Source organism: Melozone crissalis, unplaced genomic scaffold, assembly GCF_028551555.1.
Source record: "Melozone crissalis strain CALT ecotype California unplaced genomic scaffold, PUWL_Pcris_2 ptg000042l_1, whole genome shotgun sequence".
NCBI lineage: Eukaryota > Metazoa > Chordata > Aves > Passeriformes > Passerellidae > Melozone > Melozone crissalis.
Genome location: NW_026535820.1, coordinates 32,338,376 through 32,410,464, shown reverse-complemented (window position 1 = coordinate 32,410,464; position 72,089 = coordinate 32,338,376). Strand labels below are relative to the sequence as shown.

General features: G+C 39.9%; 1 protein-coding gene across 2 annotated transcripts; it reads right to left on the bottom strand.

The window, feature by feature from the left end:
* Positions 1-22,706: 22,706 nt before the first annotated feature.
* On the bottom strand, positions 22,707-59,720 carry ELP2 (elongator acetyltransferase complex subunit 2). 2 transcript variants are annotated; one of them, XM_054284674.1, is made up of 22 exons: positions 59,589-59,720; positions 59,403-59,481; positions 57,600-57,685; positions 55,720-55,870; positions 54,441-54,518; positions 50,419-50,483; positions 44,380-44,446; positions 43,398-43,532; positions 42,414-42,509; positions 40,821-40,931; positions 38,727-38,848; positions 38,102-38,251; positions 35,212-35,400; positions 33,085-33,151; positions 31,425-31,520; positions 31,247-31,304; positions 27,555-27,627; positions 26,967-27,153; positions 25,266-25,387; positions 24,627-24,769; positions 23,979-24,092; positions 22,707-23,006 (listed from the first exon to the last, which is right to left on the bottom strand). In XM_054284674.1, the coding sequence occupies exons 1-22, from the start codon at positions 59,718-59,720 to the stop codon at positions 22,850-22,852; spliced, it is 2,478 nt and encodes an 825-aa protein (XP_054140649.1). In that variant the 3' UTR covers positions 22,707-22,849. The 2 variants fall into 2 exon arrangements, with proteins under 2 accessions (XP_054140649.1, XP_054140648.1); XM_054284673.1 differs by having other exon boundaries at positions 38,727-38,858; positions 40,831-40,931.
* Between the last annotated feature and the right edge of the window lie 12,369 nt (positions 59,721-72,089).

Here is a 72,089-nt window from a genome sequence, read left to right as displayed (position 1 = left end):
ATGTCAGAAACTGGAGAAAACAACACACCTGCAGACATGCATGGGCATGTAGAGTGCTGTGTAATCACTGGCAAACACGAGTGAGACTGGCCAGTGAGCAGGGTGAGAGTTCTGGCAGCCAGGTCTTGCAGCAGCCAGAAGGGCTGTCCAGATGGGCTGCACAGTGGAGAGGCCAGGAGGTCTCAGGAACCCAAAACCAGCTCTTGGAGAGATTGTGGCAAATGAAGGTCAGCTCAGACACCTTTCTTGCTGTGTGCCAAAGGCACTGGAGAGCAGAGCATCCCAGGACAATTTGCTGGGTAGTCTGTGGGTTTAAGGCCAGGGGCTGGAGAGATCCCTAGTGTGCCTCTGTGTGTCTGAGCACCAGCACTGGAGAGTCACAGATGCCATCTGATCCAAACCTCGGGGTGATCTTGGCTTGTCTTGTGATAATGTGTACAAGCATTTGCTTCTTTACACACTTTGCCAGCAGTGGGAATTTTTGTCTTGATGCATTACCCAGGATGTTTAGCCAGACAAACCAGACCTCATCTCTGCCAGGCCTGGAGTTAGTGCCATCCTGTTGTTCCCTTCTGTGCTTATGTCATGGCAAAGTCCTTCCATGGCCTTAAAAGTGCTTGAGACAGGGAACTGTGCTCTCTAAGTCCTTTCAATTCCCTGTGTGCCTGCAGGACACACCTGCCCAGCCTGGCTGCTGGGCACATGGGGCTGCAAAAGCAGTCTCACCTCCATCTGGCTACCAGATTTGGCAGCTCCTGACAATTTCTTCCTGAGGTGGCAGCTGAAGGGTGCAAACAGCCTCCCACATCCTTTCCTCAAGGAAAGGTTAACAGGACATCTTGCTACGAACTCAAGGTCAGACAGCAGCTGTCCTCTGACACTGACACTTATCTGTGCTGGTGGAATCAGTGATATTTATGTCTCTTGCTATTATTTGAAGCCTGTTGTTCACCTGCAACACTAACCTCAGCTGCAGTTCCAAAAAGGCGTGGCTTAAGGAATGAGTTTGGAGCTCTTTGTCCTCAACCGCTGAGCTGCTGCCACATGAAGAAATTGAATCATTTCTGTTCTTCTGCCCATTTACCTCTTCTGTCCCACTAGCCAGCTTCAAGCTTGATATGTTGCCCTTTCAGTGCAGAAGCTTTCTGGCAAATCACTGCAATGAGCCCAAGAAATGGCTGTAAGTCCCTGAGAACAGCATGCCCCAGGAGTCCCTCACCTCTTTGCTGCCTCTGCCTGCACCCTGGTGGCTGCAGAGCAGACCTCTGTTCATGTGTGAGGCAATCCCTGTCTAGTTCCTAACATCAGGGAAATTTGGAGAGACAGCCGTAAGCAGAAGAAACTCGCCTCAGGACCAGAGATCTGCTGATTCCATGATGACTATGGTTAGGTGTGCCCAAAGAATTTTAACCCTGCCCTTCCTCAAAGCTCAAGCCCTTTCCAGCCTCAACACCAGATACAAGGAATTTCTCTAGTGCGTGTGGATTACCCAGCAAACAAACACAACCAAAAATGCAAGACTGACAATCTATTCCTTGTCTGGCCCAATTTTCATTTATTTTAAAGGAGGAAAAATGAATAGGGGCGTTTTTGTTATTTTTTAAATAAAATCTGTTATGATGTCTGAGTAATTACCAGAGGTATGTTACAAGGACCATAAATCTGACCTCACAGTTCTCATCACCTTCTGTTATCTAGTTGCAATTCTCAGGGGGAAGAGGAGGGGGTAGTACTTTATCACTAAGGGAATAAAAAAATTGGAGCTATTCTGTTTCAATATACCAATTTGCTACAAAATGTTGATATTCTTGGACAGCAGATGCTTAGAGTCTTGCCAAATAGGAGAAGAAAATCAAGATAGCTTTTTTTGTTGTTATTACAAAGAGGACTGTATATTTATAGGTCTATAACATATCTTCACCTCTTTAACAGTCTGTCAGGCAGCTGGAAGTTTTCTAAATTACACGAAAATACCAGTTTTAGGTTCTGTCACTACAGAAACTTAGAGCAGCCAAATCCAGAGAACAGAGCAGAAGTCTACACCAAACGGATAAGCCAGATGGGAGGGCTCTACATGATGGCAGACTTCACAAAACAGTCTGACTGCTCAGAGAAAGCTGAATGAATTACTGAAAGTTTTTCCTTAGACATGCATTCATGTTTGATGTGGAATATGTGAGCCCAGATGTTTTCTCGTGTTGTATTTTAACAGAACTCTGGCCACGAGGGAGAAAGCAGTAGCTGGTGAAGGGTGCAATGGCTCCAGCTGCTTTGATGAGGAGGAGAAACAGCCAGTGAAACTAATCAAGGAGAAAGAGCAAGTGGGAAAGGGACTTAGAGATAAATTAGTGTCTTGTACCCATTGTGTTCCAAAACACTTTCCCCCCAGCCTGACCCACCATCAAATGAAGAAGTGTTAGCTAGCAGGAGATGCTCGGGTGATGTCTGTACAGCCAACACTTCCTTCCCATAATTACCGTGCTGATAGAGCTCCATGCACAAGCCTGCTTTAGCAGCAGTGGAGATCCTCAGAGCAAGGGGCAGCTTTAGAGAATAGGTACCCTGGCCTTACAGCTATTAATTTATTTGATTGTGTCTCCACTGTTATTTCACTGCTGACTGTAAAGCAGGTTGCTTGAGCCTTCAGAGATGTAGCTTTGTGGAGGGAGCAGGCTAACTTTTGCAATATCACAGGGGTTGTTATAATTGTGGTGCTTTTCATACCTGAGGTAATAAGTAGACTATTCCCCTGAAGACAGAATTCGCAACAAGGACAGAGCACACACCTGGAGCAAGTTAATTACTCAGTACAGGACAAAAACTAATAGCTGTGAAAAAAGCAGCTGGGGGGCTGACCAAAATGTATTTAAGGGACTTCACTTTTAAAAACCACTTGGCCTTCAAAGTAGTCTGTAATCAGATATGCAAAACAGAGCTAAAAAAAAAAAAAATCACAGAGTTTCTGAAATCTTAAGGCAGGAGGTCTTCCTCTCAAGAAAGGGAGGATGTGCTGTCTCTAGACAGATTTCTAATTTAGGAAAATAAGTTCTCTCTATACAAAGATGTTGGCAGGCCTACTTAGCTCTTATCAACTTTGTTTAGGCTTCCTAGCAAGTCACCACATGATGTCTTTAACTACAGAGTTAAAGAAAGCTTCCAGCTAAATGGCTTGCTGGCAAAGATGTCTACTTTTAAACTACACCTATACCTATAAAGTAAGTATTCAAAAACTCATTCAAACTTCTGGGCTCAGAGGTAAAATATCTAAGAAGAAAACAACTACATGTATCCTAATGTCAACCATTATCAACCATTCATGAACTCTGTAAGTCTCACCCACCAGCCACTCCACTCTTTACTCAGGAGATTTTGCACCAAAACCTTCAGGTGCACAGGTACAGTTCCTGGAGGATGAGCACAAAAGCAATTTCTGAGGTCAAGGTCTCTTCTCTTGAAAATACCATGTGTCTCAGCTTTCTTCACCTGAGCTGCAAGATGTCAGCTTTAACGCTTCAGGCAATTGTAGCTGTCATCAAATAACTCAAGAGAAAGTTGGCCTTTAAGCTATTTGAGCACTTTAACCATTTTCTGAGGTATTCAATTTGTAATAACAGGAAGCGAACTCAAGATCAATACGTAGAATAGAACATGGTTTAATCATAATTTTACTGACAGGCTCATTCACACAAGAAAAACAAGTGCATTTGGAGAAACAAGGTAAGCAATGACTTTTAGAAAGACTAAAGCTCTTCTATTGGGTCCTTATTAGCAGAAATAGGACTGGTCCTATTCCAAGAGGTTCTTAAGAAAATCTTACACTTAGAAATTTGGAAGTTAAAATGTATTTTCTGGGGGCTGAAGAAGGCTGTCTGCAAGAAGTGGCATTATATAATGCCACTTGAGTTTTAAGCCATCAGAAAGATAGCTAGGTTTGCTCACCCTAGACTGCAAAGAAGATACTTTCAATATATAAATGGCATTTTCCCTATTTCAGTTCATGCCCATTGCCTCTCATCCTACAGTATCCTACCTCCAGAGGTCACATCTAGCCAAGGCCCCTGCTGTGCCAAGGGTATTTGTTTGAGTCACTGCAAGGGTCTATGTTCACTTGTGACACCTGTCCATTGTCCCCAGGCAGCCTCTCTTGGCTGCCTCCATCAGTGCCTCTCCTTTCACACCCTGCATTTTCACCTCTTCTAATCAGAAAGAAAAAAGCCACTACAGAGCTGCCTCCCCACATCTGTTTTCCTTTCCCTGGTCTCCTTCCCTGTCCTGTTGCCTGGATTATTCCCATTCAGTGCTTCTTTCCTCCCACACCCATCACTTGCACCTCTGCAGCATCTCTTCTCCTTTACCAGCTGCACTCTCACACCTGCCCCACAGTCTCTTACAAACTGTTCAAGGCAACCAGAGGTGGAGGCAATCATGGCAACCTCACTCTCAGGAAACCCAGGTCCTCACAAGTCTTCAAGAAATGCAAGAGGATTGTACCAAGCAGTCCAGCCTAACCCACCACTCTGATACATGTATGAGATAGGATCAGGCACTAAATCACACCAATATTTCTGTTTCTCATTTTTACTCCCTGTCACTTATTATCTTACTTTTATATTTCCTATTAGGTTTCCCAGCACAAGTGTCAAATTTAGCAGCCTACATTTTCTTCTGTCTCCACTGGAAACCTTCCTAAAAACTGGCGTTGTGGTTTTAACAACTTTATAACATCAAACTGGTTTTAGACAAGAGTTTGCAAGGCTACTGTAAGGCTCTTGCATCCTTACATTCCCCTTTGGAAGACTTGGGTGAATGTCTCCCAGTCTTGGTGATATGGTAATATTAATTTTGTCTATTTCTTCCATAATCTTTTCTGCAGTCACTTAGGACTGGGAAATTCAATGTGTGACTTCTTTATGATGTGCTAACCAGAGATAAGAACTGCAGTCAGGATCCTTTCCCCTGAAACATCCACCCTTTTTTGAGATGGTGGGAAAGGAGTGCAAACACTTTGCTCTCTCACACACCCACTCCCTGCCTACTGAAAATGTATTTTTTAATGCCCACACTCAGAAGAAGTGGGAGTGCTGCAATTTTAGTATACTCATTTGGCTGAGAATTTATACAACCTGCTTGCTTTCTGCTTCCCCACCCCAAAGGCTCAGAGAGCCAAGCAAGATGCTTTCAGCTGCTCCAGGCAGATGCCTCCAGTGGCCAACGCATGCAGGCATCCCTCCTGCATTCCCCTGGCACTGCAGAGCCTGGACCAGCCCTGAGGTGGGTTGCTGGTACAGTGCAGCCAAGTCCTCTTGTACCAACGAGTAAACCTCAGCTGTTACATAAAACACACGGATTCTCTCTCCTGGGCTGGGGAGGTTTTTGTGTAGCTCCAATCCCTGCCCTGGAGGACGGCACAGATGAGATGTAAATCCATTCCTGTTCCAGCACAGAAGAGGTGGATCCTGCCAGCTCCCTGTTTCCCAGGCCCAGCTCTCACATACATTTGCACACTGGCACTCGGGCTGGGCGGGGGCGGGTGTCTGCCTCCCGCTCGTCGCTGCCGTTCACATCTCTCTCCTTCCTCACAGGGCTCTTACACATCTGAAAAGACCCAACTCCACTCCACTGGCTTTGACAGGAGAAAAAGCCTCCCTTTCTAAGCCTCATCTTATAGGAATGTCCATGCAGATTTTTAAAACATATATATAATGTTTATAATATACTACAGTATAATCCCACTGTCTTTTATTCAGGAGGACTGATGTGGGTTTCCATTGTTTCATTATGCAAAAAAAAAAAAAAAAAAAAGATAATAAAATATTCTGCCAACCACACTGGCTGTGAAAATTAAATGTTACAAGTGACCCAAATAAAATTTAACCACTATGTTTCTCATTCTCTCCCAGTGAAGCCATCACCAGCTCTGAACCCTGACTACAAATCATGGAAGGAAAATTTCCCATGTACTTCAGTTCTTTCTATAATTTAAAAAAAAAAACCAAAGCAATTAATTTGATGTAGAGTGATTCAGATATAGGATTCTAATCTGTCTTTCTATAATCTTTGAGCAAAATGCTTGTTACTGCCTAAATGGTCATAGGTTTGCCACCTGGATGATAATCCTGATGCAATTTCACACTGATTACCAAGGACTTTTAATGTGGCACAGCACATCAGAGAAGCCTCATAGGAGATCCTGTAGCTGTCTGGGTGATCTGTAAAACCATCTTACTTCCTTATTTCTTCATTTTTCTAAAATTGTTATATGTAACACAGCAAAACAGAATAAAGAAGTAAGTATATTTAAAACTGTTTTAAGCAGTGTAAGCAGAAAGGTAGTGAAGGTGGTGATGAGACCTGAGAGGAACCTGCTGATGGATTTTGTTGTCAGAGAGCAAGACAATTTCATTGCCAGGAAGCACTTAGGAGGAGAGGGGAATTGCTAACAGCAGACAGCTCCACATGGCATCCACACTACTTCTTAACTGCGTGCTTGGGCAGCAGTACAGGCAGTGGAGCACAGAGACATTACCTAAGAGCAGCTGATGGTTAAACATCCACAAAAACCATGAGAGACCACTCTCAGGTAAAGGATTTAAATTACATAGAACAGAATTTCATCAGAAATCCCTTACTTTGAAAAGTAAGGGCTGTGGTTACTGTTCCTTGACCTGATTCCTCAACACACTGCTTCTGCTATTGACAGGGAGCTTGTGCTTGGCTTTGTGCCAGCCTGCTGTGGTCAGATTTGGTTGCAAACCCTCACTTTGAGCTGATTCCTGTCAGCTCTGAGCCCACCACAAGTGGAGAGTTCAAGAGAAGATCACAGCCAGTTCCCCACCAGGCATTAACCTCTGCCTCTCCCAGACCTTCCTCTCTCTTGTCCGCAGCTGTCCCAGCAAAAGGCAGAGTTTCTTTTGCTTTCCTCATCCTTCCCTCCCAGGCTGGGATCCAGGACAGTTTCTCCTCCCTCTAAACACAAGGGAAGAAGCAAAGAAGATCTCTCCTGAGCACCCTGGAAATGCAGCTGATAATTTCACCCGGCATGCACAGGACTTCAGCTGCACATCTAACGTTATCTACCGGGACTTAAAAGTGCACACCCAATGGGTCTCTTAAAGTCAAATAAATATAAGTACTTGTTCCATCATTCAAATGGAAACAATTTTACACATTCCCAGAAATTATCAGCTGTTCCATAACCTCAATATTTAGTTCCTTTCCTCAACTAGTTAACAGTGTTTCCAGAAATGCTCATTCCTAGAATCATGAAATTATTAGCTTGGAAACAACCTCTGGGATCACTGAGTCCAACCATTAACCCAGCACTGCCAATTCCATCACTTAACCATGTCCCTAAGTGCTACATTCACATGCCTTTTAAATACCTCCAGAGAAGGTGACTCCACCACTTCCCCAGCAGCCTGTGCCAATGCCTGACAATCACTTCAGTGAAGAAATTCCTACTAATATGCACTCTAAACTTCCTCTGGTGCTATTTACATTCGTCCTGTTGCATTTTACTTGGGAGAAGAGACTGACACCCACCTTGCTTCATCCCCCATCTCCTGGTTTTGAAGGGCAGCTAGAACACACAGCAGCAGCAGTCAGGGTGCATCAATGTTCAAGCCAAAAATAGGATAATCTCCTAGCAGGAAATTTTATATGTCACTTAATTTTGAAGTTATATTGATTCTTTTTTAAACAGATTGGGCCATTGTTTGCATAGAAGACATTTTAGAAAAGTATACTGTATTGTATTTATTTTGAAATAATTTTGATTTTATTTGCCAATGTGTGCCATACAAATTTCTGTTCTCTTTGCTGTATGTCCTTCTATGTTAGGAACTCCCTAACAACTATCCTAATTCCAGAAAAAATAAGATAACAATACCAAGACGTATTCTTTTTGTCCACTCTTGCCATGCTCAAAATCACTGAGTCGTCCTAATGCATTGCCGCAATTTTTTTTCAAAATCCCATTTTGAAGGTTGCATTGGATTTCTTAGATGCACAAGTGACTTTCCAGCCAATGCCTGGGCACAGAAAACCATTCAGCAAGAACACCCTACTCATCCTGTACTCCTAATGAACACACAGATTTTACCTGCCCTCTGGAAGCTTTACCCTGTGGATAAACAAAATTTCTCCTCTTTCAAAGCCTGCTGCAGCCCCAAGAGCCTCCTCAGAAAAGCAACAGCTCCACAGCCACCCTACAGCCACATAATTCCAACTCTGTGCAGAAATGCAGGATAATTAGAGCTGGATTTCCACAGCAGGTGCACAGGGCACTCAATCCCCAGACTTTGCCATCTCCTGGGGAGCAGAGAGAAAGAGAGGGAAGAGATAGAGGGGACCTGTGGGGACAGTTCTGGGAAAATCTGAGCCCAGGGAACACATTTCAGCTGCACATCAGGTTTTGCTGCTTCTGCATCTGCTCTCTTTCCTGTGTGGTCTGGCTTCCCCCAGAGCCAGGAATCCTCAGAGCTGTGCCTGGCTGCAGCTCTCCGAGGCAGGAGTGCAGGCAGACACTGCTGGCTCCATGTCCCCAGCCACAGCCCCTTGATGTGTGTCCTGCACCACAGCCTGGTCCTGCTCCTGTACTGCATTTACACATCTGCCATGCTCCTGGTGCCACTCATCCGTCAGGCACACACACCTGGCCCTTTCCAGAGTCACTCACACGTCCAGGATCCTTGTCAGCACATTATGGTGGGCGTGCTGCTGCCAGCCTGGGCCAGGTGCCTTTGCTCTCATACATTTGTTGCTATCAGTGTTGTTCTCCCCACAGCAGAAATCTGATATTATCCCCTGTAGTTTTAGAATCAGTTTATGTTGTCATTATATTATAAGGTTTCTGTATTGCTAGAGTTTCATACCTTGATGTTTCTTGTAGGCAGCTCCTCTAGGCACTGACTCTTGTCCTCATAGCAACCAACTGACTCCACTTCCCACCAATGCACTCTTTTATAACACTCTTCTTATTGGCTACAGGTGTGGCCTGTTAACATCAGGCCTGCTCCTAATTTGTAGTAATTAACACAGCTGCAACTCTTTAGGGGATAAGATTACAGTCTATACCACCTGCATTTACCTATACTGTATCCCCCTACAAGTTTAGACCTTAGTTATTAATGAAACCAAGCCAGGCTTGAAAATACACTTTTTCACATGTCTGGGAATTGAATGGAGAGTAGCTGCTTCACCAGCAAGAAAGCTGTTCTACTCTTTCAGCAGTCTTAGCCTAACTACTAAAGTCTCGTTTGTAATTTAATTATTGTTACTTAGTTTGTTCCTCCTTAGTTTGACACCTCTACAGGTCAGAGGTGTCCTTTGTGAATACAATCCAGCCTGTTTGGGAGACAAGCAGTAAGGAAAAGTCATAATTTTTCAGTAAAGCATCTTGTAATCATTTAGAAAATAAATTTTAAAAGTGTTTTCAGATGGTCCTTTTAGCAAAGCAGAAATCTGACAGAGGAGCAGGGAAATTGTCTGAGAGAAACTGTGGAACAGGAGTTTAGTGGCATGCCAAAAATTTCTGATGGAAAAAAAGACAAAGCAAAGTTGTGATCAGTATTCAGTTCAGCTTACTGAAGGTCTGCATGTGTTACCCTCTGCATGTCCTTCCCTCTTTAATTATCTTGCCAGCTTCAGTGGCTCTCAATCTCAGGGTCACCAAAGCTACTTGCTGGTAACCTGATTGCCAGCAACAGCAAAAGACTCAGAATTGCCTGTTTTGATTATTGTTTAATTTTCATTCAATTCACAGTCAGTCCATGGTGAAAAGGGCTTCTTAATGTCTTTCTCATGATCTGGAAACTCTCCCCAGTGAGTGAAAATAGCTGCCCCTCGGAAGGGAGTGCAAGTCCAGAGCTACTGGTCACTCAAGGACATCCAAATGCCAGCAGTAGCTATTTCCTCCTAAAAGAGTTTGTCCCAGATGTTCACTTATTCCCCCATCTCTATCACCCTTAGGTGATACTTCAGCTTCTACTGGTGAAGTCGACTGAAAAATACTTGCTGTGCAAAGATCAAAGTAAAGCAACAATTAAAACTGGGTGAGGGCGTTGCTGAAGTTTAAAGGAGAAATGCTGGAAGACATTCACAGAGAGAAATGTGGAGAAGATGGGCATGTCATTTTGCAGCACCCGAGCTCTTTCTGATGTGTGATTTCACACGGCCTTAACTGGCAGAAAATTTTCAGAAGACTACTTCAAAACAAAAATTCAGAAATGCTCTGAACTTCTTTAGGCACAGCTCAATCAGGCTTGAGTTGGGGGATGAGAAGGGGAAAATTAAAAAATATAATGGAACACAGGCCAATACCCCTCACTTTGCTCTCTAGCTTTTCAGTGCCCACCTGTGACATAAGAGTAACTCCAAGACTGCTGCTATTGCAAGCAGCCAGTTTTCCCTGGGCCCTCTAGATCTGGGTGAGACAACAGCAAGGAAGCTGCAGGAGCCTGTGAAGAAAACATCACTAACACAGAATTGGCAGCTCAGTGCAAGAGGCAGAGCTGTCAGGGATTTAATTTGACTTCCTCACACAGGTGCTTCTTCGCTGCAGCCACCACCAAGGTCCCTGGAAGAAGGACTGTAAGGGAGGAGGGCATGTGAAAAAAGGTTTTGATAGCTGGCCAGTACCTAATACTCCTCTTGAAATATTCAGGGAAAGAAAATGGTGTATTCCTTCAAGTGCCTCTTCTCTTTCGATTCTTGAAACTCAGTCTCAGGGGTTTTCCTGTGTGAGAAGCCCTAGCTAACTAGGAATAGCTTCAGGATGTTCAAGGTCTCATCTTTGTGACATCAGCACATTGATAGTTCCAAGGTGCTAGGGAGAATGAGGTGGTGGTATTACTGTGTAGAAACAGTAATGATCTCATTCACAAGAACTGGGGAGGGCCAGAGATGTGCCATTTCAAGAAAAACTGTAATATCAACAAATATCTGTAACACAACTCCGAAGAGTCTCTCAGAGTAGTTTTTAAATAATTGAAGAGGGAGTTTAGGTGCTGCTGAATGATGATGCTCTGGACTTTCAGGCCAAGTTTTCTGAAGTTTACTATAGACTCCAAACAGGGAATGCATTCTAGCTTGAAAGCAGATCTGAGTGAGCATCCAGCTGCCCTGGGATCAGAGTTTGTTAATATTTTAATGTTTCTAACATGACGCAGAGTGCATGAGAAGTATAAGCCTTGGGGACCATCCCGCTTAATTTATGTAGTGAGTCACTACCAAAAAGCAAGGCTGTAGCTCTGCCTTCCTGATGGCACATTAAATTCTGGCTACTCTCAATAGCCCAATACAGAGGATTAAAACAACCTCTTCTTCCCCTTCTACATTTTTAACAAAGACAATAGAAAATTAAACTGGTTCAGGACAATAATAGGCAATCAGGAGAAGATGTTGGAGCTGACTGTCATTAGCTATACCGCTTTTCAGTCTAGTACAGAGATAAATCAGATCAGCATTTGGCAAACAAAACAGTCATGCTGGTGCTGGAATAATTGCATGCATTGTCAGAAATGCAAGTAAAGGCCTTCAAATGTTCTGCCTACTTAACATCAACTCTGCTTTATTTAAAATAGTCATCTACAGAGCGAACATTGTTTAGGGAAAAGCAGCACAGTGAGCCACAAATGGGTAACAATAATCACAAAAAGCTGTGCAGAACATGTGTGATGGGCCCCACCATGGGACATGCAGTAGCAGGCTGGCTGCCCAACTGCAGGACACACAGTGGGGTCAGGGAGAGGACAGACCTCTCAGGGCTCTTCTTTGCCCTAACAATCCCAGGCAAAGCACTGGTTCTCCAATTTCATGGGCAGAGGGCTTAGGACAAGAATCTCCCTAGAGAGAGGGTGATGTAGCACAGCTCTTTTCTCTGAGAAGAAAAAGATTTGCCAGCCGTAGTCTGCAAGCATTAGCTCTGTGGTGAGCAGACTGAAATAGAGTCCCCGTCTCCAGATGGCTTTGGATGCTGAAAACCACTGTGCCACCAACAATGGTTTTGGCTCTCCTGCTGTCCCTGTTGCCTCCTGTAATTCTGTTTGCTCAGAGCAGGATGCCAAGATGAAACCCAGGACAAGTCATTTGTGGCCACATTAACAGTAAGGCTGTTGGTGAGAAGGGCTGTCTGTACCTGTGCTCCTGACAACAAACTTCCTGCAAGTCACACATGTCCTGGGAGGAGTGCCCCACCCAAGGGAGTCCATATGGACCACAGGACATTAAAACTCCTCCTGCTTTCTCCCTCCCAGCACACAATACTTGGCATTAAGGGAATATCATCTCAGCAGTGGGCATTTGACCCCAGTTCCAGTTTCTGGCCTCCCAAACCAATGAGTTATCTTGTCCTGCCACAGCTGCTGGCCTGCAGTGCAAGTGCTGAGTTTCCATGGCTAGGGTGTGAGCTTGCAATTTTTTAAAGTGAGTTGAATGCAAGCAAAGGCTGTGAGTTTGGCTTGCTCACCAATCCCTGAACCATCTCAATTTTACAGCTTCTGCTGGCAAGATTTATACTGAATTCAGCTATTTTGGGTGATCTTTAATCCTCAAAGGAAAAAAGGGAAAGCAGGTTGATGTTCTCCTCTGATAAAGCAACAGACCTCAATATATCAGGCAGCCTTTTTACCTGACAAAGAAGGAAAAACTCTGCAGTTCTGTGTATTCCTGTGAGTGGTTTTTAGCTCGTATGGAAGGCTGTATACACCGATACAAGGTTTTATTCTAGTTTGAAAAGACTGAAGAATCTGATTGTTTTGCTACAGCTTTGTTCATCCCATCACAACATGATTCCCCAGAAGATTTCACTAGGGATGATGCACTAGGAATGATGTTATGTTTGTGTCCTGAAAAGTGGCGCATCTCAGAGACGCTGCAACATGTCACTGGCAGGGTGTTTGTAAAAGGCTCCACAGCAGCCAGACAGCCAAGGGCTTTAGGAGGCAGAATGACACTGTGGGGCAGCAACTCCTGTGGCAACCTGGAGAGAGAGCACTGTTTCCTGAAGCTGTTAAAGATGCACCAATCGCTGATCTGGGACTGCAGTGGATCTCCCAAAATAGCCTGGTATTGACTATCCTACTGGAAAAGGGAATAGCTCAGCCAAAAGCCTGCAAGCATCTGGCACCAACATGCCTCCACATGTCGTGAATGCCTGCTAGCAAAGCTTCATATGGCCATTATCCTATGAAAGGTTCATTTGCATATCTGTGCCACTTGGGAAGTGAATATTGTTTATATCAGCCAAGAGCTGATGACAAAAAAGGGAACGTCTGCCTGGGACATGGTGTGCTTTCAGAAACCAAAGTGCGTTGGTCTGCCAGCACATTGCCACGAGACATGGCAAACAGCTCCATGATTGGAACATGGGAATGGCACCACAGCCAAAGCCATAACTGGCCAGTGTCAGACATCAACACAACATTGTACATGCCTCAAACAGGGTCTCCACCTGGCAGCAGCACAAGGTGGGAAGATGTCTGGAAGAAAAAGACCGCAAAGAACAGCCCCAAGCTGCTGCAGCCCAGCTGTAGGAAAACTGGGCTTGTCACCACTGCCAGCTGGGGAGATGGTGCAGAATATGAATCTCAGATCTAAAAGCACATTGACCTCTACACTGACCTCAGAGCCTACTGCACCTGTCAAGAGCTACTCCTATCACAAGGTAAACTACGTCCTGGTGACTCAGAGAGCACATATGGCACCTTTAAAAGGAAGCAGAGATACGACAGCTTCTTCAAAAGCATATGTTCACCTTTCTCCCATGCCTACGCAGAAGTACAAGGTGCAGAACATGTTCCACGCACACATCCTCGTCACAGCCACAGCAGAACACAGTCTGCTCCCAGGAGGGGCAGGGGGGTTGCAAACATTGAGCCCCTAGGCAAATCTCAAAACCCTGCAGTGTCTTCATCTGTTGTGCCCATGCTGAAGCTGTGCTCAGGCTGAAACCAACTATTTCTGCTTGCTTTGGGCTGGCTCTTCGGCTGGGCTCCCACCCTCAATCAAACAGCTGCTGGGGAAAAAGGGGATAAGGGACAATTCTGGGCAACATTTTTCTAACATTTCCTCTTAGAGGCATATCAAACACAAACTTTCATTTGCTTTCTCAAGACATAGAGAGAATAGCAGGTACTACTTTTTTCACACAACTTCTCTTATTGGTTAAGAGACCACATTTTGCTGTCTTACAGATGACCAGTCAACCCCACTATCACTGTAACAGAAGACTCTGAGACCAACAGCACAACCTTGCAAGCCCTTCTTTGCTTTTGGAGAACCTCTTTTAGCCACATTATAGTGAGTGAACTGTGGAGGAGCAAGGAGATGTTTCCAGCTTGTTTTGATTTTTTTAAAGATCTTTCTGGATGACTTGGTTAACCACAAGTCAGTGCACTGCTCAGTAACTCAACAGAGTACAATATCCCCTCCTACATTATGCAAAAGGACAAGCTGAACAGCAGCTGCACATTCCTCTAGACTTTAAAAAAATCAATTATTTGTTTGTTTTTAAATCTGTAAAATCCTGTGGAGACTTTTGCCTCTCTGCTGATTTTGTGGGCAAGGACAGCTGGAAAGGGTTTCCAGCATCTGCTATGTCTGTGGGGAGGCTTTCCACACTGAGTGACAGCCCCTCTCTGACGTGGCTGGAAAGGCTCTCACCAAATCACAGGAGTCACTCACCAGCCTCCTCTGTTTTTACCGAGTCGATAAAAGAAATTCTCACCACTGTGATTGACTGATACTTTGATGGAGCTGCAAAGATGCAGGAGGCATAAAATCAGCTGCTGCAGACATCCCAAGCATATGCTGCCAGTACCTTCTGTCTTGGGCTGCAGCTACCCTGTTATTTTAGTACTGGACTTACCCTTCAGCACCAAGTGCTAATTGCTCCACACTGGGCTGTGATGCTGAGGTCTCTGCAACTTGTCACTGCAGAACAGAATGATATTAGAAAAATCAATTTATGACTTAAATTAGGAAAGAACAAAATAGTCCAAAGACAAGATACTACACTCTGTCACAAATATCCAAAAGACAACATCATGAGCCTTAAATGCTTCAAATAAGAGAGTTTTGGCTTGTTTCAAAACAAAACAAAAAAAGAAATAAAATTATTTGCCAGCACTTTAAATAAAACAGTTTGGTTTGTTAGGCACTCCCAGACACACATAAATAAATAAAAATAGTTCAAACCCAGTAATAAATACCTCTGCATTGGTAGAAATATTGTAGCCCTAGGGAAGAGGCAAAAAGTTCGATGAAAGGAAGAGTACGGCTGCCATAAAAAGGACATTTAATTACAGCAGGATCCTTTAAACTGGAAAAGAATCCATGAGCAGGGAATATGCTAGAGGTCTATAAAATCAGGGCTAACAAGGAGACAGTGAAAAACAACTAATCCTTTTCTTTTCTAATATAATAACAAGGAGGCATTAAATGTTCCAAACAAACAAGAGATGCATCTTCTTATTGGCACAGACTTACCCTGAGGATTACCAACTAATCACAGGGGAAATTATGCGTTTGCATGGATTCAAAAAGCAATTAGACAAACCCATGGAAGGAAAAGGAAATTCATCAATAGCTAATAAGCACCAGGGCTCTTCCTCTGGTTGAAGAAGTTCCTGAAACATAAGTCACTGGTGTCTGGGAGAGTTTGATCATATGATCCACTGTGATCATCCATCACTTAAAAATAATATAACCATAGAATGGTTTGAGTTGGAGGGGACCTTAAAGTTCATCACTCCCACCTCCAAAGCCACATCCAGCCTCGCCTTGAACACTTCCAGGAATGGGTCATGTACAACCTCTCTGGGCAACCTGTTCCTGTGCTTCAGCAGGCTCACAGTGAAGAATTTAGTCCTAATATTTAATCTAAATCTACCCTAAAATCTAAATCACAGCTGCTATCAGGATGTGTGTGAGACCTCATTAGCTTAAAGCACTCCCAGGGCATCCACATGGTTAGGCAGCCTTTCAGAATTAAAAAAAAAAAACAAACAGAAAACAAAATAGACAGAAATTTAGGTCCCATTTTACACTTCAACAAGGTAAAGCAAGGAGATTAAGATTTTCTTACATCCTCTTCAGACTGAGTCGTTGGGGTGAGGGACAATGTCTATAGCAGACAGGAGGACCCTGTGTGATTAGGAGGTGCTCACTGCTTTTTGAAGTTTACAGTTTCCCAACTGCAGGATAAAAATGGAAGAATGCTTTAAAAATTCGTGTTTCATGAGAAATGCTTGTCACTGAAACAGTGCATTTGAACAACTCAGAGGAGATAGAATACCTGCATTTGAACATATTTGTAATTTATTTTGAATTTTTGGGTATACATGACAGGTGCTGCAAATACTCGCTTATCCTTTTTCTTATATTGCCACCTGGTGGTCCTGGGCATGTGGAAACAAGCAACTCACTGATTTTTCGGTGAAATGACCACAGTTCAGGCACTTAAAATAGCATCCAGTTCTTTTCCTCTGAGATAGATGGTAAGCAATTTTTTTAATCTATAATTTTAGGGGTGAGGGGCTGTTTTGGTTTTACAACCAATATAACAGTGCCTGTGTCAGCTCTCAATTATCTAAACAGATGGCTGCAATGGCCACCCCAAAGTCACAGGGAAACAGATGGAAATCCAGAGATGGATTGCAGCTCCGGACACCTGCCTGGGCTGGGTGCCTTGCTCTCTGGGGCCGGGCACCCCATATTCAAATGGAGGCAGAAGACGGACGGAGCTTCCAGCCAGAGCCAACTCATCTTTACCCTTTCCACCTCACCAGTGTTGGAAGCATGAACATTTAACTGGTATGCCAGGAGCTCTTTTGTTCCCAGAGGCAGCGTGCCATGTGGCCAGAGTTCCTGTCTGGTGGGGATGTTGGAATTCCCTGCACAGGGGGCATGGGGAAGTTCCCAGCTCTGCAAACACACATTGAAATCTGCACCTCTGTCTTGGGATCACATCACCACCACACACAGGCAAGTGCACGCAAAGAAGTAGTGTAGGAAAATATATGATAAGGTTAAAGAAAAGAGAGTTATAGATTTGGACTGCAAGGACAGGAAATTGGACCACAGACTTTAGACACTGCAGTCTATTGTAGAGACCGTGGGCACCTGCCCAGTTTGGGTTTTCCCAACACAGGAAAGGTGATGTTAAACTGCAGCAAGTGCAGCAGAGGACCAGTGAGGTAGAGGGAGCTGGATCAGGTGCCCTGTGGAGGAAGGTAGAGGGATGGGCCAGGTTCAGCCTGGGGAAGAGAAGGCTTTGCCGGTACTCGGTAGCAGCCTTCTGATGCTAAGAAGGAGGCTGTGAAGATGATGGAGCCCAGCTCTCCACAATCAAGAGATGAAGGAAGGTAAGAGAGGGCATAAAATGAAACAAGAGAGGTTCAGAACTGAGAAAAGTAGAAGAAAAGTAGAAGAAAAGTTTTCACCATGAAGGCAGTCAGCAGGCAAACTGTGCAGTCTCCATCTTTTGAGATTTTCAAGACTAGACCAGCAGAAGTTCTGAGCCAGCCTGGTGTGATTTCACAGTTGACCCTGCCTAGAGGAGGTTGGAAGAGAGACTTCCTGAGCTCCCTTCCAATTTTAATAATCACATGATCCTATTGCTCTGTGAAAAATAATGTTTTTATTACAGCTTTGAGCTAGCAATTTTCAGTACTACTAATCTTTTAAGCACTTAAATGCACTTTTAAGCAGTTCATAGGAATTGCAGAATTTCACCTCAGAGACATAACTCCTGTTTTGAGCTATGACAATACCTTTTACATGATAAAACACACAAATTTTCTTTTTGATGGATAGAAAAAGCTGAAGCTGCCATTTTTCTAGTAGTAGTTAAGCAAAACCAACATTTCTACCTTTTTATTACCTTTAATGGCGTACATTCCATGCACCTGTAACTACAGGGGTGGTCTGCCAGCCTGAATCAATGCTCACCAGCAGTAAAGGAGCTCCCACTTCAACTATTCCCAGTGGGCTTAGTGACCTGGAGCTGTTACTGAAGGCACAGCAATGTCTCTGATATAAACAGACAGTGTGCACACACCAAAGAAGCAGCAGTTTGACCAGAACACCCACAGGAGGCTTCTACATCACATTTTAGCACCTGTTGAGGTCAGACCCACCCTGAAGAACTACCCAGGGAAACCTACATGCATCTCAGGAGCTTCCCTGCACTGCAGAGAGAGAATCACATGTCGCAGCTCGGTGCTCTCTGTGGACAGTGGTGAAAGTTTGTAGCATCCAGAGAACTGACTATAGGACTGCCTGCCATGTCAAAGGAAAAAACTTGAACAGCAGGAAGTTCCTACACTGTAAAAAGTGTGTCTGTGGAGTACAGATATTCTCTCAGAGAGGCACATCTTTGTATGATAACTCGCAGGAAGGAGACTCTCCAAGATTATGGAACAGAGAGACAAACAGAACGATTGCTTTATCTTGAAAAGCACTTGGAAAGCTTCCCTTGCGGAGACTGCAGTCAATTCATTTTTGCAGAGGAGAAAAGTTCCCCCCACTGGCAGGTAGAGAGCATATGCTTCAGCAAGGGAGGAGGGCATGCTGCTCACACGTATGCCAGTAATTTGTTGTCAGGGAGAAAGGAGGTAATGCTGCTGGACAGGCTGTGTAAACACCAAAAGCCCAAAACCTAGCAAAGGAAGAATCAGAGACACAGGAGGCTGAATGGAAAATACCAGGAGGATGCTATACTTGATACACTTGAATTCTCCCAGGATCATGTATTAGAAAGCATTGGATTATTTTACAAGAACAACAGGAAGAGATAAAAGGCTGTTGAGAAAATAAGGATTGCTTACAGGAGTATTTAGGGGCCTGCAGGAATGCAGAAGGGACCAAGAAGGCAAATTGTATTGTTAGAAGAGGGGGTGAATAAAGAGAGAAAAGTCCTTAGAAAAAAAAAGGACTATGAGGCAGGACAAGATCAGTGTTAGCACAAGCTTTTGAGGCAAGGGGAACAGCTCCTCTGCAGTAAAAAAAATCTGTTTGCTGCATCCTTTGTTATTTCAGCTGTGATCTGCTGGAGTCTGCACAAGGGTGACACCACTGTAACCCAGCAATTACCTTGGGCACAACACCTCCCCTCATCTGTGCAGCTGTAATGTCAGCTAAGTGTGCAAACATCAATTACATGGAGCAGCTCCGCTTGAGGACTTGAAGACTAGGGCATGTCTGGTTGGTAGAGCTACCCCAGGATACTAGAGCTAACCCCATTACTACGGTACAGCATTGGGATTTGTCACATGCTCTACCCTAACTCCCTCCAGAAAGAGAGGCCATTTCTAGCTTTATTATTGCATTACAGCATAGGATGAGTTGCTGCAGAAAATAACACGACAATGTTTGGATATTGAACACAAACTCCTCAAATACAGTCACTAGAGCCTGTCACACAAGGTGGCAGCAAGACCTGTGCTTGAGCCAGAGTACCAGGGGCTGGCAAAGGGAGCCCATAGCCTCACCCAACTCCCTACAAACATAGAAGCAGGATGAGGGAAATCTGGTGGTTGGCATAGGAAAAAAAGGCAGTTCCTGGCTGGGGGAGAAAAGTGTCTCTGAAAGGATATCCCACAACTGTCTGAGGGTGTGCCAGTGCACAGGGCAAAAATGGGAATGTTTGGAGGGTCGAGGACTGGGCATGTCACAGGGTAAACATGCTGCCCTGCCCTGCTGCCTCAAAACTACCACTGCAGAGCCTGATAAGGACTGCTGATAAAAGAGCAGTAGAGGGGCATTACTGAACTGTGTTCAACAGCTCCCACCTCCACCAGCTTCCAGCACACAAAAGGCAAATTCTGATTTTTGTCCCGTCAGTGATTTTGCCTCATCTTTTGTACAGCTCCAGATGCTCCTTAAAACAGAGCAAGTAATATTTTTGCTTCCCATTTCAGTTATTTTAAAGTTTCCTTATTTTTAACAGCCACTTCTTTAAAGTGAGATTTGAGTCTAAATGAGGACACAGCTGCTTCCTCCTCTTCCCTCATCTCTGCATTAGCTGCAGTTGGCAGTGAGCCTTGGAGCATTCTCATTTCTTCACGTTAAATATTTTGGAAAACAGAGATTAGTCAGAGTTGCCAAAGCGATGCTTTCAATAGCTCAGAGTTCAATAATTGACTTCCTTGAAATTTTCAACTGCCTCTAGTTACTTCTGAAGTCTCAGCCCACAAGAGAAACAGCAGGATAGCACTTTCTTAAGGCTTAGCATGATGCATAACCTGCTCCTTCTTTGCCATTTCATAACTGAAGGAATTAACACAATCAATAGCTTGGCAGCAGTGTTTAGGGAGCTTGCCATGTGGAGCCCAGGTAGGAGTTCCTCAGGCTGAAGGTCAGCATCCCACATCCTCCCAGTTCACACAAACAGCTTGTTTTGCTCTCCTCCTCCACCAGACACCACAGCATACTCACCTCTAATGTCAGTGTTAGCATGGCTTGTTGGTGCAATACACCCTTGAGGATGCCTACACCTGCACCCTGGACTGAAAGATTTAAGATTGCTTTGGACAATCTCAATAACGATTTGATTTTAGTTGCAAACAAGACCCATGTCATTTCTTGCTTGCTTTGTCACATACACCTCTAGTGTAAGACAAAATAATCCTTCTCCTTTAGGCATGATTACATAAAACAGTTTGTTCATATCTTTGACCACAAAGTCTCTTCAAATTTAGCATAAAGCCAGTAAATACTGATAATATGTATCTAAAATCTTCATGGGATGGCTTTACCTCAAATGTATCAAAAGGTCACAAAATGTTCTTTTCAAAACTTCAGTTTATCCCATCAATTTTCTCAACTCCATTTTCAGTGGCACTGTACAACAAGCAGAGAATTTCAGAGCACCAGGTACATTGACAGCAGCTCATTCCTTAGTATTTTTTACATGCTGATTTACATTTTGAAAAGACATGAGTGGATTTATGAGAAGACAAAGGTGTATATTAAAGTCACACCTACTAAATGCATAGCAAAGTGATGTGTGAGCAAAAGGAGTACCATACATAAAATATTAATCATATGTTGAGGTGTCTAACCTCTAACTTAATTGAAAATTTAAAGTGTGTATTATAAACATTTAGACTTAAGAGACCAACAGACTAATCTGGTGCATTTAAAGCTGGAACAATGAATGTGAATGAATGTTCCCCAAGTCCCAGGGGCAATGGAGTGGATTACTAAATCCTCTAAGAGCTGATGCTAGTCAATGACAGTATTTCACAAAATAAAAAGAGAGGGACAACCAATATATTTCATTGTCAACTATACCCAGAAGTGGCCACATAACAAGATATACTATTATTGAAAAGAATTGTGCAGTATTATCATCAAATTTTAAGATAGAAGATTACAATTGTGACACAGAATAAAGACCCACTTTTGGCAGCTTTTTGAAACCTCATGAGTGATAAGTTATGTCCTTCCCTTGTCAGGATATAGTTGCTTTGAAATTCCCAGACAAGTGAAATACAATACTCAAATGCTTGAATGCTAAAGCACTCATGTAAGGAAAGCACTGGGTACCACAAGTAAAATGTAGCAAATTATCTTTATTAAATAAGTCTTTTATTATTCTTCTGCCCCCATTTTAAAGAATGGGTTTGGTTTTTTTAATGGCTGAAAACAGAACTGAAAATAAAGAGCTAAAATACAAAACCTTTCAAGGCATAAACCATAATTACTCTGAAGACAGTATAGCCCACTCTGAAAGAGCTACACTCTTAATCTAAATATCCAAAACAGTAGAAAGTTAATTCCAGTTACCTCTGCACTGCCAGTTACAGGTAGCAACCAGTTACAGGTAGCAAGCAGCTCTGGAATAACAACTTCACTCTCAAAGTTTAACTAATTTCTAAGTTAGACTTTGGAACCAGATATAGACCTGCTGACATGAAGTCTTTCTGAAGTACTCTCAGTCTCTTAGCACTCAAATTACACTATGGGACAACCAAGTTAACTTGTTTTCACAAGAGCAAAGAAGGAGCCCTCAGAAGTCAGGAAGAGCCCAAAGGCATTGTAAGGAATGGCTGCCTCCTTTTAGCTCCTGCCTAGTGATATCCATAAGCTTTTCCAGTCTGAATTGTAGAGGACAGCCCTCCAACAGTCTCAGAGGCGGCTCTTCTATCACACTCTGCTCAGAGAGGGCTCACAGGGGAGACACCAGAAGATTTAAGCGCTCTCTGAGTTCAGCTTTAAGCCCCACCTGACCAAGAAGTATGAGTTCAGCCCTGCAAAGCAGAATAAGGGAATAAAAGCAAGCAGGACTGCCCAAGCATCTGAACACAAACTACTCCTTCCAGAGTCAGGCTGCCTCAGACTTGGACCAGAGCTCTAATACATATTCAAAGGCAATCAGAGAAAGTTCCATGTTTAACCCTGACCTCTGGCTGCACATGCCTGAACACACACTGGCAGCACTGGCAGGCCCACCAAGAGTTAACTTTAATAGCAAGAGGAGATAAAAAAAATTCAGCATGCCAAGTGAAATCTCAAGCACAGAAGTGCCCAAGTGTCAGCAGCTTCCCACTTACCCTTCGAGTTCACAGCAAACAAAGCTCTCTCATTATCCTCCCATGCCCTACCCCACCTCCCATCCCTCAGTTTCAGGATACTCACCAAACAAAACATATACTTCATATCCCCAGAACCGCAGGATTAGAAAAATATTTGACATTTCAAACTTCCACTAAAGCTGCTTTAATAAGTTACATGTAAGATATTTTACTTTCCACAGCAGAAAATAGAAAATTCAATTATCAAAGTGGCTAAAAGTTGAAATAAAATGCTGTGAATCTGTTTGGCACAAACAGGCCTGCTGTCTTTGCTAAAGAGCAAATCTGTTGACATTGAATATTTTAACACAGTGATCAGCTCCACAACTTGCAAGCTGCAACCACTTGCTGCTGCTCTCATCATTATGTCCAGCTCTGCCTGCGTGATGTCTCCAGCACAAGCGCTTCACAGCAAGAGCATGGCTTTGGCTGCAACAAAAAGAAATCCATACGTAACTGCAAAATGTTAAACACAGTTGGGCATGTGAGTGTAAACATCAACACTCCTGTAATTAGTACTCTTCAGTTAACACTACCAACTGAGGAAAAACTGACTTGTGACAACCAGCAGGTATTAAGTTCTTATTAAGTAGGGTCATTAACACTAATGACATTTTATCCTCTCACTCATCAATAATTCAAACAGCTATTGATTTTCAGTTTTGCCACATTAAGCTGGAGGTCAAGTATCTCAGTTACTTAGATATGACAGATTTCTGGCTTTTAGCCTGCAATTTCCTGTTATCTGGTGTCTCTTTCCCATTCACTGCAAGCACACACAGGCCAAAGTCACCATCAACTTCCATTTCTGTTACTATCAATGCCAGTGTGTGACAGAAGAACCCAGGGGAGTGCTTCAAGTGAAACATTCCAAGTCTCTCCAGAGTCTCTCTAGCTGTCACTGCAGCAGCCCCACATATAGCTTGTCACTCCAATGGTTTCTGCTGGAAGCTGTCCACCAAAGCTTGCTGTCATCCACTCCTAAGTGTTTTGCTGATGTACACAGACAGCAATCCTTTCCACTCTCTTATCACTATTTTTTATCATCATATTTATGACTAAAGGTAAAGCTTTTTTTTTAAGTAGGCCAAAAAGGGTAATACTTCTCAAAGCTTTTGCATAGCATGAGGTATTTTGGCATTTAACTCACCTCTGGTTTTTGTTCATATTTGTTTGTTCATATATTTGTTTATTATATCTAAATAAATAGTATTTTTATTTCTGGGTTTTGCTTCAAGACATCTTTAAACTTTCAGGGATCAAACTTTTCCTAAAATGATAACAACTTTTGATATAGAAATAAACTAGATTCATATATTTTATACTATAAGAACAGAACTCCAGCACTGTTAGTCTGAAGAATAGTATTTCATTGCTCCTAACTCACTTCAAAAGACATACCTGTTATCTATCTCAACACCTGTGGTCCAGTCAGCCAGTGCTGGTTCCTTCCCACTTTGCTTCCATGTGTACAAGATAATCTTCCCATTCTCTAGGCCTACTGCAACAATGTATCTATCAAGAGAATAATTATATTCATTTCATTAGAAATTACAGTAGACAGCTCAGTGAGGTCAGTTCTAATGCAGGATAGAAAGAATAGCACTCAAGCACTGTTGTTGCACCTTGCCCTTTAAATCAGTATTTATTTTTCCATGAAAAAAATTAATACATCCAAGCTGCTTCACAAAAAAATTAGCAAAGCAGAGACCTGCTACACATATTTGGTTAGGAAAAAATAAGGAGGCTATCACAACATCAGATCAGTCAATATTTTTGGAAGAATTAATGTGTTTCAGATGTGTCCATGCATCTCTCCCTCCCCTCTCCCACTTCCATTTTTCTCATTACACTGCTTGGAGAAGTCACCATACACCTGAAAAGGTGGCTAGGAAAGAAAAAAAGTAGAGGTCATTCTGATAAAGAATGGTCAAAACAATTGACAAGTAGATTTAGGGAGCTGTTTAGCCACAGGAAACTAGTTGACTAAAGGGATAAATAGTAATTTCAGATTAAACAGAAAATGACATTACAGAAAACCAGCAATACCTTCCATCAGGAGTAAGCACACGGCTGATACCAACAGCAGTCACAGAATCCCCAGCATCCAGCACTGTTGAACAAGGCTTGATTGCATCCAGCTCATTCCCTTCAGTAATCACTGGCAAATCACACTGGCCCCAGATAAGGACCTGTAAGAAAAAGCATCATCTGTGAACTTCCACTTCAATCTTCTTGTAAATGCACATACAAAAACATAAGGAATAACTTCATTAAAATAATTTCAAGGCACAGTGGATGACCCTAAAAATGGTAAAAACACCCTCTACCTACAAAGATTCAACTTTGTAGGCAGTCTGTCTGATTTCATGGAAGTTACTGACAACAAAACCAGACTCTGTTATGAAAGTTAAAGAAAAATTCGAGACCCATAGAATTATGTGACATATGCTTGTCTCACTGCATGAAAAAAGAAGGGAGAATGTCCAACTGGCAGCCCACAGTCTTGTATACACATATTCAAGCATTTTATTTAGCTTAGGAAAGTATCACTGATTTCTGTGCTAATACATGCAATAAGATTGTTGTGTATATATAAAATAGAGGCTCATTAGAACACAGTGTTTGTTATTCTAAAAGATGTTTAAAACAACCCTGGGCTTTCTAAATTCCTTTAACATTAATTACCTTTTTGTCCCGACTGCCAGTGATAAAATACTTGCTGTCTGGTGTCCAATCACAGGACCAAATGATTCGACTGTGAACAGCTGTATTTTTATCTGTGTATGCACAGCAAGTGAAGACTGGTCCTGGAATAAAAAGAGGAAAAAGCCTTGTTTCAACTGCTTTACATATTAAAAGTGATTGTTACTCTTACTAAACTCTATGTCAGAACTGCAAGAATACTTTGACATTATTCCATTCATCTTTAAAGCAACTGAGAATACTTACAACTATATGAGGTTTTTTCCAGCACTTACGACAGTGATAACTAGCACCTGTTCAAGACCATATCAGTAAGACCTCATAGCCCTAAAGCAGTAGGAACAATTCAATCTTTTAAATAAATTTCTTTTTCAGAAGAATTTAAGTAGAACACCTTCAGGTTATGTCTATCAAGTTTTTTTAAGAACACTGACTTCAGAAGTTTTTGAATAGTGCAACATTTACCTTGTGTTCACATTTCCCCAGTAATTTCACTAAAGCCCCTATTTACCAGTAAAGTCCCAACTGTCAAATCATAATGGTCCAATTGTAAAGATTAATGTGTTCCCAAAGAGACAAGCTCATATTTCAGCATGTATACCATCAGGCACTATATCTGATCAGCAGATCAGTAAATGAGAATGCTTTTCCTAAGTAGAAAAGGTTGTCATTTTGGAGCACAGACTTTAAATAACCACTTCTTGGGATGCCAATAGCAGCAGTTTTGCTTTACACTGATAATGATGTTATTTGTAGACAGAAGGGTTATTGATGAACAGATGAAAAGAGGATTTCCTCTACTTGCTATGAGTATTCATGATCCTCATCCTGAACCATTGTGTAACTACTGTAGACAATATGCCAGGCTTTAGAATAGAAGTCTGAATAGAACACAAATTCAAGCCAGGATACAACTGGACACTGTCTGAAGGGGCCAAAACTCACTGCCAAGTCTCTAGGAACATTCTATAGAGCCCAGCAGTGTTTATATGCTATTAAGCCAAGAGTGCAATGATAATCGCTTTCAGCACAAGCATCTGTTCTAGGATTCTATTAAAGTGTTCAATAGCAATCTCCTCATGATTTTGCAAGGCTCAAAGTCTTAATGAGAAAGTCAACTGAATCCTTACTATCAGCTCTTTTTCCAGACATAGCCAGTTCTAGTCAAATTAATCAATTGTGTAGGATTATCAGAAAGCCACACCAAAGACACAGATTAATCCTGTCAGGAGTCTCAAAGTGTCAGGCCATGCAAGCAGGGACAAGGCAGTTTGTGCAGGATATGGGTGCAGCACTGAACCTTCTGGCTATGCCTGCACAGAACTCTGCAATGAAGGCTCTCCTTGACAGAATGCCAATCTGAAGTTCAGCTTGTGTGCTTGATTTCAGTAAGTCAAACGTACAATCACATGCACAAGGCACGAGGACTTCATTACATCCATCAATTAAACACCATCTAAAGCCTGATTATATTCTTCTCTGCATTTTTATTTCCTTTTTATGTTTCCACATATTAATTGCATTTCTTAAATTCACAAGAGCCTACAACACTAATAATTCTCCAAAGTTTCAAGCAAAATGTCCATTAAAATATTTTATCAATTCTCTTTCAGATATTTTGCAGCCAAAAATACTGAACAAACTGCCAAGTCTACAAATGCATACATCCTTTTCACAGCTTACCTGACTCTGAAGAATCCTGTTTCCTCCACAGTGACCAATTCCTGTCTCTAGAAACAGCCAGTAAAAAGCTGTCATCAGGAGAAAATGCCAGCTGAGTAACAGTCAGATTGTGAAAAGACAAAGTCTGCAGTTTCTTCCAAGAAGTAGTGCTCCACAAAATAATTGCTGCATGTTCTTTTTTGGAAGCCTGGATGGATGGAAAACAGTATCAGTATGAATTAATGAGAGCAAGTATAAAAGTCACACATCTCAAAGTAGTAAGATATTAGCTTGTTTTTAGGCTTGCAATCCAGTAAGACTCAGCTTTCCTCTGGGAAGTTTCAACATTGTTTCCCTACTTTCTTCTAATGCTGACAATATATCAGTAAGAAAACACTTCAGACCTGTATTTCTTAGAATTTATCTTACTAATATCTTCAAATGAATCACACACAATGTAGGAATAATAACTCATTGGCAATCCACCCTCACCTTTGCAAGCCAACTGTCACTTACACAAAATCTTTCACATTTTGTGAGAAAGAAGAGGATTCAACCCTAGAAACTGGACAGCACTTTTCACTAGGTGGTGCTAGAATCTTTTCTTACCTTACACGCTGAGGCAATTAGAGTGTTTGAATTATTGCAAGCAACACAAAAAATTTCATATCCATGTCCGTATCTGAAACACACGTGAAAACAGATTTAACACATCACAATCATTTTTGCAGTATGTATCAGAGTTGTTATACTAATTTAAATCCCTTTTCAAAAATGAAAGGCAACTGCCAGGAACTTCTCACCACTGTTTTTGTATCACATCCCAAACAATTTGTTCAGCTTTCAGTTTAAACATCTGCACAATTTTTTCCATTAGAAACTGGCTATAGAAAAATCTCTGCAGCCCATTCCATAGTCCTAGAGCACCAGCACTGCAAAAGCCACCCTAATGATTAACAAAGCAGATTAAAGCAGCATTTAATGTATCCCTATTTTCTTAAAAAGCAATTTTCTCACTACTGATAGAAATCATAAGCCACATATTTGAAAACCACTGAAGAAATATGTCACAAACACACACTCAAAGGATGCCTATTCTGTGAAATATGGCAAGAAGATTTCTGAACTAAAAGGAAATGTTAGAAAAGGAAAAAACCCTCTGTAAAACCCCCAAAATTTCTAGCCTTCTCCAGAATTACAATTTTTAATCAGTCTTCACATGAGTTCTGCTGAAATCCAAGCTCACATATGCGGACTGGTATTTAACTAATAAGGGGAAATTCCACAGGGACTAACACAAATTAAAATCAGTCACAAAAAAGAATGGAAGTAAAGTAAAATTGGAGGTGTAACCTCCAGTAGACAAGTATCAGCTCAGTGGGGTGGGGTGGTTTCCTGTGATTCTCCTAGATCTGAAGAGATAGGCAGTTCTCTTAATAAACTCCTTGGTCAGCAGTGTTAACTTCTTACATGGGATTGATGTTCATGGGATTTCACTGGCAGCCACAACAGCCTTAAATGACAAATTACTGGATCTGTTGAACCAAGTCCAAAGAATCATCACTGGGCATATCCCATCAACAGACTGCCAAGGCCATGTCTGAACACTGGGAATGCAATGGCTGTCATGAAATGTAACTGTGCCTGGACCTTTCAACAGGGAGAGGGACTGGTGTGTACCCCTAACTGAAATGTTAAGTTGCAAATCCGAGTGTGTCTTATAATGATGAAGGTACTACTGCATGTCTTACTGTTAATTTGCCACCAGCAGGAGTTTTATCATAATGCTTACTTTTAAAGCACATTCCTGGAGACTGTTTTGTAGTGAAAACCGCTGCAAGCCAATTTTCTAAAACTAAAAAATATTTATTGTCTCAAAAGTATAAATTTCCTGAAATTCAATGACGGGAAAATAACCTGTGAAACAAATCCTCAGTTGTTTAGGTTTTAATCTCCTCAAAGTAGTATTTGAAGAGCAGTTGATTTCAAGCTTCTGCATGCAATGATTCTTTTGCTAAATTGAAATGTCAAAATGTAACTATTCTTACTAAATTAACAGAAAACACAAAATATTTTCCTCTTGCAAAATTACATGAGTAGAACTATCTTAGGTCAGACCAGCAGCTGTATAGGCCATTGCTGTCTCCAGTAAAGAGAATTAAGCTATTGGCAACTGGAGATGCTGTTTTAAAGGAGTGTATATGAGCCTTGACAGCATAGGAGCTACAATACAGTCCCATCCTCTGATCCCATAAATAAAATCTGATCTCTTCACTACATAGTACACCACCAAATAAAGGTTCACAATGGAGAGAAGTAACTGCATGAATGAATAATGAAATTATCTTTTCAACCACAGGCAATTTTGCCTCAGCATTGTACAATGCACAGCATTTTTTAACGCACAGGTAGACTGAATGGACTTTCAAGTGCCCAGACAAATGAATACAGTAATTTTCAAGTGTCAAAAAGGATCTCTTCCAACTTCCAAGTGTATTACATTAAATATGCATACATACAAACATATATATTTATGTCATCACTCAAGCTTTAATCTCAGCATGCCGCATGATAATTTTCCAAGGGGATAAAGATTAGCATATTCTCACAAGATTTACCATATTTTTAAAGTTATTATATTATGTAAAAAACTCAGCCAGTTCTTCATACTAAAACCTCCTCAAGCAAACACTTTGTAAAACCCAACACTAATCCTTCAAAATTTGGTGTCAAGTTAGAGCTAGGAATACACAAATGTCAATGACAAACAAGCTATTTTTAGCAAGTCAGTGCCTCACACTGTTCTTCTGCTGCTATGGCAACTTGAAATCTACATTATGTGATTTCATGTTACTTCTTTCAAGATTACTCTGACCAAAAAATCTGAAAGTCTATGAAGGCTTTACATCTTGTTGCTCTTGCATAAAATGATCTATATCATTAGCTGTGTCTCTAAAACCAGAAAAAACTGCTCAGATAAAAGTCATCTAAAGACTGTCATAAAACAGAGTTATTTTAATGAATGCAGGATATAAAGGCAGATAAGCAGTACTCCCATAGCAGAGTATAAAATATTAATGTCCCACTACACTTAGTGAAATGTCAAAGGCAAATGATGAAGAATTTTGGCCTTGGCTCCTTTTCACTACTCAAACATCCCTTATCAATCTATTTATGTGAGTGCATTAGCAGCCATAGAATGCACAGAAGAAACAGTTAAAGTAATAGTTAGAAATTACAAAATGTGCAGGTATGGTCTAACATCCACTGGCTTTCCTCCTAAAATCATTCTTGAGTACAAACATAGTAACAGAGCTTAAAAGCATTCAAATCAGATTTACTGCCCAATTGAAGGCAAAGATGAACTCCCACAGAACTTCCCCCTCAGTTCAATGAAGCCAGCTGCAGAGCATTTTCTCAAAGCTTTTTATTTCCTTCCTCACAAAGCTGGTAATGTAACTGCAATGTTCCTTCCTGACAAAAGTGGTGACTTTAACCATCAGCAAAGGCTCAACAATCTTCTTGTTCCAGCCTGAGACCCTTTCAGGAGATTCAGATAAATAAAACCACAAGAGATTGAGATTATTCAATTTCTTTGTGCTATACTTCAATACCAAAACATTAAAGATTTTGAAAGTGTAGCCTCATGTTACTGGGATTCTTAACAAATCATGTGAAAATTGTTGTGAATTTCAGAAAAGGAAGAAAACACAGCTGAAGAACTCTAAAACGCTGCAACCTCAAAACAATTATCATGGCCACGTAACTCCATTATCTTTGCAACTGACAATCACTCTGTCAGCATTCAATACTCAAACCAGCCTTGTTACCATCTTACTCAACACTTATCACTTTGCTCTACCTCTAGACACACTAGTTTAGCTGCTGGCTCTATTGTAAGGTGCATCTATTGCACCTTACAACTCTGACAGGAGTTAGGGGCAAGCTCTTCCATGGATGCCTCAGCCTCTACTTCCACACCACATCTGCAAGCCCGCCCTATGAATTGGAAAGCAGCAGAAAGCTCCTTACACAGAGAGACCTTCAGTATAGATAAGGCTTTAAGGAGAAACAACCAACTAAAATAAAACTGTGACACATCAGTTCTAACTGCCATTTTCTTCACTGTTTCCCAATTTATATATATATATATAATTTATTTATTTTACAAGCAATACAGTACACACAAAGTCAAACCACATAGTACAACAGGAAGAGTTACAAGGCTAGGCTACATTAACATGCTGCAACTGCTTTCTGGAAATTTTGTAACAAAGAACAAAAGGAAAAATAAAACTTACAACTTCTGAATTTCAGGCCATAAGGTATTCTGCAGCAAGTGATCCTCTGGTGGAGGTTCTGAAAAAGATTTGTACAGCCTATTCAAATTTGGTTTTTTCAAATCAGCTAAATAATGCTTCAAGTTTATATTCAATGAACCTCATTCTCTATTACGTATAACAGGAATAATTCTCATACCTGTAAGGATCAAGGGTTGAAAATAAATCTCTGGATACTGATTTGAAATGGTATTAAATGATTCTTCATCCTCATCTGGTTGAATAGCCATATCTCCTATTAAAGTAAAGACTTCATTAGCTAGAGAACTTACTAGAAAGGAGGGAAAATATGAGGATTTATTATACAAGTAAAAAACATCTATATTTATACAACTAGTTGAAACTAGGTTTCTCTGCTTGCAGAGTATAAAAATATGAATCCTAGAAGCTGGTTATTATAGTGCATATGAGAATGAGAAGATTAAAAAAAAAATAATAGTCTAACCTTCATTTTGAAACTCTCTCCATCAGCATAATCTTTCAGAGATTCCTAAAAAGAATTTCACTGAGCAAAGCAGTCACCAGAGTTCAACCTGTGTTTCCCCAGTGTTAAACCTTTCTTTCTGTACTTGAAAAGTTTAAGACAAAAATCTCTGATACAAGTGATGAGTTCCTAAATTTGATGTAGATTACTAAATGGAAACCTATATTTGAGCAGGTATAGCTATAACTTGCAAATTTCAGTAAAAATGCTGAGGGCTCAGTCCTTAGCTTTAGGCAAAAGTATCAGAGGTAACCATAACTAGTTAATTGTAAGTGAAAATTCAACTCTGTCCTTCATTGTGAAGGCATTAAGAAAAAGCTACAGAGATGGGGAACAGTTCCTCTCAGATAGAATCTAACTTTTTGCCAAATGTACCTCTCAAGCACAGCAGTTTCAAAAAGAAAGTACAGAAAAAGCAAAGCAAAGACTATCTTCTCATTCATCCCATCTTTGCTCTCTTTGAAAATGAAATGAGCACCATTCATCTGAGACCACTGATCAGCAGAAGATTCCTCTGCAGAGTGAGAGAGATCACATCTGTGGTGTTTTAATCCCAGCCACCAATGCTGACAGCACTGTGTGAGCAGTGGTGGATGATGCAGGGAAGTTCTATTTACTGAGCTGCCTCCTTGACATGAAGTCAATGGAAATTAGTTATTCTGTGTCTGGCCACAATCCAGAAGAAGGAGGTTTTATTCCCCCTCTCACTGGAAGACCTCATGAGTTAGCTGGGGAAAAAAAAAGTTTGCCAAAATATATTTACAAGTTATTTGAAGTACAACTAAGTTGTTATTTCTCTACAAATTATTTAGGAAAATTTGGCATATTGCCATTGAAGACCTGAGAGATGAAGCTTATTAAAATGCTTCCTTTTGTAGATCACACCTTCTGATAAAACCTTAGGCAGAGAAAAAAAACAGATCTGACCTAATTTGTACATTCCACTATAGCGCATTTTTACCAGAGGCTTTATGAAAAACGAGATCCCTGATCTCATTCCCAGCATCAGGAAAATACTTTTTATCATTCTAGGGAGATGTCTGTCCCTCCTTCCCTGTTTCCCCACAATGTAATCTCCACTGCCTCTCCAAGATATTAGCTACTGTTGGTTAACTAATATTCTTACTTGTGTTTTTTACTTTAAAACACCATGTTTAGGTGCTAGCAAAAAAATAATCGCTTTGCACGATTTTATTTCTAGATTCTGAACTTGCAGTCAAGACTACACTTACAGACCTAATATGTACACTAAAACAATCCCTTAAATAAAGTTTCCACATGAAACACCACAACCATTATTTCTCATTAGCAATACCTTCAAAAACAGCTTTATTGGATAATCCCAAAGCTGGCACAGTTGCACCTTCTGGGAGATCAGATGACTGTTGAATTAAAGAAAAAAGAAAGGTTACACACAGATTGTCACATAGGCTTGCATTTCAAAGGCCACAGCTTAAGGAATCCCTGAGAATTTCTACAGTTACTTTCCTAGAGAAGTGAAGGGGGCACTTTGAAAAATTCTTGTCTAGAACATACCCTGGACAAAAAAAAGACCAGTACTCTGGCAGGAAGGGGAGAAGGAAAAAAAAAAAAAAAAACAACCAACAGAAAAGTGCTTTTCTAAGGCCCCAGCTCAAGGATTTTCTTCAACACTAATTGCAGGTTTTCTTCCACAATTATATTTATTCTAGCACATACATGACAATTAATCTATTAACTGAGAGCACTGCAGTTTTTAACACAATAGAACTGGGAAATCGTTGTTCTGAAGTGAAATAATAAAGCAGCATTTTGGAAAAGAGAACAGAGGGTGACTGCCTGTGACCACAACTTGAAACACAGCTCAGTAAATAGTACTGAGATGTGGCTGCAATACGTGTCCGTTTAACGCAGCACAAGGGAAGGACAAATCATGAGACAGAAAATACTTCCATAATGGTACAGGAAAAGAGTAAAAGTTTAGAAAGGATAAGTGAACTTGGGGACCTTTGTGTAGAGATAAAAAAAGATTTAATAGCTGTAAACCCACTTCCTTATGGTATCAGGAAAGTTCAAAGAGAGACTGTTTTACTGAATTAAATCAATATTTTAAGTGACAGCATAAAATGTACTTAAATGTTCATAATTAGAAGAGAAAATGTATCAGAGACCCAGACAAGCATAAGGCCTCTAAAACAAAAATGGTTCCTCATTACAACCCAAAGTATAATACAAACCTATGGATTTGAACTGAATATAATCCTATTCAACCCTTTTAGAATATAAAACTGTTTTTTGGTTTCAGATACTTTTTTGGGGAAGGCATTTAAGCCACATTAAGAAAAAGCTTCCCCACTTCAGTGATAAAAAGCTTTCACAGAAAATAATTTCAAGAAAGCTATTTAAAAGCAGCTGTATAATTAGAGCTTATAAAGCCTCCCTCTTTAACCAAAGCCCATGTGAAACACTTTATGATATGAATCAAAAAACAGCACTCAGAGGAAGAGCCAATAAGAAAAGTCTAAATAAAGTAAAATAATGACATCTGCCACCCTTATAAAAGCACAATGTTATTTGTACAATGGTCATTATGCAAATGCTTACAAAGTCTTGTGGAATTAAATCACTAAGAAGCTACTTATGTAACTTCTTGCTATCGAAAATGATTCTATTTCTATCCCAGATATTTCAACTGTTAAATTAAATGGAAAGGCTAATCCATCTCTGAGAAACTGCACAAAAAGTCCCGCTTTTGAGTGAGATACGCAAAAACCATGTAAGGCACTGTACAGAGGCAACTATCTTGAATGAAGTCTGCTCCACCAAATGCAGACAAAATCAGAATTAGACCTTAATGCAAATGGGGAGCAAACAAAGGATAGCAGCACAAGACAGCTGACATGTCCACAACTAAGAACTGGAATGTAAAGAAAATTTCAAATGCCAACAGGAAATAAAGCAAGTACATATTTATAAATATTTGTATGCAAGAACTAAAAATAGTGCTGAAATCTTCATGCTATTTCAAGCATGCAATTGCAAAAAAAAAAAAAAAGTAATACCAACACATAACCACACAACAATAATTAGAACTAGGCAAGACTACTACACTCTTAAATTAAGGGAAAATACACCAACAGGCTTTACTGTTTGCTTCATCTGCAAGTGTGCACAGCGATCTGCTTTGGTTTGAGTTACCTAAAATTTACCCACACTCTTTTCAATCTTTTGACACAGTCTTGCTTGGTTTCAGATAGAACCCGTTTCATATAACAACAGCATAAAAATACATATGAGACAACGCACATGGAAGCAAGCAGAAGAGTAAGGAAAGTAAGGTTATAGTTTCAGTACAACTAAAAGAATTTTTACAAAGTTTAATGCAATCTGACATTTTCTGAAGCATTATTTATTTTACATCTAACAGGGTTCTCTTTGTGTAGCATTGCTTTAGCGTACTTACACGGGAGCAGAGCTTCTCCATTGGGATCCCAGTGATGTTACTGAAGTTTTCTATAAAGTTCTTGGGAGCACGGAAAACCCGAAGCACTTTTTCATCTGCTCCTGACACGAACTCAAAGCGGCCGATCATCGCCAGGCAGCGCAGGTCGTACCCGTGCACTTGAGGCCTGGCAATTTCATGCCACGTCACCTACAAGGGAGCAGACACAGCTAAAACACAATTCTTAAACAGAGAAATAGGGCAATTTAAAGTTCCAAAAAAGCAGCACTACTCTACTTGCTGAATTTATTAACACAAAGCAAAGTCAAGAGCAGCCTTCTACTGATGTGCATAAAACTGGTGCTCACATACATCAGTTGAATCCTCTTTTCCCACCAAACCATTCCTGTAATTAGTAAACCGTGTCCCTGCACAGATGTGTTTAAGGAACTTACTGTGACTACTTCATGCTAGACAGTCAGGAATAAAACATAATTTGCCTAAGCAAAAAGAGGTTTCTATCCTACTACTTCCAAGACTGTACGTCTGAAAGACCTAAGAAACGTAGTGATAATTATCCTGCTTCCTTCATCTGTTCTTTCACAAAGAACAGCAGCACTGCTGTCAGCAGGCTATAGGTTCCTACTGTCCTCTTTTCTTTAAAGATTTGATTCAAGTGAGACCATTTAATAGAAGCTTTGCAAAAAACTGACAAAACCATAATAGATTCTAAGTGTCATTTGCTATTTCACCCAGATGATACTTCAGTTGAAAAAATTCAGTGCGTACTTTTGAGTTAAGAGCTAGCAGAACCAGAATCAATTGGAATAACTTAGTCTACTTCAGTATTCTAATGCCTATAGCCCAGACTAGATATCACGTGAGTATAAGCAAAGGCATTATATTGACTGTAAACTGCACACATCACCTTAGAAACTCAACTGAGTTTTGAATGCTGAAGTTTCTGATAGGACCTAAATGGGAATTTGAGACATCCTACAAAATCTCATGATTTCACAAGGGCTTGATTAGTTTTCAGTGAGGAAAAAAGCATGCATTCTTTAAATAAAGATAAAATCAAACAGTGCAACAAGCCCTTCTTACCCTTTACTGGGTACATCTTTGCATAGTACACAAAAAACTCAAACCCCAAACAAAGAGAGGGCTAAATAAGTCATGGAATAAGCTTCTTCCAGAACAATCAGAATGGAAATTTGCATGAAAAATTGAAGCTGATTGTTATCCCTGTTTTCTGATATTTTGATATCAGAACTTAGACTTTAAGAAAGGATGCTTGTTTGCATTCAACACTTCGTTTCCTTTTTATAGGGAAAAATGTGAGCTGTAATACTAACTCTCCATAAACATCTGAACCATCCATTGTGTCATGTTAAGACAAACATCAGATGTCACCTGTTGTAATTTTTCAAATGCTAAACAGTGAGATAAAAAAGTAAGGCATTTTAAAAGCCTGTGTTATCCAAGTTCATGAGCAGCAGAGCTAAAACCTTTTCCAGGGTTCAGAAGTACTGAATAAACATCTTCAAAAGACCCATTTCTATTCCAGCCCTCCATTTCACCCATCCAAAAAGGATACTAAGGCTTTCTCCCACATCTCATGCAGTAGCAAATACTGAAACTACTTAGAGTTACACCTGGTCAAATTAGCCTGGTGGCTACTCTGTGTCAGAACAGGCAAAGTACAAGAATTCAGTTCATGCCATATTTAGATATGAAGACTACAATCACTCTGCTAAATCGACTGATTCAAAAGTTTCAGGGTGAGCTGTGCAGGTAAATCACACAAAGATCAGTTCTTTCAGAAGACAGGATTAAAAATTAGCAAGCAGCATAACTAATAAAGAGTGGTGCTTCAGTAGGTCACAGAGAAAGTGACATTGACAACCCTTGAATGCTGCCAACTTACATCATGTGCTAGTCCTGAATTTTGTTTTGATATATTTAATGTATCCTCCTGAGTGGAGATTAGGGTAAAAAGCAGGGAAGGAAACTGGAAATATCCTTCCTACAACACAAGGCAAAACATAACTCTTGAAATGGGACTGCCACCACTCCTGTGTGGCCTGGAAGAAGGAAATCAAAGACCTGATGGCAAATTCACTCTCAGAAATATCAGACCTGCTGTACTGGTCTACATTACAGAAGCTTTGATGAGACAGCTATAATAGCCTCCCCAACCAATGGCACAGGGCCTTATATGACTACAGTCAGTCTAGCTTCTGCCAGTTTCCTGAATGGAATATTGGTACTGTACTGCCAGAAAAGGTTGTATTTGTGGAGAAGAAAAATGCATGAGAAACAAGACACAGGAACTTCTAAACAGACTTTCCCCCAGTCCAAGGCAGGAGGAGCGAGCAAGCAGCTGTGTGGTCCTTAGTTGCTGGCTGGGGGTTAAAACAGGACAGGCACCAGCTGCACTCATGCAGTTCAGATAATCATTCTAGTAAAACTGAGTCATTAGCAAATTAATGTAAAAAAATACAGTGAGAACTTTGTTTAGATTATGTTCATGTAAAAAAGCACAACCAAAGTTTAGTTTCTTTATTATTACCTGCAGCAGTGTAGCCAGTTGTTAAACACTGCAATAGGTGGTTATCAGTACCAGTCATGTATTCCTCCTTCTCAATTACTGCAGAGCCTGCTTTCTGGGAGAACACTAACTGAAGGAAATCTGGACATGAACTCAGGATTGAACTGCAATCATGCTGTGTGATTGCAAAAACTCTGCCACTAATATTTTTAAAGTGAAAACAGCACATACTCCATTACCAAATCAAGCAGTTTTAAACAGACCATCGCTTGTGGAACTTGAAGGCTTGAGTTATATTCACACAACACAGGACTGACCAAGCCCCCTTAACCACACTCACAAAATCTTTGAAGATCATACCTCTGTTTCTTCCTTCCTTTTCCATGGAGCAAAGAGCCTTGTAGTTTGATCAAAGCCCACACTGATGACAAACTCTCCTTCTGGATCCCACTTCACATCTTCTACACTGTTAAAATGTCCTGAAATCACAACTTCTGGAGTCCATTCTTTCTGTGAAAAGAGTTCCACAAAGAAGTAAGGAGTTTTTCATTTGACTGATTGGCACATTCTAAGCAAAATAAAACTATAAATGTGCTTACTAAAAAAGTAAGAAAAAGACATTGGTAAATAGCAAATTATTAGAACTCGTGAGAGGCTGAAGAGACACAAATACTGATGTATTGCTCCCAAATGAAATAAACTTGTGTTATTTGTTCAGCTGTGAACAAAGCACAACCACAAAGGAGTTCAAGCTATACAACTGACTTCTTACCCCACAGGTAAGAAACAGGGTTTAGAGTCTGGAGGATTTCAACCTTCCTTCTATGCAGGAATGAGACTCCTACAGAAAAGGACCATTTCAATCACTAAGTTTACATTATACTGTTACAGAATAACAGAATAATAGTTTTAACAGAAATTTACCTCAAATGACTTAAAAGTACAATTCTTTTAAGTAATACTACTAACAAACAAACCAATGTACCTTATTAACTGTATCCTGTTTCCAAAGGTGTAGTGCTCCATGGAAAGCATGAGCGATGATCATTGAACCATCTGGACTAAACTGGCAGTCTAAAAATCCAAGAGTATTGCCACCCACTTCACCTACCCGTACCTAAATTAATGAACAAAGTGAAATTCCATGAAAATGGCCTTCCATTCCTACAAAATCATTCTTACTTCATGAGATGAAAAACTACCTCTAGACAAGAGTTGACATCATATACATAAACACATTCGAAGAATATTTAATTGCAAAGATAAGCACTGAAATGTCATGGGAATTAAAGCTTTGTGCCAGCTGAATGGAGCCTCCCTTCATATTCATCTCAAGATAGGATTCCCCTAAGGGAAAGAAAACACTGCAATAGATGAGATGCAAACCCAAATGTTCTGTGTTTCAGTCCAGCTTGTTGGATGCAACAGTTCCTTATCATCTGTTGCCTGGCTACTGCTCTGTTGCACAATAAAGAAAAATGATCCAAAGAAACAATAGTTCCCAAGTACATTTTTTTTCCCTACTTAATTTCCAAGATTCCCTAGCATACTTTCACTTCCCTGTTTCTCCATGAACAGCTGCAATTTGATCCACACTCCTGTGGCATATTCTGGCCTCTATTTTGTGCTTCTCTTCTGACTTCCCATATATGCACACACGCATACACACAGGCCTTACAGTTGCTCTAGTGCCCTTCCACTTTTTAAATTTTATTAAAAGATTAATAAAGTTACATTTTCAAGTTTTATTCAAGACATAAGACCATAATTTCTTTAAAGCTTTCAACTCCCCCATTCTTATACAGCCTCTTTTAAAAAATGAACCAATGTCCCATTTTAAATGGCACTGCACTAGTAGTTCAGTTTTACTAGCACTCATTCAAAAAAAATATCACTCATATTGAAGTGACTTTGACAGGCCATGCTAGAGGCGGAATTCTAGTCTCACCTCTGAGCAGGGGAATGAATTTCTGAAGACATCATGTTCATCATATCAGGATAAAAGAGAGAAACTGGGATGTTCCCCTTGTGCCCTTCCTCCCTGCAGGCTTCCAGCTCAGACTTTCCTCTCTGGATGCAAAATGGATTTTTGCAGTTAAAATGTCTGATCTGAACTTGAAGCTACACATTTGTGATCAAACCAATGCAAAGAGAATGTAAAATTAAAGAATCACAACTTGCAATAAGCTTTACTACACAACCCATTTTTAGAAGCTTTTGAATTTAGCCACAACTCCCTGTTACACCTAGGGACATCAAATGGCACCTCTATGTGATTGCCCTTTCATGAACTAATTTCTACTTCAAACACAAAGCATCAGAATTTTTCAATGAAACAGAGGAAAAATTAAATACCCTACTGTAATTCCCATTTTTTCACCCAAGAGACAAATGGAACTTTCTTTGTGACAGGAGAGCCCACAAACAATGGCTGGCATAACCCAACACAAAGAACTTCAACTGAACTACTGCCATGTGGAAAAGCAGGTCAACTGAAAAGACATCAATCAAAGCACTGGAGAAATCTGGTTGTACCACTTGTTTATTTAGGATGATCCACATCAGAACAGCCTTCAGAATACTCACATGAGTGACACATGAGTATTCAGCTCAAATGGAAGAAAAACCTAATGACACAGCCATTGATCAAGTTACTGAGAGTAAAACCAGGCTGGTGAATTGCATGTCAGCTGCTTTGTGGTAACTGCTTAGGTCACATTTCCACAAGGATGAACTGCAAATAGTTCAGGAGGGCTTCCTCCTCCTCTTAGCAGGAGCACATATCATGCATTACTATGCAGCCCCTGCCTTGTACACTCTGAATGACAGCTGAGCACAAACATCCCTTACAAACTCCTCAGTACAGCAATAAGAAAATAAACAAGCAATAAAAATAATATCATAATGCTTTTTTTTAAATACAGTTTTACTTGCAACAGAGCATCAGAAATAGTATTCTTGCAAGAAAACACTTAACCTTTCTCTGCCAAAATTTTAGAGTTTTTGCACCCTACACACATGATGTACACACATGATGCTGGAAACACAACTTGCATACAGCACATATTGTGAGAAAGACTGACACTTGCCTGTTCTAGCCAGACTCCAGATTCTTTATCAGGTTCCCAGATGATCACGGTTTTGTCCATTGATGCAGATAATATCCTCATTGGTTGTTGCATGCTGCCATCTACAGTACAAGGAAAATTATTACCCTACAACCTAGGAGCATATGTTCTAAAGAAATTAGGTAATACTGAAATATAAACATATTTTAAAAATTGTTCAGCATCAGAGATATGCAATGCCTTTCTTATATGCCAAATTTACAGGCTCTACGTCCTTGCTGGGCATTCTTTAGTAGATATTGTATTCCCAGCCATCATCACCCAAAGAAAAAGTAAAACACATACATGAGAACAACCATATTCCAGTTTTCTCACTCCAAACTTATACTGAATTAAATATAATCTGGAGGAAAAGCTAGAGTTTCACAAAGAAAATGCACAGCACTTCTCAATTCTATTCCTTAAGTAAGTTTTTACTGAGTGATTTACAGTTTAAAATAATTGCCCAGTATTCACTGTTTGGGTTTTTTCCCAAATTGTTAGGTTTGCTACTGACTTCAGCATACTCCAGCACCCTACAGTACATACAGTAACTCAGGACTGCTCCCCAGAATGCAATGAAACACTCCAGAAAAAAAGCCCAACACAGAATGGGAAAGAGGGAGCTGCTTCATCACCAGTTGTGAAACCTGTAGGAAAACCACTGAGGAACTCTTCATGATAATAAGAGATATTGGCAGGCATCTCATGAGGTGATATGTTAACAACAGACTTCCCACCTTACCTTCTGCACTGAGAATATGTCCCTCAGATCAGTTTGCCTCTAGTGAAAATCTATTTTAGGGAACCCAGCACTGGGCACGCCACAGAACAGAAGCAGCTTTACGTATATGGAAGCACCTGGAAAACTTCACGGTCTAACAGGACAGTTTTCAGATTGCAGTGCAAGGCTGACAGGCCTACATTGTGCCTAAACCTTTTTCTAAAAGGCTAAACCTTTTACTGGTGTCTAATTTAGAAAAAAAGAGAAAAGGCTAAGGACCAGATAACTAAACCAGTATTTTTAAAGCAAGTCTTGTGTCTTTCATTAAGTGTATTTTGATATTCTAATGGCACTCTGCTGTTCAAGTGCTGTACACACCAGCAAAGCTCTTCTTTGTACTGCTGAAGTCACCTGCCATCAGTAACTCTAAAATATGACAGAAAAAAAGACACCTTTACGAGAACAAATAGTCAAGGGTGTTCTGACTGTGCAATGTCAAATCAAGAATCTCCTTCCCTTATGTCAGGCAGATACATAACAGCAAACCAGTACTGCAAACAAGGCTGTCAGAACTGAAGAATTTCAAAAGAAAGATAAATACTAGAGCAAAATGTAAAATTAAAACTATAAATAACACTGTTTCAATGGGAGTCTGCACTTATGCCTTAAAGTTACATGCTTTAGAAAAACTGATACTCCAGCAATCTACTCATAAAACATTATTTGCAGAATTTAAAGACTCATCTCTACAGGAACAAGTGAACATGCAAATATAATACAAAGCCACGTGACTGTACTCTCTGTATACGACATTTAACACAGGTGTTTGATATCTTTTTACCTTTTGAAAATGAAGGTTGCCAGTGAACTGCATACACCCAGTTTTCATGACCAGCCAACACAGACTCCAAAGAAACTGCATATGATGTGTCAGCATCTGCCACAAATCAGAGAAAAAGTTTATTTCTTTCTAAAAGCCAAGAAAGACCAGTTATTTCTGATATCTTTAGTGAAAGCAATCAACTGCTTTCAACATCTACCAATATCTCAAAAGCTTCCTGACACTGAACACCTCCTTTAAATCCTACTTTGGGAAAAGCCCTGAGGACCAGATTTATGGTCACAGGTCAGTGCATTGTCTCAGAAGGGGCTCTGAGAATTCCTGGAGAACTCTCAAGCAGCGTTGAAATAAACACTCTAAACTGGCACTACGCGTGCTCTTATGCATATTTGCATCTCCAAATGACTGCAAACACAAGCATTAAAAACTTCAAAGAGCGAATCAGGATTTGCAGGAAGTATCATGAGCACTTTTTACACATACCTTCATTATATTAACTAGGTTGCCAAACCATTTACCCTACAATGTCAGCAATGCAAGCATCTGATGTTACCATGCTTAAACAGCTCGTTAAATGACCATAAAGTAAGCCTGTACATACTTATCTGTTACTTGCAGTATTTTTCTAATCTTTAAGTTATAGCAGCACCTTTTAATTCATTGAATTCAAAAGAAAATGAAAGCTAAGCTATTAAACTGGAGAACTACAGAACAGCTTCTCTCCCATAAACAAATAAGTGTCCTACATATTGCATTTGGAATATGCATAACAATAACAACCCATGTTGGTATTAAGCCCTCTCACTGCTTTACCATTTCCTGTACTGTATCATTAACTTTTGGCTTTAAAACAGTAATTCTGCTTTCTTAACAGCTAAAAATAATGCAGTCAACACAAAACAAACACCTTGTCAGCTTCCTCAGAACCATGAAAAGATACACAAGTGAAAAGTTGTGCCAGAGAATTTTATAGCTGTTACCTACCTTTAACAGTAAAAATATTCTCTTTCAGTTTTATGGAATCATCTTCAGTTTCTGGAAGTTGCTTTAACTTTGTACATACTTTCCAAATTCTTATCAAACAGTCCTGAGCACAGCTTGCTAAGAAAAGGTCTTCACCTATTTGTTTTCAGAAAAAGAAGGGAAAAAAATAGAGCCATATTTTCATTGCAATCACTGCTATGACTAACCTGCCATCTTTCCATACATGCACCTAAGAGCATTATCCCAATTTTTCCTATTGTACACAGTATCATAAAAAAATCATTTTTATTTCAACATCAATTCACTCTCTCTACCATTCAAATTCAAACTTCCCTACTACAATTCAAATTCTTTCCTATTTTATAATACACTAGGAATAAGTCCATGATTGTAAGATGTGGAAGATATGGTAAGCACTGGACATGTTACACATACACTTCCCTACTATTTATGTGCCTTTGCTTTTGGAATTCTATCAGTCTCAACACTTGTCAAAATCTCCTTTCCTCCTTTTCTTTCTCCAGGCTTGTAGCATACTCAAATTCCTTTTTTTTTGGTGCCATTGCAATAACTATTTGATTCATTGATGTCTAAAAAGATACCCCTCGTAATTTCCCAATTTTAAAAAAAAAGGGTGGGGGGGAAGCAAGAAAAGAAAATATAAACATACTATTTCCCCCTACACTTCCTCGCTCAGATACAGAAATTTGTATATTGAAAAGGAAAAGTTGCTAAAACACCAATTTGTTTGCATGTAAGTACCAGTTAGGTAAATATACCTGAAACAGGCAGGAAAAATGTTTCAAATGGATACAAAGTTTCATCTTGATTTTTAATCTTAATTACCACCATCAAAGGAAAACAAACATCACAACCACAAGAGCTTAGGTGCTACAGTGCATCAAGGTAAATTCTTGGAGGGGTGAAACACTAGTAACTGCCATTGAACCACTATTCCACTTTATTCATCTTGCATACTGACCACAGACTGCCCACTCAACGCCTCTTATCCAATCTTCATGGCCAGGGAGTATTAACGTTTTCTGAAACTGAATAAAAACTCCTGTTACATCACAGAAATGCACTTAATGACCATGCACTTATCAGCAATAAGCTTTATTTTTTCAAGTCTTTTATATTTTATATTTTATATTTATAGCTTCTATTATCTGAAACAGAAAAAAAAATTAACCACAACTAAAGACTGTAATTTACATACAGATTTGAGACGAGCCTTTTTTGTTTTGGCACCATTGGATAAGCACAGGTAACACATACATGAGCAGGAAAGGGTGTGAACTTAAGGTGCACACCTTCAAGAGGCTACAATGTCTCTATGATACTGTTGAAATTTTTTTAAAGTTTATCAGGCTTACTGTGGTACACAAAGAATAGCATAATGCAGGTTTGATGTGACAATTTCTTGTATTTGTGTGAAGTTGATACAACTGCAGTTGATGAAGAAAATGAATACAGGTAAAATCAAGCACAAAAAGAAAAGCAAATGCTTTGACATTATTTTCAAGAATTAATTTATATTTATATTAGGATATGAATAATAAGAATCAGTTATGGCATTGGAAATAATCTCTATGTTTCTTAAATTTATTGACAAAATTTCTAAGGAAGGTATACATCAAAAACTGCTGATGGAAAACTCTACATGAACATGGGCTCAGGAACACCAGAATGCAAATACAGTCTGGATTCCCTTTTAAGAACTTTCACTAGTAATTTATTCTTGTTTATAACATATGTAACATTACCGGTTTATTTTGATTCAAGTACAACTGTTTACTCCTTACTTAGAATTTAACCCATTTCTGTTTCTCTTTGCCCAGAAACAGCCCTATTTCCATGACATTTCTGTATTCCAAGTTGAATTCCAATGTCTGAAGTAACTGCTACAGTTAAACACTAGTGTAGTTTAGTATGAATAACTCATCACATTATTTCTGGCATTATATTTTACTAAATCCTTTACCTGGCCTACTTAGAACTATGACTAAATGACAGCCTTTGCTATCAGTACAAGTCTGCAACTGAGGTCTCTCTTCCAATCTGTGACAGGGAAAAAGAAAAAAGGAAAAATGTGTATGAAAAAGAATCCATAGTCAGAAATTGGTGCCTCTCTCTTTGATCCAATATTTCTGATATTCCCCAAAACTATCTTCCCATCAAACAGTGTTACTCTGCCTCTCCTCATCACACATTTGCAGTCACAATCATAAAATGGTTTTGTTTGGAAAAGACATTAAAGATCATCTAGATCCACCCTCTCCAGCCATGAGCAGGGACACTTTCCACTAGACCAGGCTGCTCAAAGCCCCATCCAATCCGGCCTCAAGCTGCTCCAGGGATGGGGCATCCACAACTTCTCTGGGCAATTGTTCCAGCCTCACAGTAAAGAATTTCTTCCTAATAGCTACTCTAAACCTACCCTCTTTCAGTTTGAAGCCGTTGCCCCATCCCCTGTAACTCCATGCCCTTGTAAAACATCCCTAAAATTACAGAGCCATCTATATGTGAGATACATGACCAGAACAGGATACATGATCAGACTAAGCTAATCAGATACTTCCAAACCAGAAAGTTTAGGTCTTAAGAATGTGTTCTCACAGCCACCTAAGCCTCATTTGGCTGGTCACTTCTGCAGCCACTGGCACTTCTAGATAGGGCATTCCAGAGAGATGTTTAAGTTAAACACCAAAGGGGTCACATGCAAAGGCAGCAAGGAACAGTCCAGGAAGTGACATGAAACAGTAACCTAAAGATTTTTCTGAAGATTACATGCTTCTGGCTATACAGAAAAAATATCTTCTATTATCAGATAACAGATAAAACACATTTATTTATTCATGTATATGATCTTTGAGAAAATGCTCTGTATTTTACAGTCATTAAGGTTTTACAGTCATTGGTAACTTTTTTCCTAACTGAAAGATTTTTTTAGGCTGAACTGTTGCTAACATCCTTCTCTTTTATTGTTTCTTTAACACTAAAATAATGTGTGCATCTCCTGAAACTTGACCCTAATATTAACCTAAACACACATCAAATCATTTTCTCTTTTCAAGGTATTGTGGTGTGGCATTTTTTATAATTACCCATCTTACATCAAAGAGATCTATTAAGAAAAGCAGCCATTTGTTTTCCCTTAAAAGAGTAAAACTAATTATTTTGAGATTATTAATACCACGCCAGATTTCTAAGTCATTTCCTGAACAGGTTTTTAGGCACTACTTAGCTTGAAGTCAAGCATGCAGTTCTTTTGTGCTGAAGAACAAGCATATTTAAATAGTCAGCTAGAAGTCTGTACTAATTTTTATATGCTTCCATTGAATAGACCCACTGACCTATTCACATGATTTAAGGTGGAGACTGCTGAATTTTATTACCTCATACTCACTGATGGCAGTAATACCAGCATCAGATGGTGTATGAGGCTGAAGAGAGATACCCCAAACCCCTGAAAATGCACCCAGTCCCTTAAATGGACTCATGCTGCTTTCCCATCCCTACAACAACATCCTCCACTCTTCACCAATCTGAGCAGAGTCAGTACAGTGGCTGGAAAACAGAGGTGAACACAAGGGCTATTACCACATACAGAAATGAAGCATGAGGAACACAACATTCTTGGTTATATGATTTAATTTTAGGTGGTATGTGAGGAGCAAGGAGTTGGAGCCAGCAGTCCTAATGGGTCTCCTCAGTCCTGAGATATTCTAAGATTTTACGATTCAGTCAAAGTTTTCAAGATACTGGTTCCCATAAAAATAAAAACTGTTGACTGAAACTGAGCAAGGAGGAGTGTATGCTGTTATGCTAGGGTTTTTTTTGTATTGTTTTTGCCCTTTTCTTTGAAGTTTATGTCTCTTGGTATCCTATATTCAGTTTCTTCAGATGTATTCAGTTCTAAAGTTGAATCAATATGAAGGTTCATGCAGATGCACATGGTCATTACTTTTAGGTGATTCAGTCAAAGTTTCTATTATTGTCTAAGTGCTATATACACCAGTGTTTTCAGCTGTCATTCTTCTCTTTTTTTACAGATTTTGTTTTTATAGTCTCATATTTCTTCTCTGTTTCAGTTTCCACTTGGTCCTCACTGGATACATAAGAGGTTACAGCATCAACAGTTAAATCCAACGAAACCTCCTGGTCTGACTACTTCACAAGCTTTCCCATGCCTCTTACCTGATCTCTGAACATTGTTGCTTAGCAGCAATCTGGTCTCTTTCCTTTTAAGCAAAGAATAAAGCTGTTCTGTAGGCAGCACAACTAATGAAGCTGTGGACATGCCCAGCACACTCTGCGCAACTAATCCTGCCTACACTTTGGGCACATCTCTTTCAGGACCAGGCTAGTAGCCTGGCTAGTAGTTTGGTAAATTTGGCAATAGGGGTCCAAGTCTTCTCATTTTTTCTCCAGCAGACACTAGATGTGATATCCCTCCTCTATGCAGCTGTTAATCTCAACAGATTAGAAAGAGCCTGAATTATCTTTGATTCATCTCCCTATTCCACTTCTCAACTATGCCAAACTATTTGGGTGGAACCCAAAACACACGGTGCACCATCTTCTCAGAAAAACAAAGCTCAAATAGAAATGTTTTGGTTTAAAACTCTAATTTAATCTGCTGGTTTATTTACTTGCCCTCTACAGGTCACATCTGTAGGTGTTATATCCCTAGCAGGAAGACATATTATGGTTTCTGAAAGATTTTTCCCTGGATACTTTTATAAATCAATACCCTCTTCCATCAAGTCAGAAAAGCAAAGAATTCATTTTCTCTCTATTATATAACACAGTAAGGGATCTGTGGGTAAGGAGTCTCAAAAGATGAAAAGCATGCCCACTCAGTTCTAAAAACCAAGCAGCTTTTAATGAACAAATACATTTTGACTACAAAATAATGAGTTTACCAAAAAGTAACCTGAATTAGCTAAGTAAAGATGCCTCATCCTCCCTCAGAGTCTAACAGTGAGTGCCCTTTAAGTTTCATAAGAATGCCTTGTTATGAATGCATGTTCTACCTCTGGATTCATACTCACATTCATAACAACCTTTCTGAGGATGTTAACTAAAGGAAGTGCTTTACAGGAGTCACTGAATTCACTGAACCGAGCTACAGGCCCTTACCAGTAAGGGAATGACACAGGAGCTAAGATTCTAATCACTCTCCTATGCCAAGTTCCAGTAAAAAATGGCAAGGCTATAGTAACACTTCCTTCAAATACCTTTAATACTACTAAGAAGCCATAAAAAGGTGTCAGTAGATCTGATAAAACCTGATGAATGAGATTTAGCAGCTAGGCAAGAATTCATGTCAGAAGGCTTGCAAGGATGTTCTAATTATGTTAATAGTTGTAAAGCACAACACAGGCTCTTCTCTTTGAGGCCTGCACAGTTCACTTAGCTAGAAGAGATGGTCTGGAAAGTTAAGACAGACATCAACAAGAAGTCCCACCTCATTTAAGAGAGATTCTGAACACCGACTCTGCCACAACAGCTGGTGAAAAAACTTTCTGAAATTGAAACTGTGAAAAATAACACATGCAAAACAAAACTGCTCACCCCTCGCATAAACCAAGTTTCCTACCTCCAAAAAAAGACAGCACAAACTTGCTTGTGAAGCTTAAGAGGGAACTGGTCTATTCAAGTTACCTTCCTTCACCCTCCACAGACTGACTGCCTTTTAAAATGGCAGACTACTGTTATACCAGAAAGTTTGGCCAACAATGGACAAAATAAGCTATGTATCTCTGAACAGTTTTGGCAGTCAAACTGTATATAATTTGTTAATCTGAATCATACAAGAAAACAAATTTCCAGCTCTGAAGAAGAAAAACCAACCACACAGTCCCTGAGATAAAAGTCTTTCTTTAACACATTGAGAATCAATAGTGGCATTTTGCCATTGCTAATTCCCAGAGAATTCATTAAACTGACATAACTTACAAGCTACACAGGAAAAAAAGAAAAAAAAATCTAACCAAGCACCCTTCTTTTCTTCTCAGTGGTCAAGAAATCATTAAACATAGAAGGAGGGGATGAAGTACTTATCTTACTGGCAACAACAGGAACCAAAAAAATCTCTTATTACTGTACATGGCAGCACAAACAGGCAAAATTATCAATAAAGTAGCTTTTATCTCTCTCTGTCTCAAAAAAAAAAAAGAAGAATAAAAGAGTATCTATTCTTTAATCCCTAAAGGGAGTGTGTCTGAGCAATTGCAGCAGACTAAGTGCTTCTATATATGCCATTTTCAAAGGGGGGTTCTAAATGGTGGCTTCACTGGTGCAATGGGAGAACATTTGTGATTTGAAGGGTTTTTTTAAGGCAGTGAGAGAAAGAAAGAAGTGATACTGAGCTCTGTTTTGGAAAACAGTCATTACACATGCGTCAGAATCTAACAAAACCTCTGAACAGATGCAAGAGAGGACATAACGTTTCTCTACTGCTCAAAAGGAATATTTATCTGTATGAAAAACTAAAAATTGCCAGCTTCCAAATAACACATGAAAAATATGTGCTTTTATAAGATCAGATACTCCTAAAAATACTTTTTTTCTGGATGTTCAAAAGCAGTCAAGCATAAAGGGCACACTTAGCAACAAACATAAAATTCCTCAGAAGTCATAACAGTTTTATTATAAGAATTTATAGAATGAAAGTAACATCATTTCCATATGAACAACTCAATGCCTGGATACTTAATAAAGGAGGACAGTTGCAGCTATTTTATATCAGTGGGAATAGAAACAGGCTATCTTCACACAGGGGAAAAAATTAAGAAAAACACTTTCATGCACTGAATTCAACTTCAATATTCTGCATTTGTATTTCATCATTACCTAGAAATAAGGATTAACTATTTGAAAAAAGGTTGTTGTATGCAATGGCTACGTAGAGACAGAAAGGACTTACTGAAGAACTTGGAAAAAATCACCAGCACATTTGAAAAGAAGCAGAAAACTCAGTAATGCTCTGAGCAAGAGACAAAATTGCAATTACCTGACCATTCTGCTGTATGAACAAACTTATTTTGCAGTCATCACCACCACAAGCCAGTATTGGTACTAGAAAGGAAAAGAAGGTCTTCAATTTTTTATAAGATCTAATATTCTAGGACATGAAAAAATATAAATAATATAAAAATCAATATAGAAATATATCAAAATATAAAAATACTAACAGACAAGCAAGTGTGATACCACATTTTTAATGCTTTCTACATTAGCTGTCTAATAAATTAGTATCTTAAGAGCACAGAACTCAAAAATTACTTAAACTGCAAATAATATCTATAAATATTTAAGATGCTAAAATGAGTAGTTTGCCTCAAGCTCATATTTCTGTAGGAAGTGTTAGAGTTTTTAATTAATTTTTCACTCAAGACTACTCAAGTCTTGAGTAGCAGTTGACTTCCACGGGCTAACCTTAAAAGTGCACAAACCCTGTAAGTCTATTGAATCAAACCAGAGAAAGTTATGTCTGAGGGGGTTAAAAAAAGAAAAGTTAGGCAGTGTATTAGTTCTTCTCTCCAACAGAAGAGGATGAGGAAAAATAGTTAACAGTTACTCCACTCTTCTTTTTTTTATATGTCATAAGAGGCAGCATTACTGCTAGGGACTGAAACAGTAAAAGCAAATAAATTTAGTATAAAACTATGAAGAAATAAGTTATAAGTTAAGGGCTAGACATTTGAATTTTTCAAGTCAGGATAGAAAACCAGATACTAAATTTCACTAAAATCAACTACCTCTTTTAACAAAAAGCCTCCATGACATCCCTTCATATAGATAATTTTATCTTTATTATGGATAGATCAAAAATCAACTTGAATATTCATAATATCTTTATCCTCTATACTAATCTCTTCTTTCTACTTGTACCAAATCTGTGCCCAGTTATTCACTGTTTCTCTTGCACTTCTCAGCCACATTCCATATTCTCATAGTTCCATCACTTGCTTCCTCTCTCCAGCCTCTAAGTCACAATTCACCTCCATCTCCTCCTCTCTTTAATAGGTCTAAAAAACTGCTTTGCATCAAAGGTGATGAGCTGCTTTGAATGAAGACCTGGTCATCAGGCCCACAGAAATTGGGCAGGAGTGCCGTTTTCTTCCATAAAACACAATACAATGGATGTTCTTGAAGACATCAACACTCTTTCCTGAGAAACATTTTATGGGCCATCAATGTAATTACATATTTATTCAATGGAACAAAACTTTAATTAAGAAAACCAAAGAGAGAATTATGATTTAGTTGCTGCTGAAGACAAATGCAAATACTTTCCCTCAAAAAGTTCTATCAAGAAATATATCTATATATCCGGACTAGTATATAGTTTTCCACATAAATGCTTTGAGATATTAGAATTTGGATCTGATTAAGATAAAATTCCTGCAGAGGAAATAAGAAAAGTAAGTTGGATAAGCAGAGCTTTTCCAAGTTCACTTGCTCTTTTTTTTTCACCTGTTGCAATTCACTTCTGAGGAGACAATTATTTACTGTCAGAGGCCATGCTACATCATGGCAATTATCCACAGGTCATAGGAAGAATCAGATTATATGATAAACAGTTGATCAAGATTTGTAAAAAATAAATCCTATTGCCAGCATTTTATCGGCAGAATTTGTGCAGACACTGTAAGGCAAAAAGCAAGCAAGCAACCAAAACTGCAAAAAGCTCTTCTTCAAGGCTGAACAGCAAATGTACAGAAACTCCTTAATAAAGAGGCTGCCAGAGAAGTATTTAAGTTGCCTTCCAGCTGCAAATGACTGGTCAGGTTTCAATGAACAGTCTATCAGATTTCTCTATTTGACTTCTTGACAAAAGTGGTTCAATTTTTTTTTTTTTTTAATAACTTTTTTTCAAGGACAATCAGTTAAAATCCTAGGCTCAGGAACATTATCTGAAAGTTAACGCATCCATTGCATATACATCAATTTTCAATGCAAGCCTTAAATTTACTTTCTTGCTGAAATTAGAGGTTGCTGTAAATGCTTCAAGAAATGTAATTTATGATTTTCAGAAAAGTAATTCTGTATTTAGTTCCTGACTTAAGAAATGCAGATTGTTCTCAAGAGAAAAGCTTCTTTCAATCCCTGTGCAGCTGACAACTTAGCCTTCCTAAAGATTTCTGAGCAACTCCTAAATTTATCCTAATCATTTTTCCCTGAAGATCATTAAAATTCCAAATTGCCATTAGAGATTAATGTTTCTGACAAATGATCAGCAGTGTTTTTTAATAATATATTTTAGCTACTTTACTCAGATTTCAGAATTAACATATGCCTCATCTATATGGACTACTATGCCAGGTTCAGGGAGAAAACACTAGCTATGCTTTATTAAAAGCTCCTTTCCAGATTTCTACAGGAAACATTTCTATACATTTATGGTTCAAAATCTAAACTGTTTCTTTGCAATTTTATCAGCAGAGGTCATCTGTATTGGAACTGGAACAAAAAAGGTAAATGTGAAGAGATTTTTTTTTTTAATTCCACACAAAATAAAATTTTTGTGCAAATTGAAATTATGCAAATTGAAAATAATTTCAGCTCTTGAGAAAATAAAGAACTCTTTTTTCCATTTATGAGCACTGTACTGCTTTGGATAACTAATCTGAATTGGGATGGGAAGAGTTCATAATAAAAGATTGTCCTGCTCTCAATCTAACTTTAAGCAACACTGGTTTTGGGGACTCTGGAAAACAAAATCCTTGCTATTTTGCCACTCAAAGAAGCTTCAAACATTTAATACAACTTGAATTTCAGAAACATTTTTAAGAACTAACATGATAATTTTAATTCATGGTGGTTTTAGAATGTATGGTTACTTCTCTTATATACAACATGATTTCAACATTGAACAGATGCACTACTCTAGAGTGTTACAGTGAGACTTTCTTACCTGTACAGTATCCTAAATGAAGATATAATCTATTGTTTTGCAATCTGAATGTTATACTCAGACACCACAGGCACTTCACTTCTAAAGAATATTCACACTTGCAGTAATGATTTTAATTTACCCTCAAGCCTTTTAACTTCACCTCAACAAGCACATTAGTGTATTTACTGGAAAAGAGAGAGGTGTAAATGTTCTTTAATGGTACAGATGCTGCTTTTGGTATCAGACATGTTCTGAAAACAGACACTGGCATTTCCAAATAGGAGAGCACATTGTGATAGAGCTTTCATTGCTCACAGAATTATCAAAGCCAAAGAAAAAGGTATGCTTGTAAGCATATCATCAAAACAACACATCAGTGTGGAATGCATGCAGCAGAGCTGAAAATTCCAAATACAGTAAGAAAATTTAGCACTTTTTCAGTTGGGAGCCTGGTAGGCCTCCATCCAGGTGAAAGACTCTAATGATACTTGAACCCAAATTTAATTAAACACATCTATCTGGCTTGAGGATACATCTGCTTTACCAAAAATAGCTTCTGCCTATTTGCACAAAAAGAATGTGTCTGTGGCAGCCTACAAAACCTAATATTTCTGTTAGCAGAAACCTACATAAACCATACTAAACAGGTTTAAACAGTTCAGCATTTCAAATTTTTCACATTTAAGACTGAACAAACAGATGATAAACACTGCTTGGGAACCCATGATTTTCAATGCAGGCCTTCAGATTTTTTCTGAATTTTGCCCTTCAATTCAAACAACAAGAACAAACATGTGCGGCAGCACCACAAGGAGCAGGTGGAACTAACAGCATCATCCTATCCCATTCATTTACAGCATTGTTACCCTGGTTTAAAGCTTTCTATTGCAAGAGTTCAACTGAGCAACTCCATCTGAGTGCCATTTTGAAGACACTGTAATCAGTCTTTGTTTTTAATTACTGAGAAGAGTCCAGAGAAAATCTTTAGGTACGAGAATCAGCTTAAGCAGATTTCACAGGAAACAAAAACTGTGTGGCACACAGGTCTGGAGTTAGCAAAATAAAAATCTGTTTGGGGGATTTCTTAGATTTTTCTTCCTGCATTGATATTCAAGATGTGGAGCTTTACTTACCATCACTGCCAGGCAAGAAGGATAAGCAGACATCCATAACAAATCCATTTCCAAACTGCAGAATTTCAATGCATTTAGCTGGAAAACAGGAACAGACAGCGTTGATCTCATTCACTGTAACTATTACAATTACACTGTCATTTCCTTCTATATTATACAGTTTAAATTTCCCATCCATTTTTATTTTAAGAAGCTGAAAAAAATCTACATTTTTTCAAAAGCATAAACAATAATATCATCTTCTGTGTGGCCATAAAAATTCATCCAGTTGGTTGGGTTAGAAGATAATACTGTGTTAAATCTATATAGCTTCACTGTGGTAACACACCAGAGGCAATAAATATTACAAAATATATCCTGTGGCAACACAATTCACAACAAAGGAAAATAAAACTGAATCCATTTTCTACAACGGCAGCTAGAGAAATTAGCAAAAACCTGCAAACATCCCTGAGACCCTGGAAATCATTAAATTAGTACACTAGTAATCATTAAACTAGTAAATAAACAAGAAAATAGCAGAAAAAAATGTCTACAGCAGAAGAATTAGTCCCTCTATCAATGTAACCACACTAGCAAGACAAAATGGAAAAGATGAGACTTTGTGGGGTTCTTTGGGAGCACCAAAAATGCCTTCCAGAACATGGGACTTTAGACTGGCAACTCCATCTCTCTCACATAGGCAAGGCAACACAAGATCTTCAAATACACCCAAGAAGGAAGAAAGTAGCTAAGGAAATGCAGTCACTAAACCTCAACCAGCAAACAACACCTTAAATCTCAATTATCTACCCAATTTATTTCTTATGCATTTTAGAATGCTGTTTTCCTGTATTTCCATGCAAGAGCCTAGTTTAACAGAATGTCAAGATCCCAAACTTCATTGGACTCAAGCCAATAAGAAAAAACAAGTGACTAATTAAACTTCATCTTTCTAACACCACCATTAATCATTTTACTATGTAATTCTACTTCACACATGCATACAGCTAGTCTGCCTCCACATTACAATGGTTCAGATTGTCATAACATGAATACATATTAAAAAAAAAAAAGTAAATTCAGGCCACACATCCCTGATCAAATATAAAGACAAATCATTCTGCAGAACAAATATGACCCAAGGCTTTCCAAGAGCAATACAGTGCTTTCATGTACTAAAGTCAGAAGACAAATCAATGTAGTTGCATTACAAGACGTTCGTATTTAATAACTAATGGATAAGCATTCATCATTCTTATTTAGCCAGTATGTTATCCCTAACATTAAAAAAAGTTACCTTCTGAACCGTGCCGAGACCAGATTCTCACAGTAGAGTCAGAGGCTGCAGAAGCTATTAGCACATTTAAATCAGGTTCATCTGACTGGCAGACAGCATCCACAGCAAAAACAGCTTCTGTGTGCCCTTTGAGAGGAATGCTTTTCACAGCCTGAACACATGAGAAAATTTTACAAAGTTTAAGTTCCAGTAACTTATGTGAGAAAACTTTTAAAGCAACTTTAGAAAAAAAAAACCACTTAATATTTCAGGAAACCCAGAGAAGGGATACAGCAGCAATGAATATTAACTTAGTAAGATTTTGCTCAAAGCTAAACAGAATTAAATGTTCCTGTGTACACTACACCCTCACTATGCTATAACTTCACCCTTCCTTGAGGGAAGTTGGAAACAGTACAGAAAGTTAGGAAGAGTTTTCCTTCCTTTTTCTCCTTCTCTTGTCCCTCACCCTAAGGAACATCTCACAAAAGTTTGGAGAACCTTAGTGAAGGAGACAGAGCAGAGAACACAATGGAATAAGCAGCAGCTACAGCAGCTCTAGCAGCAATGTTTAGTGTGTTCTCACAAACCAAAACAGCTTTTTACTCCTTCAAAATGCCAACATGAAAAACAAAACCACTAAATTTAGACAATGAATACAGGTGATTCAATTTGCAATCTGCTCCTCATAAACACAAAGACCAAAGTGAGAAGCTTTTAATTTTACAACCAGCAGTCATCCAACATTTATTCAGATTTTATCATAGACAGACTTGACATCTCTTTCCAAAATACAGCCTGGTAGGCCTCTGTGGGAATTTTTCATTGGTTGAATACAGAACTTTGTGTTTAAGAATTTACACTAGTCTAGAACTCCCATTAAAATGAGCACATTTAGCCACATTCTTTTGAAATTATTGCCATATGGCTGTGCACCACATCAGCAGAAAAAGTTTATTAAAAAGTCTGTAAGTTAACTTAAATAGATGCATGAACAGTTAAAATGGATCAGGATGAGAAATAACTCATTTCTGAGAACTTTCCCCCATGAAAATAGGTTCATTTCCCCCTACTATGCATTCTCATGCCTTTTAAAATGCCAAGTCTAATAACCTACTTTGAGACAGATGATGAAATGGATTACCTACACAGCCATTCCCAATCCAGTGCTTAATAAGCAAGACATTAAAAGCTAGACAATAAAGTGGTTTTTTCATCAAAATTTCAGGTCATTTAGAAGGCTCTTTCACACAACACTGAATCTCTTGCCTTACATTTTACAGTAGACATAATAAATTAGCATGTCTCCTTACTTTCCTCCATTTCTCTGAAAAAAGCCAATTGTTGCACAGATTTTTTAATTTTCATTTTTGTTAAATATCTATTCCAACTTGTATATCATCCTGGTAAGACTATCTATATACAAACCCACACTGTTGTACAGACTAACCAGAAATCACTAGAAATGGATATAAGGAAACAAGGAAGAAGGATACAGAAAATGTCAGCTCAAAATGCTCCTCATGGTTTGAAGGTTTTAAGGTTTAAAGAAAACTGCCATGTGAGATCAGAAAGTTGATGAGTCAAGAATAGACAAACAGAGTCTTTTGGACACCTAAACAAATGCACTAAATGACTGACAGGTTCGTTAATTTCTTTACCAACGCTGATTTGAAGAAGATGAACCACAGAAAAGAGGAAACAATATTTACAGCAATACATAGCAAGACAGAGTACCAAGAATTTCAAGGATATACACACTGGGTTCAACTTAAAAAAAAATCAAAAACAGTCAAAATGAAACAAATAGTATGAACCAGAAATACAAATAAAACAGATAATTTGTGATATGTGAGATACTACTGCAGAGGGAGATTTGAGAAGAGATTATTCCTGCTTACCTGATTATTCCATGCTACTGTGTCTTTCCATTCCCAAAGAATAAGTTGTTTATCAGATCCACCAGAAATTAACTCTGTTTCAGCAGCTAAAAAATATGCTTTGGTTAGTTCAGTATGCACTTAACTTTGTAATAGCAACATAAGCAGTTCTACTGGTTACTATTCATAAAATATCACTGGTAACCAAAGCTTCCACCAGAATAAAGTATGGTTAATAGGAGTTGCACTGTGCAGAACTGGTTTAGAGCAAAGATATTCCCTAAGAAAATGTAAAGAGAAAATTCTCAGGACTATTTAAACTTCTGTGTGAAAGTGGTAAAAATACCTTTCCAGAAGACTCTCAAATCCAAGAGTGTAAATTAATCTTTTGGGGTTTTGTTTGGTCTTTTTGGAAGATAGGAAAATAAAGCAAGAGAATTTAAACAAACAGAATTCAAAGCTTCACAAGAAAATTTAATTCCCAAGTTCCCTGAAAATAACTCCTTTTAATCATTTTTAGGAAGAATATGTTTCAGTGCATCCCATTGAAAGGATGGCAGTTTAAATCACTATTAAAATTAATGTTTACACCTCAGTACCTCTCAAAAAAAAGGAAGCAGCACATTACATTAACAGTCTAATCAATAGTCACATCTCTCTTCTTCAGTGAGAAATGCCTAAGGGCAAGAATATATGCCTATGAATATATTGCCTAAGCATATAGTGCCTGCCCTAAGCAATGTTAAATCCTGGAATTACTATCCAGCAAAAGTCTCATAAATGTTTCAAACATTTGAGACAAAATGTCTCAAACATCTTTCTTAAGACTTTTTTTCGAGCACATAACCTCTATGCCACTTCAGAGCTTTACACTCAGAGACTCCTGAAAAGGCATTGTAAATCAGTTTACAGGTCAAAACATGCAAAACTCCAACCCTTACTAAAGAGACTGGTGGAAGAACAAGCAGCACAAGCCATCGACCAGTGTGAGCTGCCACAGCCCCAGGCAAGCATCCTCCTGGGGTGCCCCTGGCTGTGGGGCAGGAGCAGAGATCCCCTCACCACGGAGCTCGCCTGGGTTTGGCAGCTCACATTCCTGCAGAGGCGTTTGTCAACATGAGGCCACACCTCGAGTACTGCATCCTGCTCTGAGCCTCCCAATTCAGGAAGGGCACTAAAGTGCTGGAGCAGGTCCAGAGATGGGCAATAGAGCTGATAAGGGTCCGGAGCACACATTTCATGAGTGGCTGAGAGAGCTGGGCATGTTTAGCCTGGAGAAGAGGAGGCTCAGGGCAGACCTTACCATTCTCTACAACCACCTGGAAGGAGGGAGCAGACAGGTGGGGGTCGGTCTCCTCTCCCAGCTAGCAAGTAACAGGATGAGAGAACAAAGTCTTAAGCTCCACCATGGGAAGTTTAGGTCGGACATCCAGGAAAATTTTTTCACAGCAAGGGTGTGAAGAATGGGCTGCCCAGGAAAGTTGTGGAATCACTGTCCCTGCAGGTATTTAAGGAAAGAAGGGACGTGGCACTCAGTGCCATGGTGTAGTTGACACGATGGTGTTGGGTCATGGGTTGTGTTCAATGATCTTAAAGACATTTTCCAAACTAACTGACTGTGTGAAAATCCCTCCTGGAAACTAGGCTTAAGGCGAAAGAATGCACTGCAATTCTTGCAGTTCCCTATTTCCCTGAGTGTACAGTGCAGCCCCGCTGTTGCCGAGCCTCCCCCGCCTCCTCTGCCCTGCAAGGGCAGCAGCGCCCGCGGCCCGAGGGGAACCGGGCCCGGCCCCGGGCCCAGCGCGGCACCGCCTCGCTACTCACCGCGGTCCCGCCGGCGGACCCAGCGCACGCAGTTCACCCTGCCGGCGTGGCCGCGGAGGGCGGCGACCGCTCGCCTCACCTGCGGGACAGACAGACAGCACCGAGCGTCAGGGAACGGTCCGGGTCCTGGTGTCGGTCCCAGTCCCGGTCTTGGTCCCGGCGCCCCCCCAGAGCGCACCAACTTACCGCCGGGTCGTAGAGGATGACGTCGTGGCAGCTGCCGAAGGCGAGGAGGCCGCCCCGGCCCCAGGCCACGACGCCGCCGCCCGCCCGGTTGGCGCAGCAGGCGATGTGACAGACCGACACGGGCGCCGCCATCTTGGCCGCCGCCGCGTGCGCGACCCCGCGCGGCTCCCGTGGCAACGACCCCGCGCGGGGCGGGGCCTGAGGGCGCCGCCGGCTGTGGGGGGGTCGGTGTGGAATTTTGCATCTCTTGCGCCTTTTGCCGAGACCTCAAGGGTTTCAAAAGTGTAAAACTTTTCTCTTTCTGGCTCCTGTGAAGAAATTCCTCCTAATGCCCAACCTAGATGTCCCCCGGTGCAGTTGAGGGCTGTGTTATCCTGTCAGTGGGTGCTTGGGAGAATAAAGCGACCCCCACCTGGCCATAATCTGTTTTCAGGGAGTTACAGGGGTCGGTAAGGTCACCCCTGAGGCTCCTTTTCTACAGGCGAAACAAGCCCAGCTCCCTCAGCCATTTCCCGTAGGATTTACCCTATGAACCCTTCACCCAAGTGGGAGAGCTGACTATCAGAGATGGTGTCACTGACTGCCAATCCTGGGCTGCTTCCATCACCTGGGAAAAAGTTGGTAACACCTCCTGACAAAGAATCATGCTCAAATTAAGTTTCTGACGTCGGGATGTATTTAATATTACCATGTATGATGTCCCTAAAATTACTGTCATGGAAAGCACGAGAGTTTGCAACTGAGCAATGACCAGGCTCAGTGGATTGATCTGAACGTGTTTGAATACCTCTGCTTTTCAGGAAAAAAAAAAGATGAGAACAGAGCAATTAGTAAATTCCATCTGTTACATTTTTATTTTTTCATTCTTTGATATATTTATTGCCCCTCCTGAACAAAAATTTAAAATCAAATCAAGAAAAAAAAAATACTGCAGTGGTATTCTAGTTTTACTTGCATGGTCGCTGGCCTTGAGAAACAGGGTCACAATGCAGAGTATTACACTGGATAGATGTGCTCAAATTGTATCAGCCACTTGGCTTCACAGGTTCAAGGACTTTGCTGGTCCCCGATAGCCACAGGTGCAAACAGCTGCCCCACAGGCTGAGTAGGAGCCTCAGCAGGACCTTCAAGACATCCACTCTTGAAGGATGAAACATGAAAAAGGCTGTGTAGCAGAAGCCAGGTTGAAGTATATATGGAGAGCTCAGCTATGCAAGAATCAAAAGGGACAGAAACAGAGATGTGCCTCCTGTCCCCAAATCACACCTAAGATAATCCTGAAATAACTGAAAGTGAGCTGAAAAGCTGAAAAGTCTGGGCTGGAGGAAGAGCTGGAGGCTTTCTGGGGCTGTGCAGGAGAGGTGGGGGTAGGAAGAGAAAGCAGTGAAAAGCAAGCAGGCATCCAGAGGAAACACTCTGCATAGCACATGGAACATTTTGGGCCTGAATCTTTCCTGCCAGGCCTTTATCTCTCCGTGTGTTCTGGAGTCCTGGCTGTAACCTGACACAAAACCACTGCAGATAGGCACAGTTGTTTTCCAGAGGGTATGAGAGGAAGGAAGCTATGCCTGATCACACAGCAGATAGAGCCAGAAATGTTAGCTACTAGGGAAACAAATGACTCCTTGCAGAAAAATGCATGGATCTAGTCATCAAAGCATGCCTTGACTGAGGAGCGCTGGCATGAGCTGCCAAGGATGGCTGTGCAGCAGTCAGGTTGCACAGCAACCCCTTCTCAGCAGGCCTTGCCAGGGCTGGAGTCAGGGCTCTGGCAGAAGGAGGTCGGGCACTGCCAAAATCATGGGTCATGTTATAGGAATTGCATCTGTTGCTGTGGGAACAAAGCTGGCTCTGGCTGGGATTGTAGGCATAAATGGAGGCTTTTCCAGGATGGATTGGGTGAAAGACTCCTCTGTGACACAAGAAGTTAACCTGACTGATAGATAACCTGCTGCTTTTGCTGTCCTGCAAACAGTTTTACTGGAGTGCTGCTTGGATTGGAGAGATTAGGGGTTCTGTCCTGCCTGAGGGTGCCAGGGCAGTGCAGGGTTTTGTGGGGCTGGTCCTTGCAGACCTCGGGGTGCTTTCCCAGCCAGTTTGAGATACCACATTGTGGAGGGCTGCTAGTGCCAGGTACTCACAGTGATTGCCTCTTTTCCCCAAAAAAAGGTCTGTCACGGTCACCCCCTAACAGAGTCCAACACTGAGAGAACTGGAATGAATCAACACAGAATATGGACTTAATAGTGCCATGAGGAATGCTGCAGCAGCACCATGGTGCCATGGCTAAAGAGGCACAGGAAGGTGGATTTATGTCCAGACAGATCAGTGCAGGTGAGCCTAGTTTCTTACTTGTCATAAGTACTCTGTCTGACCAAGGCCTCATTTAAATAAGACTCTGAGCCTTTGGTCAAACCCAAGAAAGTTTTTTTGTGATTTCTAATGTTACAGGATCTTCTCTTGAAACTGAAATATCTGGAGGATATTGTATGAGAAGTTTAGAATATCAGATAATTACTATAGGACCAGTATGCCTTTTAGGAACACATACTTTATATGGAAGTTATAGGGATGGTCAGTGGTGTTGCAGTAGAAAAGGATATACTCTGGACGTGTCACCAGCTGCCAGTCTTCACTCATAGCTAATGTCCTCATGAAATTAAAATCTCCTTTAGAGGCCCAGAGAAGTTTGTGCTTCCTTCCCCTCACATCTGTCCTTGTTTTACTTTATATTCCCAGAAAAGAATTTCTTTATTTTTCAGAAATATATGTAAAAATAATCTTCCTCTTTTTCTCCCTTTGGTGTAACTTTTGAGACACAGGAAGAGCTCAGTTCATTGAACGCCAGAGATGGTTGTTATGGTGCCTAAGCAGACTTCAAAAGTCACTCCACAGTTTTGTTCATATCTTTTATGTGTCCCCCTGTGGTTCTGCCAATGGAGGTACATCAACAAGCTCTGATAAGGGAGATACTACTTGAACAAAAGCTTTCTTGAGCTGAAAATAATTTTTCTAGTTAGTTAGGCATTGGAAAAACTTCTGCTCCAATTGTAATTCAGTAGCAACACAGTAACTTTGTATAGTAATTTTGTATAGTAATAGTAATTTTGATGATAAATTCATGTTTACAAGTAAGGTTTTGCTGACAGAGGTGGCTTGGGGCCCTTCATGTTCTCCCTACCCAACTCAGTTATGCCTACAACTTTATGAGAGAGATGGAGAAAATACAACACTAATAAAAAAGTTGTATTTAATGCTTAATATACTTATCTATGTCTAAAAATTGAGATGAAAATATAATAACGTTGCAAATATGTTAAATCAAAGTTTAATGCTTTCTTTCATTGGGTGAAGTCTTCTTGATTTACAGGAATTTGTGTTAATAGACAAGAGCCATTCTGCAAGACACTCTGAAAAGCAGCAGTCACATGTTAGGTTTACAGTTTAATTATATGTAGTTAAGTTCAACAGAAGAAAATTCAAAAGTTGTTAAATGAGCAAAGCCAGTACTCAAAGGTTGAGGGCCTTGTTTTTGCAAGTTGTTGAACTTTGCCTATCTTTATATGTCTTCAAGCCTCTCTTTATGTGTCTTCATTTTATACATGCTTATGAAGTAATCCCTAATGAAATTGCCTCATATACAAGTTACTGTTTGCTATTTTTACTTGAGGTTGTTTGCTCCAGTAGCAACCTGGATGAGTAGTGCCTGGTGAATGAGACAGCTATTCAGTATTTTAATGTCTCCTCATTAGCTATATCATGGTCCTTGGCTTAATTTGTTGTACAGTTTTCTTTTTTGTACAGCACAGAATTATCTTTTTCCATAGCCAGGTTTTTGTTTTGTTTTGTTTTGTAACTTCTACTGCCACAGCTTCTGAATGTCTCAGAAAAAACTTATGAGTTACATTTTTCTTTATAAGATAACTCTTAGGCAGAGGGGTATTATTATATTCATTTCCTGGGGTCTAGACCAGAATTCATAAAAAAATCACAGACTCATAGAATGGCTTGGGTGTGGAAGGACCTTAAAAATCATCTACTCTCAAGCTCCTGCCATGCTCAAGGACACTTTCCACTACACCAGGTAGCTCAGGTCCCCATCCAACCTGGATTTGAATACTTCCAGGGAAGGAGCATCCACAGGTTCTCTGGGCCACCTGTTTCAGTGCCTCAGCACCATCACAGTACAGAATTTCTTCCTAATTCCTAACCTAAACCTGCTCTCTTTCAGTTTTAAGCCATGGCCCCTTTTCCTATCACTACACTCCTTGATAAATAGTCCCTCCCTTATTTTCTGTACTTTCCATCTACTTTAGGTACAAGAAGGCTGCTCCAAGATGTCCCCAGGGACTTCTCTAGGTTGAGCAACCTGAAATGTCTCAAGCACCATAGGTCTTTAGGGGTGAAATGCCCATTGTGGAAGACACAGAACAGCATTCAGGAGAGTGACAAGCCACCCACAGCATCCTTTGCCTCCAGCTTGGATTGAGAGCATTCAAAACTTGTAAATCAGATTCCAGCCCTGGGACACTTCTAAAGGCTGTGCCAAGGTTTCATCTGAGGGATCAGAGCTGAAGCACTGAGAAAATAAATATTAAACAATAGTGACCAAAACCCATAAAGATGAGTTCAAATAATTTCCCAGCTTCACAGGGGATATTGTGTACAACAGCTGGGAACAACTCCATTGCCTTTGACATCTTGAAAACAGATCCAGCCTTTTTCTTTTTGCCAGCTGTGGGGTCTGTGTTGGAAGGCATTCCACTGCATGGAGAATACTAATTTGTGGGCTTGCTAGGATTTCCTTCCCTTGAGCAGGCACCTACCAGATCTGATGCCAGAAGAGATGATCAAGGAGAAGTGTCATTCTCAAAGTTACTAATTGAGTCCATTAAAATTCAGCATCAGACTGTTTTTTTAAATGCCACTGGAATAATTCTGGAATTGTAGGTCCTGTATTCAATAAAAGTTAAGATTTCTAGTGTATCTTGAGTATAATGTAAGCCTGGGGCATCCTTTCCAAATAATTTTCTCAAGATAGAAAAGCAGATATTGTTACTTGAATAGATTTAATTTTAAATGTTTAGAGTACATTTTTAGAAATAATTTCTCCCTTAATTCATCTCACTGAAGACTGAAGGTTGAATGATGCTGGTGAAAGAAGCTGAACTGAACAAATCTTAACTGCAGCTATTCCCATTTTTCTTGAAGGCTGTATTTTAAGTATTCTATGAATAGCTTAAATCCCCACTGCCTAAATGGATTTCTGATTTTCTAAAGAAAAAAAAAATAATTATTTAGAAATACAATTCAAAATTAGTTCTCCAAACAATGACTGTAATTGCTGGCTGAAAGAAATTTTGCATAAAATCTCTCTGAGATTCTTTTTTTTTAAAATGAAGACCTAACACAAACATGACCTAGAAAATTGCTTGGGAAGAAGAAAAGAGAAAAAGGATGAAACAGCTTGTCATATAATCAAACTGATTATGCATTATGTTTTTGAAACAGAAGCTCTAAAAAGAGGCATGATAATGGGCATTCATTCCAGAGAGCGTACGTGTACAAACACACATGCACACACACACAAAAGAAAAAGTACGTGGAAATGCCATCTGCAGTAATTAAAGTAATATTTTACACTTAAATTCTGTATTAGCAGCAGTTCTTGTAGGACTTGTATAGGATATTGTTCTACACATAGAATAGTATCTCCCAAACCCAAAAATAAGTTTTGTAATAATCTCCTGGTGCATCTCTTCATGCTCATTTAAAAAATCCAAACCTAACACGTTGAGTTAATATCAGTTGGTCATTTTATTTGCACACATACACATTTATCATATAGCCACATCCACTGCATATATATTTTAAATGGTTTTGATCATGAAAGGGTTTTGTACAAGTTACATAACCTCCAGAAGGAGATGCCTGATCCACAGCCTTCAGCTTTCCAAAGCAGTCAGAGATCCCCAGTATTAGATGAGGCTTTGATTCAGAGGTCTGGTTACTGACACTAGGAGCTGGCAACCTTTTTTATCTGTATGATAATGCCACATTTCCCTGCTCTTTGTCACCATCTCACTCCCTCCCAGTAACTTGGGGAGCACAGGCAGGAAAATTAATAACCTGGTCTGGTCCTGCTGGTCTGAGGCTGTCATGGGTTTCAGCTCAGGGGAAGTACAAACAGCATTATAAGTTTGTAGGAGGAAATCCCCATTCCCAATGCTGAGTTCTCAAAGGCACACATCTGCTGAGTCTCACAGCTGCAGAGAAGAGAGAAACATGACACAGCATATCCTATGCTCATACAGCAGCCTGCTTGGGTTGGGTGAAAATTCCTCTCCTAGGAAAGATAATGAAAAACTCTCTCACTTCTGTCAAAATTCCTGCTTAAAACTAGGGGGATGTTTCTCCTTTTTTTTGGTATTTTTTCATAATTGGTGTGCATTGGTATACAAAGTTTCTGTAGTAGACAACTTCTTAGGAGAATTTGATGAACTGCTTTACTACACATTGTAGATGAAGTATTAGGAAAGGCTTGAACCTGTCCCACCACAGGGACCACAGAGTGCCCTGTGCCATTAAGTTGGAGTTGGCATCATAGGTGATTCTGTTGCTTTTTCCCTGTCACCCATAGCAGGACAGAGCCCAGTCATATGCCACAAGCCACAGAAGAGAAATACAAAATACTTTCTTTTGCAAGGGGAAATGTGTCTTCTGTTTGATGTGGCTGACCTTAAATAAGTGCCTCAGAGGAAGACTTCATACCACACCAGCATTAAGAAAACATTGCTAACAAGAAAGGTATTTCCTACTGAGATATCAGACTGAATAATAGTTGATGGTATAGAACTTTAGAAGGGAAAAATATTGAGTGAACATGAGGAAAAAAATCCCACCCATAAATTAGTTAAAGCATGCCAGGTTAGGAAATTGCAGTGTCATGAACAGGAACTTGTGATATCTCTTCAGATTTAAGGTAGTGAGATATGCTTTGCACTTAAACCTAGAGTTCAGCCTCCTTCTTCTGCATAATAATTCTAAAAAACATACTCTTTGGACATTGAGCAATTATTTTGATACTCAAAACTAACTCATGGGATAAAACAGAAAAAATGAAAATTAGTTTGCATAGGAAAAACACCATGAAACTGAGAGAATGTGAAACATGAAAATATAAAAAGCTGCATCATTTTAACCATTGAGAAAAACATGTACAACATGCAGCTCAAGCTGGCATTTCCAAGCACATTATTTTTAACTCTCACATGCTAAAGTGTTTTGAGGCAAAGTATTTTGTCTACATTTCCAGTCATAAATTGAACCATTTAAAGAAGTAAAATACTGAAGCATGGATGTCTAGAGAACTAGGGCAAAAGCAGTCTCTGCACCAGTGAGCCTTACAGGACATTCTGCAAATAGCTTTGCATGAAAGAACCAGGCAGAAGGGGCATCTACCAAAAGCCTGAAGTGCACACTGAAATTCACCCGTGAGAATCAAACTTCTGCACACTCAGCAGTAATAGCACTCAGAGAGTAGATCCTTACCTTTCATGCTGCATTAACTGTCAACAAAGCCAAACTTACACAAGGCTAGGGTAAACTTTTACCTCATTTTGAGTGCATGAAAAATTGTCATTTCACCTAGGAATATTGTCAGTGTAAATTGCAACATGCCTCATAGCTCCTTCCCCAGTTCTTCAATTTCTTCCATCCAAAAAGTCCATCATTCATGTAATGAGCAACAGGAAAACTTTGCTTTTGCCAGGTTTTTCCTATAGTCCAAGACATGAAGAGCTACATCCTCCTGATTATACGTAAATATTGTGGTGAAAACAGGTTGGAGAAAGAGATCTGGGAATATTGATTGATTGATTGATTGATTGATTGATGGCAATTTGAATATGGGTCAGCAGTGTGCCCTGAGCCAATCACATCCTGTGGTGCGTCAGGCACAGCATTGCCAGCCACTTGATGGAGATTATTGTCCCTCTCTGCTCTGCACTGGTACAGCCTTACCTTTAATATTGTGTGCAGTTTTGGGAACTACAATGTAAGAAGGATATCAGACTGTTGGAGTGTGTCCAGAGAAGGCAACCTAATTGACAAAAGGTCTTGAGGGCAAGACTTCAAGAGGTGGCTGAGGTCACTCAGTGTGTTCAGTTTTGAGAAGAGAAGGCTGAGGTGTAGCCTCATTGCAGTCTACACCCTCTTCCAGGGGGGCAGTGGAGGAAGAGGGGGTGCTGAGCTTCTCTTTCTGGTGACCAGAAATAGGACATGAGGAAATGGAATGAAACTGTGTCAGGGGAAGTTCAGATTCTTCAGTGTGATGGTGATTGGTCACTGGAACAGGCTCCCCAGGGAAGTGATCATGGCACTAAGCCTGTCAGAGTTCAAGGAGTATCTGGATGATACCCCTAATTATATGGCGTAATTTTAGTAAGTCATGCAAAGAGCAGGGAGTTGGACTCAATGATCCTTATGGGTCTCTCCCAATTTGAGGCATTCTATGATCCTTTTCCTAGTCTGTCATTACCTTCTAGAAACTTTTTTCTCCTTTTCATATCCTTTTCCCTCCCCTATTCACTTCCCTGTTTCCAACTTCTTGTGTTCAAGGAGCTGGCAATCCTGACCATTGCTGGAGCTGCCCATTCATTAATGTGAGCAGCCCTATGTGGGAGCCACGCCACACCAGCCTGAGCTGCACTGGTGTCTGTGGGGTGGAGATAACATTCCAAGCCGTTGGAAGACTGTCTGTTAGCTGGACAGCCCCCTCAGATAATCTGTAATTTACAGATTAACGAACTGTTGAGAAAGGTGACTTTTGTGTGGATCAGGGGGTGGGGCACAGCTCTCCTGCCTGGGAGAGGTGCCCATGGAGGAGTGAGTGATTAGTTCAGTAGGTTGGAGCACGATGCTAATAACACCAAGGTCACTGTTTGATCCCCATACAGGCCATCCACTTTAGAGTTGGACTCAATCTTTCTGGTCCCTTGCAACCCAGAATATTCTGTGTGATCACATTTCTCTGTGACCGCAAGCAGGCACAGGTGGGTGATGGACTGCCTGCCCAGCAGGGTCCTTGGGCTGTGCCAGGTTGGACAGGTCTCCTGCCTCCAGGGTCACCTCACCTGTGTCACAGTCATAGAGCTGTCCCCAGGCAGTTCCCACACCATACCAGCAACTTTGCCTCCTACGTGGCCTTGCCTATATCTAACCATGCAGCAAAAAGCTCTCTGAGCATCCTTCAGGAACTGAGTTTTCTTGTGAGAAAATCCTATATTAGCTCAAAGAATCAAAAGGGGGAGGATGGGAGAATGTCTCTCCATGGACAGGATCTACTCTGCATGGAATTCTTTGGGGAAATCCATCTGTCTCCATCAGATGCTGCATGAGCACAAGAGTGCCCAGCATCTGAAGGGATATAAAATGTACTCCTTGTATATATATATTCCTCTTCTCATTGTACAAAACCTGATATTTTATGAATTTGTTTAATTTTCTAACTTTCTTGTTGATATCCATAATATGCCTTGCTCTGTCCCTTTCCCCCTTCACCTCACCCCCTCTCCAGTGCAGAACAACCTCCTCTGCCTCTTCCTCACCACAGGTGTAACCCTGCCCTCTAATCCCACCATCAGCTCACTTCCCTCCTCACAGCCCTGAGAGCCAGGCCGTAGAAAGGCTTTGAGATGCTCATGAAATGGTAAAAAGTCCAGGTACAGGGAACTGAAAGATTCTGTCGCCCACCTCAATGTGTTTGCACTACTTTTCTATTTCTCATACTGTAACATATTCCCTTAAAAAAAAAAAAAAGGTGCTTTAGAAGTTGAGACATCTGCACTGAAGAGTTGCATACATGCCTTGAGCAGAGACCAGCTACACCAAGCTGGGGAGCTGTGTATCACTCCCACACTATTGATGTGCCTAATGCTACCAAGTCACCCAAAAACATAATAGCAAGCAAGATAAAGGGAAGCTGCTGAGATGACTTCTACTTGCACAGTTCTCTGCTTTTTGTTGAGCACTTTGTGAGACTGGCTTTAAATTATTCTGTTTTCAATAGCCTTTTACTTTTTTTTTTTTTTCCTGACTGTCACTAGTCATTACCTGACTTGGAAGTGCTCAGGATCTGGGGAGGCCAAGGCATTTTGGTTTAGCTGTCAGGTGAGGCTTGTGACAGATGGCAGAACTTTATTCTTAATGATAAGTTTTTTCCAGCACAGGTCTCCAGCGAGGGAGTCCTCCCTCCCCAAGGCTGCAGTGAGCCCAAGGTCACTGTGGCAGGACATGCTCTGGTGAGTAGCAGGGAAAAGCACAAGCCCTGGGGAGTCTGTAACAGTCTGCAAGTGCTGGTGTTACCCTGAGGACTGTTCTACCTTTTGAACACCTGGGTCATAATAAGGATGGCAACAAAAGGATAAACCTTTAGCCTTGGGGAAAACTGGAAAAGGTGCTTTCACATTGGAGCCAAGAAAACAAGAAAAAATTGTGTCATTTACTTGGACTTTATTGCAGCCAACTGCATCAAACATTAGTCATCTTTATAGAGTTTTTAGTAGAAGGAATGACTAAATTATAATAAGCACAACATTCTTATTTTACAATACAGTACAAAAACAACCAAAGAATTAGCAGGTAAGCTCTAAAACTATAGACCCAGCTTCTTATGTTCATATTTGAATTGTATGATCTCTAAAAATTCTTTCATATTTTTCCAGTTGTATACCAATAGAATTGTTATCACAGTCTTTTCCAAATTCCTAATAAAAGGCTTCAATGTGAATAAAAAAATTATGGCAGGTGGTCATTATTAGCTTTACGATATGTAAGAGTCATGATCTCTCTGTTGTATATTTGTAACTTTCTGCATAAAAATTTATATCTAAACAATATTTTCTGATCCCTTTTTCAATATGTAGCATCTCTTAGGAAGTAAACACAGATTTTCTTGTACTGTAAAAAAGATGCCAATGTTCTATATGTTCTATAAAATGCTAGGAAAATGTTTTAAACATGATCTTTTTTTTTTTCTACATGAGCCTTTTTTTCTCCTTAGATCTGTGAAGAGAATATATTTTCCTTCTTGCTATTTCCATCCGATGCAGGAAAAATTTATTTTTCTTAATTTAATCATAATATCATAGAATGGTTTGGGCTGGAAGGGACCTTGAAGATCATCTAGTTCCAACCTCCCTGCCATGGACAGGGATGACTTCCACTAGATTAAGTTGCTCAGAGCCCTGTCCAGCTTGTCCTTGAACACTCCCAGACATTCAGAGAACTCCTAGAATGAATCTAATCTCTCCGTGGATGTAAAAAGCATTACAGGAGCTGTCCTAGGCTGGTAGAAATTTTTATACTTCTCTTGAAGCAAATCTTTGGTTGTTTGCATCTTCTGAAGGCTTGTTTCTTAACTGTGGAAAAAAAGTGGCATTTTATATGCCCAGTAAGCTATGATATGAATAAATTTACTGTAGCCCCAGTACACTATAAAAATCCTCTTATGAATGTTGGAAATTTATTCTACCATTTTCAGAGCAGCAGTTGAAAAACAAATTGTATAAATTTTAGGTGGGTGTTCATGAAACGGGAAAAAAAAGAATCAGCAGCCTCTTAGGCAGATTTTTCCCTTTCTAGTTTTTTTTTGGTTTTGTTTTTATGACATAGAAACAGGATGTACCTTCCCTATTTTATTATAGATAATTGCATCCAAATCTTTCCATATATTAAAAATAACTCATTTTCATCATCTTTGGGCTTTTTTTTTTTATATTCTGCATCACTATTATTCCACATTTTGTTATATCTATTTGTCCAGAACTATACCTTTTTTCAAAAGAGGTCATCAGATGCAATTTGACAGTATTTTTGAAGAAGCTCTGATAAACAAAGAATGACTAATAGGGGTTTTGCCATTATTCCACATCACGGTTCACTTCCAAGTGAAAACCTCAGCCTACATTTTTAAGGATGCTGTTTGTATGAACAGCCTATTTGTTTGTTCAATTTTCTCATAGAGTAGTTCCTTTTCTTTCCTTTCCTTTCTTTCCAGTTACTTTAAGTCCTTACTTGATACTTACAAGCACATTATTACATGAATATTTTAATTTTCAGTACATGGACATCTTTCTGATTTTAGCCTGTATATATTTTGTCCTTTTGAAACTTTAGAGAATATTTTTTGTGTCTAAGAGACGTAAATAGGTTAGCTGTTTATTTTGCTAAGTCATGTGCTTCTGTCTGAGTAAGACCAAATTCTAAATTAGGTTAGTGGTAAACTGAATATTATACACACTTTTGATATATATTAACCAACAGAATTGAATAATATGGCAATAATTTATTATTTATATGTATAATAGCCATAAAATTAGAGTCATATTTAAGCCCAAAAATTTTCTTGAGCATTGGAGCCTGACATAATCTGGTTTGGGGTTTACATTTTGTGATGGTTCCCTTGATTTATGTCTCATTTGACATGAAGGTACCTGATAA

Bases quoted from the DNA above. Each gene is read 5' to 3' on its own strand.
- ELP2 (XM_054284674.1), bottom strand. From the start codon at position 59,720: ATGGCGGCGCCCGTGTCGGTCTGTCACATCGCCTGCTGCGCCAACCGG. The intron at 38,849-40,820 runs GTCTTTCTCACA...AGGTACGGGTAG, and splicing joins GCTAGAACAGGCAAGTGTCA to GTGAAGTGGGTGGCAATACT. The intron at 31,521-33,084 runs GTATTGCTAATG...TTACTTTAATAG, and splicing joins CAATAAAGCTGTTTTTGAAG to GAGATATGGCTATTCAACCA.